Genomic DNA, 72,089 nt, shown 5'->3' with positions numbered 1-72,089 from the left:
TAAAATTCAAATGTGTTTCATCTATCTGCAAATAAGATTGACCATGTTGTTACATGTTTTCAGGTGGAGGCTTTTGATAATCTTACTTCTGAGACTACCCCTAATATGGGTATGTTCCAAATTCTCCCCACCTCATAGATTCAATCTTGTGAAATTCCTTTCACATTGTATAAGTCACACACCCGCTTTAATTTATTTCTGTTTGCATTGGAAAGCTGCTTGGTTATTGCTTTGAGAAGGATACATAACCCAAGCCCAAGGTCCATGTTATTGTATAATTTCTTATGCTGAAATGTGTTCCCTTTTTCCAGGGAATGTTCACTTGGTTCGTCCGGTAAACCAATATTTGGAAGAGGATTTGACTCCTGCAACAAAAGACTTGGAAAATTATGCTGAAATATCTTTTCCGAATGTTGTCAGTCATGAAGATTTTGGGGTTTCACAGGCTGGGCACATGATCTCTAGAAAAGAGGTAACATATTTGATGTTGTGGCTCGTGATGATTTTATCGTACATAAGTTATTATACCCATGGATCCAAGATTCAGAGTTACTACTTGGTTTGTGTATTATTATTATCTCTCAGACTATCCAAGTAGAAATACATAATATAAAAATATTCTGTTGATGGTCTTTCTTTAAAAATCTAGGACTATCAACCTATTTTAGCCGCTAGCAAGGAAATTGAAATTGGTAGATCCTCAAGGCAGCTTAGAAATAAGGTGGTTCCTCTTGTTGCTACTGATGAGATAGCAGAGGATTTCACGGTGAATGAAAATGATGATAACGACGAATCATTCAATGGCAATGATAACCCCAACTTGAAAAACACATGTCAAACTTCAAAGAAGCTGGCTCCTGGACTTGAAAAAACAGGTAGTGGACGTAGGAAAGCAGCCGAAGGATCAGAGACCTTAAACAAGGAACCACCCAAGAAAAAGTTCTCTCATTCTACCCGAAGAAATAAGAGAAGAGGTACCTCAAAAATTTTGTTTGCTAATGAGGTTCTTAAACTTTATGGTCGTCTTAGTTCTCCCTCGGTTATTTTGGGTTTTCTTGTCTGACCTTCAACTTTTTCCTTACATTTTAAGTGGACAAGGTTTTGCTTGAAACCCCGGAGGATGAAATTAATCCCCGGAAGTTGATGCTGAAGGACCTAATCCTGCTTGCTGAAGCCAAGGAACGATTACTGGTATGCATCACCTTCCTCTATGTTTGACTTGAATGATACATGCTGATGTTTGCAAAAGCATTGTCTTCTGGAACTAGTTTTTATACTTAAGAGTCGAACATCATTGTTTAGTTATGCTGAATTTTGTTATTTGCAGGTTGCGGATCCAAATGCAGCAAATAATTCCTCCCCATGTCAAAGGTATTAACAAATCCCCAGATAGACTTGTGCCTGAGCTTTAAATTTGCCACAGGTGTCATCATTTTCCGTCTGTGTGTGGCTTTATCTAATGCAACATGCAGTATATGTTTTGAGTTGCAAAAGATTGGCATCATTAGTTTGACTCCGAACTTTGTCCCCGGTTCGAATAATCTACTGTTAGTTCTGCTGTATTGAACAGAAAGTAAGAACAAATCTTGTGTCAATAGCAATATATATTATTAATGAGGATAGCCAATAACAATTCCACAGATGTGATTGAGGCAAGAATTCCCACTGATATGATTGTGATATCCAATATTAGTTCAATTTTGTGAATTAGCTGGTACATTTTTTCGTTCTGTTATGAGGTTGACATTCTTGTGTCTGTTACCCAGTTTTTGATTAATGATATCATTTAGAACTGACTGTGGTGTTTTTATGTCTGTTTCTCTTTCCTGTTAGATTTATTACCTTGTTTCATTACAGGCATGGTTTCCTCTAATAGGATAACAATTTCCTTAAGTGAATTCATTCCATCCTTTTTGTAAGTAGATTTTAGTGTTTCCTGTAAGTTAACTGACCCTGCTAGTAGTCCCTTGTTGCATAAGTACTTCGAGAATGAAGATTCTCAAAATAAATTTGCTGGTATTATCGAATCGAATCTAAACTCGTTGACAATCATTTATCCTTTCGATATTGCAAATGTTATTTTCAGATTGAAAGCACAGTTTTGAAGCAGATTCTGAATATACTCTAACTGGATTTTAAATTCTTTTTCAGTACTACTTTTACTCAAGATACTCATTTTGAGGAAGAAGTCCCCTTTGCTTACGAAGAAGATCAAGCAGAACGTTTTGTTCAACCTAAACTCAACTACCATACATTCATGAATAAGACATCGACTGAACGTTGGTCGAAACAGGATACGGATTTGTTTTATGAGGTAAGCTTAACTTTATTCTACGAGAGTTGTTGCTTCGCAGCCCAATTGAAGTCATATGGTATTTGCAGCCGTGATATGTGTGTGTAACCCCAAGGAAGTGATATGAAATCCTCCTATTTGGTTGCTTTTGTTCTTTTCAGGGCATTCAACAGTTTGGGACAGATTTTACATTGATCCAACAACTATTCCCTGGACGAGCACGAGCTCAGGTGAAGTCTAAATATAAAAAGGAAGAACAGCAACATCCTAAGAGGCTTTTTGATGCTTTGACAAATCGTTCCAAAAGTAAGTTGAATCATTTGGCAGTATTTTACATTCTTTTATAGGTGTTTGATTATGATATCCAAATCGTGATGTGGGTATAAGAATAAATATATATCTATGTGCAATGAGGTTCAGTTAGCTTCTAATGTGAATGATCCAAATAATACGGAGTATTATATTAAATGAAAAGGTATGATTGCAAGGGGAAGCAAAAAATGCCTGGGAACCATTTTGTAATACAATACTTCATCTCTTGCAGATCATTCTCATTTTGAGCTGGTTATTGAGAGGCTACAAAAAGCTGCAGCTGATGCAGAGGCAGAGCATGGTTCTGACAGAGATGATGAGTCAGTTGGCATCACAGGCGAGGAAGTGGAGATCACTCCTAACACAAATGTATGTCCTCATTCATATCTTCTTTTTTTACTCCCTCCGTTTCAAAAGATAGGCTTGTTTCATGTGTAATTTGTGCATGAAACAAGCCTATCTTTTTGAAATGGAGGTAGTATAATCTCATTTTTAAACTGAAATAGAAAAAACTAAAGAATCAAGTAATGGGGATTGTTTTTATGCTGTTTCCTCCCACAGGAAGAAGTATCGAAGAAGCCTGATGAGAACAAAAAAAACTTTGAGGAGGAAGAAGTGGGCGAAGGTATGATGGAAGCAGAGCAGGTGGCTATTATGAATCATCAAGGTCACAGCCCTGCTAAATCTCATCAAGAAAGTGAAGAAGGAGATGTCTACGATATTTGGAGTGAGTACAAAAGTGATATCTAATACATGATTTACTGAAGCATTCTGCATATGATTACAGTAACATGCACAAAAAAATGGTTAATTTGTTGTCGCTGCTGTGATTTGAGTCCTGGTGTCCAGGGTCCTAGTATGGAGCTGTTACCATCAAGCTATAACTGGTAGTTCTTAGCTTGATATTGTATGTATATATCCTGACATAGTTCTGTTATTCTTCGGAATATTTGCTGTTTCTCACTGTTTTTCCTGCAACGCCCTTTTCTCCACTCCCACTTGTAAACAAGTAATGCTGTTATCTACAGTTATTACCTATTCAATGAATCTTAAGCATTTTCTTTTCCCTTCAGTCAGTCTGCATTGTAGCACGAGTGCGCGACATGGTTCCATACCTTTTAACATCACATATTAACAGGGATCCAATCTGAATCCGAAGTAGATATTGGCACTACTACCTTAACTTGGCGTGGGCCACACACACGTGAGGTAAAAAGTTTGATTAAGTTTGGTCGATGTTAAATCTGTATTACTAATCAGGGAGTCAGGACTGAAGCGAATCTCTCCTTTTCTCCCTCCACAAGTAGTTAAAACCAAAAGCTAGAATATTTAACTTTTTCACTCTGAACATGGGATGTTGGACATTACTAGTATGTGATCCAAATTCCATCCAGAAATGATTTATGTACCATTCCTTGTACTTCATTCTCTCCATAATGTAAATGAAAATACTTGGCACTATCTTAGCCGTCAAAAAGGCATTGGATGAAATGTGCCACATGGTTGTTGATAACTATACTTCTCTGCAAGATCATCAAATCAAATTGTTTAAAGGAGATGATGAGGTGAGGTCCCTAGCTTTGTTTGTTTGAGAGATTTGATGACTCCAAAGCATAAGAAAAGCATATATTCTCTCTATGTTCCCCCTCCAAATGACCTTGTCTTCTTCTCATCAAAAAACAAAAAAACTTTACATTTATCTTTCAAGAAATTGAACTTTATTTGACCTCCCTCCTTTTCTTTATTAAAGGTTTGAGTAAAGAAATCATTTTCAAAATTTTCAAATTGTTTATACGCTTATTACAACAAATTTGGAATACCACCAATCACACCATACCGAGTTGATTGACTTTATAGTTGACTGGGTAAGACTATGTAAGACTACTTAGATTATGGGAAAAGGACAGTGTATGGTTTCAAAATTTTCAATAATTTGTATGATGAAAAAAGTGATGAAACATGATCTAAGACCCACTAAAGTTAATCAATAATACCTAGTTTTTTAGATGATTACGGTGCTAAAAAAATATATGTACAAGTTAGATTAAGAGAAAGAAAAAAAAAGGTTGGATTAAAAATCGTATATAAATAATTAGAGGGTTTAGGCATCATGCATCCAACGAGGATACCATTCATTTCTTTAGACACACACAACAAATTAGACTAACCCTAGCTAGCTAATTTTAAGGACTCTATCTTGTTTTTTTTGGAAGAAGATTTCTTTATATTCTATATGCGTCTCTCTCACACATTTTTTCTTCTCTTCCCTTTTACTTTCTGATTTATTGATTCATTTTATTTAGTTATTTTCTTCTTTTTTTATTCACTTTCTAGATAAGGATCTATAGACATGATTTTACTTACCTACTCCTGTGTATTAATTAAGAGCAGGCGCGCTGATCCTCGACTAAGTATATTACAGCACAAAGATTGAGTACGTAGCAATGTCCAAGAAACCTGTAGGGCAATCGGCCCGAAGAGGCTATACTGCGGTTTGGCGGCCATTTATATTAAAATGCTCACATTCCACTACCGTGAGGCCTTGCCATCAGCCCTCACAGCCTTAAAGCTGGGTTCCATACGTCATGCATAGTAAGCAATGACATAAGCTTTGATTAGTGTTTTTAGAACCCGTTCATGGACTCAAAATCTAACCATCCGAGCTACTTTGATACTGGTGAGAACCACAGTAGTGTCATATACTAATTCAACTAAAATTCCTCAACTTCCGATCAACGGTTCTCTTCTATAGGAGAGTGGAAAGTGGATATATAGAAACCCCGAGCTAGGAACTACAATTGAAGTGGTAGTATTTGTTGACGTCGGTGTAAGCTAAAAGTCAACTCGTGTTAATACCAGAATGTTGTGATCAATGTGAAATTTCCTCACCCATGAAGAAAAAATGGAAAAGAAAGAAAAGAAAAGAAAAAGAAATGCAGGGTTTGCTCAGCAGAAAAAACATGGACTGTTACCGATCTTAATTTTATATATATTTCAAACTTTAGATATCAGATAAAATATGCAAAAGAATGAATGGGTCGGCTGCAAGGGACACCGGAATACTGGATGAGCAAAAAGCTAGGGCTTACCCATACTGTTTCATCACACTCTCCCATCACTTTTCCTCCTTTTGGATTTATTTAATCACAAATTTGTGGGGCTAAATTGCTTATAATAATTTATCATTGAAAAGGTCTCTCTCTGCTTTTTGACAAACGACACATTAACCAAGCTTTACTTATACTTATTATTGACATTTATCATAACACCTTTTCTAATTAATTAGCCAGACCAGCTTTTAGTTTATTCTCCCTCTCTCTCACTTGGGCATATGGCCATTGGCGATTTGCTTAGCTGCCATATTTAAATCAGCTCCATAACCAATAATATGGTGCACAATTTAAGCAGGTGTTTGAGTACGCTATGGTTTTTAAAGACAGTGTACGGTACAGTGTCTAGGCATCTAGGATTTATTGCTTGCCACTAGGGGGTGTAACTTACATAATTGCGGAGATTTTTAACTGGCTAGCTATTACGTGAGTTCCTCAGTTAAATAAGTAATTATCGAGAGTGATGGCCTGAAAGTCTTAGTGGTTTGGGCACTCGGTCTCAATAAAAAGAGGTACAAGTACTGTTCTATCCCAAGTTATGGATAAACTCATATACAAACTTATTTACTTCCAGATTGTTGCAGACATGGGAGTCTGCTCTGGTGATTACTTGGATGTTCTAAGAGACCCATGACATGCACACACTGACACCCCCATAAGTTGGAAAAGCATTCTATAGTATGTACTCGACCATATATTGTTGTGGACAAGTGATCATTCAAAGGTTTATTATATAGAATCATAGACGAAGTGAAGGTCGTATGTCTTTGCCATAAATGTAATGCAAGTCCAGACATTTGTTATCGTATAAGTACTTGCCAACTTGTTACCTAGGTGCACAAGTCTGACTTTCTCTTTTTGAATGTGCAAGTCCAACTCTGAGTGGAGTAGTATACGTCTATACCCTCCTATATTTATGCTAGAGCTAGACAATAATTTGGGTCTTGGGATATTAAACGTACATTCTTGATTTCTTTCCGTACATGAAAGTTCCAATACATAAAGAGTTTTGCTATCGAGAAAAGACTAATAAAGAGCACAAAGTATTTAACTAGCCCACTTGGTACTGTGCTGACTAGTGTCCCTGATCATGATGTGCGGACACAGTTCCAAATCTAGTTAACATGATGTGAGGGTATCGTTAAAGTGGTTATTACTTCCATAAGCTGGATCAATGTCATCAATCATGAGCATTAATGTGAACTATATGTTGTGACCAGCTTAATTATTAATTTTATGATTGTTGGAAAACAAATAAATTAGATTTATTTTGGTGAGGATGTAACTTGAACCGGAGTTACAATAAGGAGGACGAGTTTTAAGATTTTGGTGGTGGCTGGATCGCACCCACCATATCTTTCACTAGTTTGGAATTACGATTGGGGTGGTAAACAAGCGGCCTAACTGTGTTCGGAACAATTTACCGATTTGAAAGAAAGGAAAAAAAAATGCAAGAATCTCAATAACAAAAAGGAAAATTTGGCAAGTATACTTAGAGATATGATTCAAGCTCTTTTTTGGGTGCATGTTAGGTTTAACGTCATTTTCGTGAATCTTGATGTGTTTTGTCATTGCGCCAGGTTATTATGGTAATAGCATTATAGAACTCGAATCTCTATCGGCCTCTTGGAGATGACAATGTGACATCGAGAAAAAAAAGGTGATCATGCACTGTAATACTTATTTTTCACTTAATTGGCTCCTCTTCCTTCTTCTTCTCTTGTGGTGACAGGATACCAACTCGGAGTTTGGTTTTTAATCAGTTATATTTATTGGGGTGAAGTACTCCCTTAAGTAATTTTTCTTCAAGGAATTTTTCACATTGACATAAAAACAAAAACACAAGTTGGTCTCCCTATACACTTGTAAGTCTCATTTGATACATTCTCTAGTACTGATTTTTGTTTGTATCTTGTTTTGGGGCAAAAACAGGATGGTAGAATTTAAAAGAAAGAGAGACATAGATATAGAAAGAGAGAGTGCGATGTGCACGCGCAGCAGAGGTGTGGATATCATTGTAGTAGAGAGATAGGGAGTTAAATTATTTTCATTCTCTTTCTTTCTTATCTTTCTTGTTAAGGCTGCTTTAAGCTGATGATGATGAGAAGGTCTTGTACAGTATATATATTAATGAAAGAAAGAAAGAAAGAAAGAAAGAGTAAACATGAAACAAATAACAACATCTCATCAAGTTCAGAGCAAAAAAACTCAAAAAAGTAAATAAGGGTTTGTGGGTGTCACCTGATGAACTGAGCTGTGTGTTGTGTTTATTATTCTCCCTCTCTCCCTCCCTCTCTTTCTCTCTGTCTCTCAATAGCTTTTGAATAAAGTGCTCTCTCTGTGTTTACTCTCTCACACTCACACACAGAGATAGAGAGAGATTCTTAGTGCGTGCTTGTGGTTCTAATTAGAATTTTAATTCTTTTTTCTTTTTTTTTGGGATTTTCACGAGCTGCTTTAATTTAAAGAAATCATCATCACCATCATCATATCATGGAGCAGTACTCTGGAAATCTCCATCATCATCATCAGCATCATCATCATCACCAGCTCCAAGAACAACTCAATATTGTTGGATCTTCTTCTTCTTCTTCAACTTCCTCTTTATCACCACCACCACCACCACCTTTTTATCAACTACTTGGAATCAACAATTCATCATCAACTTGGAACCAAAATCTCATTTTGTAAGTAAAATGAATATGAATTAAAACCCTATATGCTGACTTTATATTCTCCTCCTCTCTTTACTCCTATATTTCTTTTTTTTCTTCTTCCTTTCCCTTTATATAGTGTAGTGTGCTTGAAGGTGAATAAATGTCAACCCAAAATTAATATGCTTTATTCTTAAAATTTGGATTCTACTTGTTGTTTACTCATCATAACCTCATCCAGATGTTTTTGTTTTTGTCAAAACTAATACTGCTAACAGCCTAACTTCTTGCACTAGTCAACAAACATTCTTTGGAACTTATAATTTCTGTTACTTATTTATTAGCTACTGCCAAACATTTGGAATTTAGTTCTTGGGTCTTCTTTGTTTGTATATCATTGATTATAACCCTAATACTTCTTAATTATTAGCGTTTGATGTTAATGAACAAGTTAATTTAGGGTACTGCTATTTATATCTTCTCAACTGTATCTATATTTTTCTTCTATTCATGTTAGTGTTAGCTAGCTAGGGTTGCCATAGATTTACTAGTTTGGTTAAATTTTTTGATTTTGTATGTATACATGCAGGAATAATGGTGGTAATTACTTCAACCAAAATAGTAATGTCAATGGTATCACAGGCTCACCAAGAGATGAAGTTATAAGTAGGCAAAGTAAGAACAATAATGATGATGACATTCATCATTTTGTTCCACCTTCTCTAAACACTTCAACCATTCATCATCAAAATCAAGACTTGAGTAATTTTCATGGCCGAGGCTTCATCGACGTCAATGATCAGTCACTTCATGAGCTTCACCTTGCAAAAATCAAGAAAGAGCTACTCTTATCATCATCATCATCATTAGATTCTCATCACGCATCCAAACTATTCAGTAATGAAGCAATTATGAATAATACTTTCTCGAAAAACTACTTCAAAAATGAGAATCAACTACAAGATTTCTACGAAGAAGATCATCTTGGAGATCTCTACAACAATAACCCAGAGACTTTTACTGGTTTTGGAAATTCTTTTAATCCATTAAGTAGAGTGCACAGTAATAATTTCTGCCAGATGATGGTATTGCCAAGTACCACCATTTCCAATGCCGACTCAAATCCGCAGTCCTTTACGAGTACTACTACAAATACTTCTCCATTAGGTCTGAGTAGTTTTCAAGCTTTGGATCTCTTGAGTTCATCATCGACAAAGAATATTAGTGGAGGTTTTGATCCTGACCAGACTAATTCACTGTTTAAAGATAGAAGCTTATCACTTAATCTCTATAACAATGATATGAATCCCGGAGTAATCAACAACAACTGGCCAAGCACAAACAATCCTAGCAAAGTGAGTTAAAACATTTAGTATTATCGCATTCGTTCATTGTTTAGCTGTGTTAGAACTTAGACCAAAGCTTAATTTTGACGGTACCTGATTAATACTAAAATGCTAAAAGAATGTGGTTAGTTCGTGATGTCTATCAACTTTTCTTAAGCAAACCTTAATTAAGGACTACTCCTTTCGTTCTGCTTTTTTTGCTTTATAATCATAGCGAAGTATCTTTTTTCTTTTCTTTTTTACTATATATAGAAAAATAGGAGACTTGCTCAGTTTTTATATATACATGTTTTTAAGATGTTATGCGTTTTGTCATTTTGATCATCACCAGGTAAATTCTTTAATCAATGGAGTAACAGATGCTGCAAAGAGACCAAGACCACCAGGTAGTAGTGGCAATCCGAAGAAAACGCCTCAGACAACACCAGTTAAGAAGCCTCGTACGGAGTCTCGATCTTCTATTCCACCCCTTAAGGTTTGTGGTAACATTGCCTCCGATATGGTTTTCATTTTCACAAAATACTTTAAATATTTAAAATTTTAGGTATTGATATATATGAAGCTTTAATATGCATGGATGTATGTCACCTGCAGGTAAGAAAGGAGAAATTGGGAGATAGAATTGCAAATCTTCAACAGTTGGTGGCTCCTTTTGGCAAGGCATGCATATTACCTACATTACCTGTTTTACCTATTACTATATATTTAATTGACTAGGCTATTTCCATTATTGATAATTCATAATATCATAGCATAATTAAGTAATGTTAAATGTTAATCAGTTGATGATAATGTGGGTATTTGATTTTGTTATTTAAACAGACTGACACAGCTTCTGTACTAATGGAAGCCATTGGGTACATCAAATTCCTACAAGAACAAGTCGAGGTACATATTCCATAAATTCTTCTCTTACATATAGCTAGAGACAGAAGTAAAATCTTCCTATAATAAGAAAATTCAAACTTGTATGAACAACCAATCTTTTTTTCTTCATATTACTCCCTTGTTTCGAAGAACTTACGTTTAAATTGTTTTATTCTTTTCAGACGTTAAGCGTGCCTTACATGAAGTCCGGTCGCAATAACAATGCTATGCGTCCAAAATTCCAACAGGTAATCAAAGAAACCTTATTGATCTACAAGTGATAAGAAGATGTTTCTCTTTGAATTTCTATTTCTATAATTTTGTGTAATGAGGATGATTATCATCTGATTTTGTTAACATATTTGTAGGGTATGAGTAATGCTAGAGGTGGTGAAGTTGACACGAATGAACCCAAACGAGATCTAAGGAGTCGGGGGCTTTGCTTAGTGCCGTTGTCATGCACGTCGTACATTATAACGGACGATAATAGCTTAAGTCATGTTAACTGGTCGACATCGGGACTACCTCACTTTGGCGGAGGCTCTATTTGATCAATGTGTGTATATATACATCTAGGAGGATAGGAGCGGTAACATGTACAATAATTTTGTTAATTAGTTTGTTGTTTAATTAGTTTCATTTATGAACTGAGAGCATAGTTATATATGCCCTCACTAAAAAGTTAAGTGGTGCAAGTATTGTAAGATGATGATGACGATCGGGTACGTAGCTGATGAAGGGGTCGTATATTGTATGTATTGACGGAGCAAATTTGGTCATCTTGTAAAAAGTTTCAAGCTAGACCAAGTTTGGTCCATTAATCAGCAGTTAATGGATGAATAAATGGAACATTAGCATTATATGCGTGCATTCTTGTTTTGTTTACAGTTTACTTTACTATAACCCATGCGCTCATAATCTAAGTGAAATGTTAATTCGTCCATGCAAATTGATGCTTCCCGGCCCCTGTAGCCAAATGCTTAATTTCTCACTCGCAATAATTCCATTTATTCAAACACTACAACTCCCAAAGCAAGTTTACGTGGTAAAGTTTGTAATACTGCTGACGTATGCATGATATATAGCATCGCTCATCGTATTGGGTCCCTGCCCACAGTCTTTGGCAACGATGAAGGCCTAATTATAAAGCACGAGCATTCTTTTTTTGATCGATCAAGCACGAACATTCTGTAGCACATACACCATCTCACTATCTATGATTGAATGGTTATATATTAATTTGCAATATCACTCTGTAGCCAAACCAATGAACCATGCATGTGAGAAACGAAATAATACTTCCAAACCAGGTGGTCATTTGGAAGCCAAACCACCAAGTGAGTTCAAAGTTAACGATGTGAAACTTGATCATAAAATCCGGTGCTTCTCGTATACCTGTTTTTCTTAGCTACGTAGTAGGCCACTAGGCCTTATGTATTCGAGAAGACAAATTTTCTTTTCGGAGGAGAGAACGAACTAACAAACATCACTGCTAATGGGGGACCGAAATTATCAGGGGTACCGTATCATATGAGACAAAAGAGTTATATCCGATCCTGACCGTCGGATCACTCAAACGGTACCCCTGCTAATTCCGGTCCCCCATTAGCAGCCATGCTTACAAGCAACAAAGGAGATGTTCCTCAAAGACGGAAACCCATCTGTGAAAGAGAGTACGTTTACACGAGTTTTAGTGTACCGTCCAGGACAATATCCTATTCGATGTGTTAAATAGTACCACATCGTCTAGGGCAACCTAGGTCCCATATTTAATAAGTTCTGGGAAATCCTAACCTCGTAAGACGGTTTTCAAGGTTAGTTAGGTACGAGGATTCCTAACATGGTATCAAAGCCAGACTCCACTCAACGCTACCAGTGTCCATCAGTGTGCCTTTGGTTTTCGTACCACTCAGTATTCCCGCCAGTGTGCGTCTGTGGTTTTCGTAACCACTCAAGTGTCCCCGCTAGTGTGCGTCCGTGCCTTCCATGCCACTCCGTCGCTGTAGCCCTAGTCGTTGAGGGGGGCTGTTAAATAGTACCACATCGCCTAGGACAATTTAGGTCTCAAGTGTCTCCGCCAGTGTGCGTCCGTGGCTTCCATGCCACTCCGTCAGTGTAGCCCTAGTCGTTGAGGGGGTGTTAAATAGTACTACATCGCATAGGACAACCTAGGTCTACGCTTAATAAGTCTTGGACAATCCTAACCTTGTAAGCCAGTTTTTGAGGTTAGTTAGTAGGCCCGAGGATTCCTAACACGATGCAATAACGAGACAACTCTGGATCTCCCTGTAGAATTGGGATTACGCGACTTGCCTGTATATTATAAACTTAAAATACGTATGGTGGTACTACAGAAATCAACGTACAGTATATTATATATGGGAAAACATGTGCTCTAACGGTCAAAACTACATCATTGATGATCTACGGGTAAATTTTGCTGCTCTCAACCATGTCAATTCAATATTGACGCCATTAGGACAGACACTTGTAACTAAAGATTGTCCTTTTTTGTCCTCCCAACTACAGCGACATGCATTTTGCACATGGCATGGCCACTTGACTGCAATTCGATATTGTAGACACTCAACATTACGTGGACACTCACACTTGGTTAAGTAGTTTTCACTAACCCAATTAGTTGTAATCAAGGGATAAGATCATACGTGGATACTTTTGTAAAGGAGTCTGAATGAGGCCCAACTAGTTCTTGCTCCTCGTGAGTCCTGATTTTGAACGATTTTTTTGGGAACATGGTCTTATTAGGCCAATCTCCCTATACTTATAAGGGATGTCCTAAAGTTTGGTAAATACACATCTACTCTTTACTTTAATTTAAATTAAAACTAACTTAATAACCATATAAACCTAATCATATACATCTAATCTAAATGAATTTATTAACCAAAATCAAAATCAAAATCAAAAACAGGAGGGGAATCGAAATTTTTTAGTTTTGAAAAAAAAAATTATTCTCTTCTTCTCTCTTTCCTTGACGTTCCTCGTTCGATTGAAAAAACCCATCAATCTTTTTAATTCGTTTTTTGATTGGAAAAATTGAGTAGAAATCATCAAAATATGGTTTAAATGGAAGTTAAAGTGGCATGTTCGGTTAGGAATAGTTTTTAAAAAAAACTAGTTTTGTAACCGCACACTCTGAAACCAAGAACACGGAGAACATTTCGGTTATCACGAATATAATTTTTCGTAACCGAACTCCGAGTTCGGTTGGTTCGCAAAAAATAGTTTTAACCGAACTCCTCATTGAAAACCAATATATTGTGTTCGGTTGCTCCCCAAAAAATTCTAAAAGTAGTTAGTAACCGAACTCTACCCATAATACAAAAAAATAAATAAAAATGTAACCGAACTGTGTTATTTTTCCCATTATGTTAAGTTATGACATAACCGAACTTTGCCTACTCTGTTCGGTTGGTTCGCAAAAATTTCTAAAACTATCTAGTAACCGAACTCTACCCATATTACAAAAAGAAAAAAAAATTCCAATGTAACCGAACTGTGCTATTTTGCCTACTATGTTGAGTTTCAATTTAACCGAACTTGTCCCACTATGTTCGGTTTGTTCGCAAAAAATCTTGACAAACCGAACTCTTCACTAATTGCATACATGTGGAGTTCGGTTGGATATGATGTCGGGTTAAAGTTTGCGAACCAACCGAACATTACTCTGTAAATCCTATAAACAAAGTTTGGTAACATGTCTGTTTACCGAACGACTAAAAACCTCCATTAAAGAGCGAGTTCGGTAACCTGCGTGTTTGGAAAAAGTAACCGAACTACACTTTCAGATGAGTTCGATAACGTGTTCTTCACATAAGGTAACCGAACAAGCCCAAATCTACTCTAAAAATTTATAGTTTTTAAAAAATTTGGAGCAGTTCTACCAACATTATCTAAGTTTGAAGCATACCTGAGTACCCAAATATCCTTCCTCCGGTTGTGGTTGGTAAAATCCATCGTTTTTCATGTTTTCCTTCTTCATCTTCTCTAACTTTACTCTCTCAATAATTCTACTTTGTTAAAAAAAATCATCTGATTTTTTAATCTCACTAATTATCTTTAACTTAATCCTCTCACTAATTATGATACTAACTATTATTAACAGTAACTAATCATGGCCCAAAATTAATCAGGAGGGTAATTTAGGTATTAATATAAATATCTAGATAAGGGGTGACCTAAATTTACTTCTAATGTCTTTACCCAAAATAAAACAATGGTCCCAAAAAAAACAATGACCCCCAAAAAATCGTTCCTGATTTTCTCTTGTAAAACTCAAGAAAACACAAGTCCAAGTAAATAGCCCATCCGTATTACTGCAGTGATCATGGAAGAAACGGAACTAATGGCGAATCCACGTTGTCTCTTGTGTGTTTGCCTTAATTTCCTTTCCCAATCACCTCTGCTAAAGTTCTGGTGGTTGGCAATTTATATTGCATTTCCTGATTTTGATCTCAAAATGCTACTCCCTCCGTCCTAAATTATTGGTCCTCTTTGACTAAGTCAAGATATTAAGGAGACCGGAGGAGTGTACAAAATTACCCCTATTAAATGCTACGTTATTACTAAAATTTAAAGGAGTATATGGAGTATGTAAGAAAAATACATTGATAATTATCAAATTTATAGAAATATTTAAATAGAAGATAGAAATAAAAATCTTAATGGATTGATTTAATAGATTTGTTTCCTATCGAGGAAGATATCATTTAATATTTAGATTGGCGATATTTAAAATAATTTTATAATTGTAAAAGTTTGAAGGATATATTTGCGAGTTTGACTAAAAATTATGACTATAAACAGAAGTTGGCCAGTATTTTAGGACAGACGAAAATAGAATAGAGGACAGAAATTTTAGGACAGAGGGAGTACTAGAGTTTTTCATTTAATTTAAGATTTGAACTTAATGGCTGTTAAATTGGAGGATATTTGTGGATATATTTAGGTTATATTTAACCTTCCTAGTTTGGGACCTAATACGCTTTAAGATCTATAATCTCCCTAATTGTACTTTATAATCTCCCTAATCGTACTTTTTCGTCGCCCTCAACGCCCGAAATAAATTCTTTAAAAGTGGGAAACATTCACATTTGGATTTTATTTTTGCTAATAATATTTTTTGTTTTTGGGTAGAGAAAGAAAAACAGAAAAGAAACTAGCTTTCTACTTCAAAGAGAAGAGGAAGTAAATCAGCAGGCAAGAGCTGCTTTTTCCACATAGCTTGGACGTTGTGAGAAAGAGCATAACCGGCAATGGAATGAACTACAAAATTTGTCTGGTCAGGGACATATTTGAAGTCACAGTTGTCAAAAGAGGTCATAGCATCTTTGATATCATCAAGAGTCTTCCAAATTCTCCAAGGTGTTCTCTTCATAACTCCAAAACAACAATTAACAACCACCTGACAATCACCTTCAATGATGATATCTTTAATATTTAACCAAGCTGCTAATTCAGTTGCGAGAAAAAACCCATCAACCTCTGCAGAAATGGAAGAGTCAGTTCTGCCAACACGAGTACTAACCCCTAGACAATCTTTATTATTATCTCTAGCCACATCTGCGCAAGCATAGATACCATTCTTCCATGTCACATCCACATTGATTTTGACAGAAGGAGATTCAGGAGCTTTCCATTCACGATGAACTTCAGTTGTAGTATGGAAGATATTGTCTTCTACGTCCAGTTCATTAATCTCAGGATAATAATAAAGATTGAACCAGAAAAGAGCAAGTTGTAATGTACCATTAACAGTGGGCTGTCTATTCTCATTTCTTGTCTTCCATAGATCCCAAAAAAAAGCCATCCCAAGATATCGAATAATAGTTGTCGTTCCGCTGCAGCCAGTGTTGAAGAAGTCTGAAATGGTTAGAGCTTTATTGTCCTGGAGTCTTAAGCCAAACAGAGATGCAAACCAAATTTCTTGAGCTCGTGCACACTTGAGAAGCAGGTGATCAATCGATTCATCTGCATTTTTGCACGTACTGAATTCTGTCGAAACTCCCTCTACAAATCTACCAATTTTTTTTTGCAACAATAATACCATCATGTAAAACTCTCCATATGAATGTCTTTATTTTGGGGCAGCTTTGATGTTCTTCCAGAATTTCTTCCAAGGGAAGTTATCTTCACCTCTGCCAGAAGATTCACCAATATTTTGCTGAAGAAGTTTTTGAAAGGACTGAGAAGTGAAGTTCCCATGAGGTGTGAGTTTCCAAATAAGCTTATCTGGAGCATGAGAATTTATCTGTATCGAACTGACTTGACTTGCAGTGAAAGGGTCCATTATTTCTAATATTTTGCTAATAATCTTTGTTGCAACATAGCAAGGATAACCCTAAGTCTTTGACAACGAAATCATATAAAACCTTGCTTAACTTTCAGAAAAGTTATCCATCCAGGTTTTTGTTTTTTAATAAGAAAGGAAGTTTTTATTTCTTAACTAGGTGAAAAGTTGTTGTCTTTTGCTAGAAGACTACAAATTTCAACATTGAAATTATCATAAACTTCTATACCTATGCCGGTATTTCTAACTGACTTAGCTACTGCATCTGCGACTTGATTGTCATCGCGACTAACAAAAGAAAGATTACAATAATTAAAATTCTGAGATAAGTGTTTAATCTCTTTAAGAAGGTTCATATTCTCCCATTTTATTAAAAGACAACTACTGGTGATATACTGTATAACCAACTTAGCGTCTGCTTCAATATGAATTCTTTTAAACTTTTTCTCCTTCGCCCATGCCAGTGCTTCTCGAACTTCCATGCATTCTCCCTCCTCAGGGTTTAGGACTCCATTTGTGTAGCTTTCTCTGATACCTCCACATTCACCTGCAGAGTCACATATAATTAGTCCTGTGCCAAGATTTTTAAGAATGTGATCAAAAGAAGCATCCACATTAATTTTAAATATACCTTGAATTGGAGGTAACCAATGAGAAATACAAACATCTATGACTGAGCTATTATAAGTATTATGCAGATGTGGACCTAAATGAAAGTTGATTTTGTGAACTGAGTTATAAGGGTTTAGAGTAACTCCCTTGAAGACAGAGTCGCATCTGTCTTTCCATAGTATCCATGAACCAATCATTAGGGTAAAGAGCCATTTCTCATCTGAGTTGTTAATTGACCGAGAAAACCAACTAGATATCCATTCAATAACATCTGAGCAGTTGCTACGAACTGCATCAATGTTTGTATTAACACCACGCCAAATAGGTCTTGCATGTCTGCATTCGAAAAGTAAATGCTCCATAGTTTCAGTACCTAAACCACAACTGCCACAATGTGTTTCTATCTCATTGTTATAAGTAGCAAGTCTGACTCTTGTCGAATTAATCCCTCTGAGACTCTTCCATATGAATAACTTAATCATATGGGAAACTGGTGTCTTCCATAGAGTTTTCCAGATAGAAGATTCAATATTCCTTCCTTGAACTGTTAGTTGACTGCTACATGCAGTTAGCATCTTGTAGGTGCTTTTTACAGAGAACTTACCATCTTTAGCCGGCATCCACACCATCACATCTTCCTTAGAACTTTCTAAAAACATACTCTGAATTCTGGTAGCAGTGTCTGCATCAAACAGGGAATTTAATAGAGGGATATTCCATGCATTATTGTGAGGAATGATCAACTCAGAGACATCTTCATAAAGTCTGAATAAATCACTATTTTGGATAGGGGGTGAGTCATTTAAGTAATCCATTTATCCATCCATATTTTTGTCTTCTTACCATTATTAACTTCCATGAAATTTTTTTGCTGCACAATAATAAGACCCTTAGTAATGCCATTCCATGTATAAGAGCAGTTCTTGGCTTCTATTTTGTTGTGAAGAATATCACCATCCTTGAAATACTTGCTGCTGAGAGTTTGAACCATAAGATTATTAGATTCAGTGCATATTTTCCATGCTAACTTTGTCAAAAGAGAAAGATTCAGTTTCTCCAGATCTCTTATAGCAAGACCACCAAATTCCTTTGGTTTGCAAACACCAGTCTAAGCCACAGGATTAGAACCTCTATTTGAGTGATGTCCCAACAAAAATTTCCTCTCTAAAGTAGTTAATTTGGTGATAACATTGTTTGGAAGCTTGAAAGTGCCCATCTGATAAGAAGGAACTGAATTCAGCACATGTTTAATCATAGTAACTCTCCCAGCCTGTGAAAGGTTCAGAGAATTGTAGGTAGATAATCTAGTGCTCAAAACTCTCTTGTATTGACTTGAATGCTTCTTGTTTAGAATGGCCAAGGATAAGTGGTGATCCAAAATACTTTTCTTTAGAACTCATTACTTTAACTCCAAGAATTTGAGTGAGACATTGTGCTGTTTCTGGTTTAGTATTTTTGCTGAAGTGAACTGAGGATTTTTCAAAGTTTATAACTTGTCCAGATTGAGAACTGAAGTTGTTGAGAATATCCAGAAGATTTTTGACTGAATCAAGGTTTGCTTGAGTGAAAATCAAGCAATCATCTGCAAAAAGCAGATGATTTATGGCAGGAGAGTTACCAGCCACTTTAATACCCTTAATCAATTTATCTTGCTGTGCTGCATTGAGTTGTCTTGAAAGAAACTCCATTGCAAGAATAAAAAGGAAAGGAGACAAAGTATCACCTTGTCTTATCCCTCTAGTGGGATGATATTCTTCACAAGATGAGCCATTGAGGATAACTACAAGAGTTGTTGTGCTAATACATTGATGAGCCAGCAGACAGAAATCTTCCTTGAAACCAAAGTAATTCAACATCTTTATTAGGAAATTCCATTCAAGCCTATCAAAGGCTTTATACATATCTAACTTGAACCAACCAATTTGACATTTCTTGCTTTTCATGGAATGGATTATTTCTTGTGCAATGATGATATTATCACTTATGAGTCTTCCTGAAACATATGCCGCCTGATATGGAGAGATAATTTTCTCCATTAAAGGATTCATTCTATTCACAAGAATTTTGAAGATAATTTTATAAGATGTGTTGCATAACCCAATTGGCCTGAAATCAGCTGCACAAATTGATTTTTTCTTCTTGGGAATGAGAGAAATGTAGGTGCTGTTGATTTGCTTAAACATGTATTTAGATTCAAAGAATTTTTTGACCATAATACACACATCTTCTCCAACAGTACCCCACTGACTTTTATAGAATCCAGCCTGAAACCCTTTTGGACCAGGTGCACTCCAATTCTCCATACTTTTGACAGTAGAAAGAATGTCTTCATCAGCAGGAATTCTGGTAAGCATGAGATTATCTTCTTCAGAGATGCAAGTAGGAAGAATTAAGAAGGAGCCTTCATCAAGAGTAGGATTACAAGAAGTACTTATGTTCTTGAAATGGGAAGTAAGATGTGCTGCATGTTCTTTATTTTCAATTGAGTTGTAGTATGATTCGTTCACTCAGATTTGTTGAGAATTTGTTTTAAGACTTAATAAACAAAATAAGGAAAAATATATATACACAATTTGTCACAAGATGAAGAGACGCTGAGAAGCGGGATTCCACTACTTTTCATATTGTATGGTTCAGTCATTACCTCTAGACAATATAGCTCAAACAAAAGAAGTTGTGACTCTAGTTCTTTGCCAAAAATAGATTTCGTAAAATCATATTTGTAAGTTAAAAGAATGACACATCTAAAGTATTTAGAACTAAGCATGCGGCATCTAGTAAACCCGCTGACAGGGGATTCACGGCTGTTCAGAATTCTTACCTCCCGTTCTAGACGGGGGATGAACCGTTGAAGTCGACTCGGGCCAGAACTCCAATGTCGTGTACGAACCCGAGGGGCCGAGACGATATCGTAATCGTCGTCCTTCTATGCACACAGTTTATATTTAAAACTACCCTTCCGTAGGGGTTAAAAAAAATAAAGTCCCAAAGTTCAATGTCCGAAAATAAAAAAAATGTCAAAAAATAAAAACCTTAATTAAAGTTTCTAAAATAAAATAAAATAGAATATCTATATACAAAAATTTTCTTCTTCACTCCTTTTGGATTCCTCATTTCTTTTCTTCTTTGGCTTCGCTTTTGTTTTCAGCACTTTCTCCCCTTTTATTTAGCTCAGTTCCAAATCTGAAAGCAAACAAGAAATACCAAAAGGCGTAAAAAGGAACAAATAAAAAAAAACCTAAAAACAAATTTATAAACAAATCCGCGTCGGCGTCGCCAAAAATTGTTCGTTATTTTCAATTGAGTTGTAGTAAGATGATTCGTTCACTCAGATATATATACACAATTTGTCACAAGATGAAGAGACGCTGAGACGCGGGATTCCACTACTTTTCATATTGTTATGGTTCAGTCATTAACCCTAGACAATATAGCTCAAACAAAAGAAGTTGTGACTCTAGTTCTTTGCCAAAAATAGATTTCGTAAAATATTATTTGTAAGTTAAAAGCATGACGCTTCTAAAGTATTTAGAACTAAGCATGCGGCATCTAACAAAATAACAAATAATTAATAGAAATCATAAATCAATTAAATCTATGCAAAAAGTTAATAAAAGAATTAATTCATTTACCACAATCATGAAAAGTTGCTTCCTCCGTTGTCCTAGTGATGGGGTCTAGCTCCGCATGGTGAAAACACACTCAAAGGAATTTTCCATAGCTCAAAAAGGTGTTTTATTGAAGAAAATGTATAAAGCAGTGTGTTTGTAACAGTTATAATTGTTACAAAACCCACTATTACAGAGAACCCTAACAGAACTGTTGCGAACTCAAAATAATTTTTGGAAAAATTGTTACAAAGTTATTGAGTTTGAAAGTATAGGTCACGGTTTCTGCGACTGTCCAAGTAGGTCTTATGTTCTTCAGCTCGTCTTCTTCACCAGCAGCAGCAAAGACAATCTCAGCAACTTGATTTTTCGACTCTGTGGTGCTCTATTCTATCTCCTAACTCTCCATCCCCTTCTCTATGATCCCATCAACCTATTTATACTCCTTAGACACATTTAATCACGCCATGATTCTCAATATTCTTCATTGAACTCGGGCAGTAAAGAAAATATTTTGAGAATATTTTCTTCCCTGATTTAGGTTCTCACGCGTTTCTACAGCTGCAAAATCTCCTCATTTATCTTTTTCAAGGTCCAAAGTGTTTCTAGAGTCATCATACATGAGAAGAACACGTTTAAGTTCTCCAAAACTCATGTAATCCCGTGAACTGTCCCTCTCATGCACGTGCTGCCCTGATTTCTTCTCACGGATTTTTCAGCCAAATTTGATAGACCAAAACACTTGTAATAGCTTTGTATTTGTCCCATGAACAATCCCATAAACTTTCAGCCATTTAGTCTCCCTATAACACCTCCAAATCCTTGATTGAAATCTGACAGTGAATAAAAATATTTTCCCGCCAATTTGAAAATTTGAATTTGAGAAGAAAGTCACCCCTTATCCGTTGCTGGAGTCCGAATAACATATGTCCTCCGGGGTGCCTTTAACAAATTTTTGAGCCGAATTTTCCATCAATATTTATTTCCAAAAAATGCCTACAGACACACAAAACACCATAATAAGGATGAAAACAAGTACTAACAATACGAAACATTGAAGACAAATTAGACATATAAATGCGTCTATCAAATACCCCCAAACTTATTATTTTCTAGTCCTCGAGCAAAACTAAAAAAAGTAAATAAAACCGAGTTAATCTCGGGAGGGTTTATCAGAGGTGTACCCACAAAACCATTACTCCAGACCCTATCTATCTACGCAGAACCTTGGAAGGCACTAAAGAATCTCCTTGGTTGGCATACAATCACTGACTACAGGAGGAAGTACCCTGATGCGAAATTCCAATCGTTGTACACGAGTTTGCACTCAAGCATACTAAAATCCATATAAAGTGACAGAGCTCTACTCAGATAGTTTCTGGACATTATAAACCGGAGTCAACCAATCACATGGAAAGATTAAGAAGATGGATAAAAAGAAAAAATCGATGGTTTAAAGTGAATGGTGTTTCCCATATCTGTCTGAAGGCCTCTGCCAAGATGAACCTATCCTAATGGACTGAGATACCGGTCTGACTAATATCAACACAACTGGCATATACAAGGGGACCAGTGGTCGATAAACCTAACTCTAGGTCAACACAACTGGCATATACAAGGGCACCAGTGGTCGACTTTATTGAATTTATTCCGGTTGGTCTGATGGTCTGGTCTTATTTTTATTTATTTTTTGGTATCTCAATCACCCTATTTCACCCTAGCAAAGGTAACAACTTGAATCGTGTGCCCCACCAAATCACTTAAAAAAATAAAAAAAACAAAAAAAATAAAACAGAAGGATTAGGATTTAACGAGATATGGCGAAACTACCATGTTTTTTTTTTTAATTCTAACACCTGAGCTCTGTGCTTTTATGAATAGACTCTTTAGATGTTTCCATCTAATCAGATTGGTTCCTCAACTCCTACAACCAAGATGTTTCCATCCACTTAGATAGGTTAGTGCTATCCTTAATAGGCATAAATTTCTAGGCTCTGGAGTTTATTTATACTGCAACTAAAAAGTTTCTCCCATACCCCCAAACTTAAATCTAACATTGTCCTCAATGTTCTAAAGATAAAATTAAAAGAATGAACAAGGAGAAACTGTTACCACTTGAAGCAAAAGAGTCAAGGAAAGATATTACCGTGTTGCATGAGCATGGGTTACCTCCCAAGAAGTGCTAAGTTTAAAGTCTTCAGCCAGACATTGGAAGAATTAGTCACCTCGTAGAACCATATAGCAGTAGCCGAAATAATTGTGGGTCATCTGGATCAAAAAGTGTTACCCACAAGAAGAGGAAACTGCAACAGACCAAGAAGATACCGAAAATACCCTTGCTTAAGACAACTACATCTAGTTGTGGTTCAGGTTCAGGCTCTATAAAAGGGTCTAAATAAAAAGCTTTCATCGGTTGGATTTCCTCAAAGACATTCTGAAGATCAGGCTGAAGACTCTGGAAGTACTCAAGTAAGAACTTAAAAGCGCATAACAAAAGCCTGAATAACTGGGGATCTTCTAAGTCAATCATATTTGACTCACACAGCTGACCAAAATGAAAGAGGTGGTCTTCCTTAAGAAAATGTGTCGACCCTAATATCCTAAAGTAATTAGGTTTAGTCTCAAAACTTAATAACCGACACATCTGAAAATCATATGTTCCCACAATTGGTTGAAAAGTTTTTGGTGGGAAAACAAAGTCAATCTTGGTATCATAGCCTGGGTTAACCACATCAACCAGAGGATGGGTTTCTAACAACTGAACTTCTTCCTGGACGTTATTAGGTTCGGGAGAACTAGTATGACAGTAATCTGGCATAATGGTTGAGGCACAAATATCAAGTCCTACAAGAGGGACTTCCTAAGAGTTAAAGCACACGGAGAATGATAATCACCCCCAAACTTAGAGTTTTTTGTGTCTCTAGAAAGACTAGTCACAACTTCCCTAATTTCTAGGTCATCAGATTCCCGAAAATGGTCAATTGATTCTTCTAAGTCTGGTTCATCCTCACTCATCTATACGAGTTTATGGTCTTCTAAGATTAGTGTTTCTAAATCGCTAGACTCTAAAAAAATATTCTCAGCGTAAACTCTTTCCTCTAAACCATCATCACAATCATATAAAGGATTATCAGAGAAAGTTTCATATAAAGGCTCATTAACTAAGGTGTTAATCATGGTTACTTCCTTCGATTCACTGATAGGCACATCAAATAATGGATTATCCAACATATTGCAGGCTAAAGGATCATGAACTACATCGTCTAAAATGGTGGTATCTCTAGTCAAATTCTAATCCTTTTGAATAAGTGAATGATTATTAAAATTATTTGGATTTGTACTAGAAACAACACTATCATTATAAAGCTCAATCGGAGTAACAAATTCCTGATCACTATGCCTACATATTTCATGTTCTTCATCAATACTATCCTCATCATAATCATCACTATAATAACATGAAAATGATCGAACCTTATCAAAACAAGTAGTGTTACCAATTCTAACCTCGTCATCTTGATTATGTGAATAAAAACTATCCTTATTTTCGAGGGTGGTATTGGGAAAACTACACTGGAAATTAAGACTATCCTGAGCAAGTTTTTCCACAATCCTATTTGTACTCTCAGTAAATTGTTTGAGGGTCTCTTCTAGAGATATCTTAGTTGACCGCTCTACGGACTCTTCTGGGAGAAGAATATTATAAGTCTCTTTCATAAATAACTTCCGTGTTGAATCATTGAAACTCTTGAGAGACTCTTCTAGAGAAATAGAAGGATTGTTTTGCTCGTATGACCTGTGGGTATGTGGATAGTAATTGGGATCACAATGGTATGGACCATAACCTTCAAAAGTTTCGCGTTCCCAATCACTATTCACACTATGGTCATAAAAAGGATAATGCCCAAGCTTCTCAGTCGGATACTCATTGTATTGGCTATTATAATACCAGTTCGACATCCTAACTGCAAGGGAATTCTAAACAAACACAAAGAAGGATGACTCGACCACAACAAGCCTATTTTATCTAGCAAACAAAAAGCGTGATGGCTCCACTTAGATTGTTTCTAGACCAGCTTCTAATCCTTCGAAATGGAATTCGTTACAATTTAATCAAACCCCTCTGGAATCAATCCGAGTCAAAGTAAGTTGAATAGAGGGGAGGGAAGCTGCGTGAAGCTTTGATACCCAAGGCCTCACCGCATTACAAGGTGGCGCAGTCACGCATTCAACTCACAGAAACCATCATGAACTTCGAAGTATGCTTAAAAGAGTAACCAATATTTCTCGAATGACTTTCCTATTAAGCTCGTTACCCTATCGGTCTCGTTCTAGTCAAAATTTTAAGGCTTAGGTTCGCGTAGGTTACGTGTTCCTAAGGCGGGCAAGAAGGAAACAGTGATGAAATCCGAGTCCTTATCTTGATTTGGTCAGGCCTTTCCCTTTACTAAAACATTAAATCCAATTTCAGGTCCTCAACATATATGCATACAAAATCATCAAGTAAATCCGCTGACAGGGGATTCGCGGGTGTTTAGAATTCTTACCTCCCGTTCTAGACGGGGGATGAACCGTTGAAGTCGACTCGGGCCAGAACTCCAATGTCGTGTACGAATCCGAGGGGCCGAGACGATATCGTAATCGTCGTCCTTCTCTGCACACAGTTTATATTTAAAACTACCCTTCCGTAGGGTTTAAAAAAATAAAGTCCCAAAGTTCAATGTCCGAAAATAAAAAAAATGTCCAAAAATAAAAACCTTAATTACAGTTTATAAAATAAAATAAAATAGAATATCTATATAAAAAAATTTTCTTCTTCACTCCTTTTGGATTCCTCCTTTCTTTTCTTCTTTGGCTTCGCTTTTGTTTTCAACACTTTCTCCCCTTTTCTTCAGCTCAGTTCCAAATTTTAAAGCAAACAAGAAATACCAAAAGGCGTAAAAAAGAAAAAATAAAAAATAAAACCTAAAAACAAATTTATAAACAAATCCGCGTCGGCATCGCCAAAAATTGTTCGTTATTTTCAATTGAGTTGTTGTAAGATGATTCGTTCACTCAGATTTGTTGAGAATTTGTTTTAAGACTTAATAAAGAAAATAAGGAAAAATATATATACAAAATTTGTCACAAGATGAAGAGACGCTGAGACGCGGGATTCCACTACTTTTCATATTGTTATGGTTCAGTCATTAACCCTAGATAATATAGCTCAACAAAAGAAGTTGTGACTCTAGTTCTTTGCCAAAAATAGATTTCGTAAAATATTATTTGTAAGTTAAAAGCATGACGCATCTAAATTATTTAGAACTAAGCATGCGACATCTAACAAAATAACAAATAATTAATAGAAATCATAAATCAATTAAATCTATGCAAAAAGTCAATAAAAGAATTAATTCATTTACCACAATCATGAAAAGTTGCTTCCTCCGTTGTCCCAGTTATGGGATCTAGCTCCGCATGGTGAAAACACACTCAAAGGAGTTTTCCATAGCTCAAAAAGGTGTTTTATTGAAGAAAATGTATAAAGCAGTGTGTTTGTAACAGTTATAATTGTTACAAAACCCACTGTTACAGAGAACCCTAACAAAACTGTTGCGAACTCAAAATAATTGTTGGTAAAATTGTTACAAATTTATTGAGTTTGAAAGTATAGGTCACGGTTTCTGCGACTGTCCAAGTAGGTCTTATGTTCTTCAGCTCGTCTTCTTCACCAACAGCAGCAGAAACAATCTCGGCAACTTGATTTTTCGACTCTGTGGTGCTCCATTCTATCCCCTAACTCTCCGTCCCCTTCTTTATGATCCCATCAACCTATTTATACTCCTTAGACTCATTTAATCACGCCATGATTCTCAATATTCTTCATTGAACTCGGGCAGTAAAGAAAATATTTTGAGAATATTTTCTTCCCTGATTTAGCTTCTGACGCGTTTCTACATCTGCAAAATCTCCTCATTTATCTTTTTCAAGGTCCAAAGTTTTGCTAGAGTCATCATACATGAGTAGAACACGTTTAAATTCTCCAAAACTCATGTAATCTCGTGAACTGTCCTTCTCATGCACGTGCTGCCCTGATTTCTTCTCACGGATTTTTCAGCCAAATTTGATAGACCAAAACACTTGTAATAGCTTGTATATGTCCCAGGAACAATCCCATAAATTTTCAGCCATTTAGTCTCCCTATAACACCTCCAAATCCTTGATCGAAATCTGACAATGATTAAAAATATTTTCCCGCCAATTTGAAAATTTGAATTTGAGAAGAAAGTCACCCCTTATCCAGTGGTCGCCCCTTATCCGTTACTGGAGTCCGAATAACATATGTCCTCCGGGGTGCCTTTAACAACTTTTTGTGCCGAATTTTCCATCAATATTTATTTCCAAAAAATACCTACAAACACACAAAACACCATAATAAGGACGAAAACAAGTACTAACAATACGAAACATTGAGGACAAATTAGACACATAAATGCGTCTATCACTGCAATATCTTCTCTATTTTGAAGCCAAAATCCATTGTGATATTGTAAGGAATCAATTTTGTTCCTTGCTTTTTTCCTGTTGCATTTAGAATGAAAGTACTTTGTGTTGTTATCCTGCTCTTGAATAAAAACATCTCTGAATTTTTGTTGGTAGAAATCATTCTGAATCTTATGCCACTTATTAATATCATTGTTGATGGAGATAACTTGGTCTTGAGTGAAAGAAGTAGGAGGTTGAGCTTGTAGAGTTTCCAATTTTTTTGAAATCATCAACCTGCTTATTCACATTACCAAAATGTTCTCTATTCCATCTAGATAAATCCTTTCTTACTGCACTTTGTTTCTTGATAAGTTTGAAACCAGGTGAGCCAGAAAAATCATTTTTCCATGCATTTGCAATAATGTTAGCACAAGAATCATCATTAAGCCAAGTAAGAAAAAACTTGAATGGTTTGCAGCAATTATTGATATTAGTATCAGAAACAAACATAATTGGACTATGATCACTGCCTATCTGATTAAGATGGTAAATTTTGGAATTGGGAAAATTAATGTTCCAATCACTATTTCCCAAATCCAATCAATTCTAGATTGTTTATCCCCTGTACCTAAATTATTATTTGTCCAAGTATAGTTTTTTCCTGTGTAACCAAGATCAATAAGACCAATTTCTTGAACTAAGTTATTAACCCAACCATCTATTGACGAAGAAGCACCACCTACAGAGTCTAGCAGAAGGAAGTTCAAGTCTCCTAAAACAACCCATGGCATTCTACTAGATTTACTGATTTCTATAATGTGATTACATTGCTCCTTTTTTATGATAATTATTCTGACCATACATACAAGTGAAAAGTATTTCTGGTTTACTAAGATCATAATGGACAATTACGTTGAACATGTTATAATTATATCCAACCATTTCACAAACAAAACCATTTTTCCAGAGCAAAACTAAACCACCAGAGAGACTTTCTGGTTCTATGAAATCCATATTAGGGTATTGATATTGTTTGAGAAGTGGTTTACATTGATGTTGACTAATTTTAGTTTCACACAGGAAAACAATGTATGGGTTTTGGGACCTTATAAGATCAGCTAGATGATTCTTAGTGGAGGTATTTTTAAAACCTTGAACATTCCAAGATATTATCTTCATGTTAAGAAAATAAGCAAAATAAGATAAATCAAAAGTAAAGCTAAGAGGTGAAAAACAATGTCTAGAAGATACCTGCTTCTCCACTGGTGCATTGCTGGATTGTGCAGTTTCCTTGATAGTCATTTCTGGAGCAGAAATCTCCAGTTTTTTCCCATTACCATGATTAGCAGATGATGAAGAATTTTGTATCTGAATGTTACTTTGGCTAGTAGAATTTCACTGACGTTTTCCTAGTCTGCCAGTTTCTTCAAGAGTCTCCTCACCACAATTTGCTGAAGCATTTCCAAACCCAATAAAAATCCCATCTTTTGGTGGTACAAAAGGAGATGCCTTCACCATTTTCTTTTGACTATGTTGAGGAGCAGCATCAGAACCAGTTTTCTGAACAACAACATTCTTTCTCTGGGTTTTTGTGTTCCCAAAATAATGTGGTTTTTGATGGGATAACTCCAAAAACTTTGTTGCAGCAGCACATGCCTTGTTTGAGTGTTTTAAAACAAAGCAATTTGGGTAAATCCTATGTGGTTGCTTTTCATAGTAAAATCAGATCCATTTTGTGTTACCTGCTGAGTTAATTGCCATAATTCCTCTTCTCAATGGAGTTTGGAGGTACAAAATTTCACAGATTTGCATGGAGATTGAATTGCATCTTTTGGTTCAATAGCACGAACTTATCCCATGATTTTCCCCATGTCTTCAATGATATTAACTTTGATAAGTTCTGGTAACAGACCTTTTAGTTCAATCCAAAAATCTTGAGATTCCCAGTCAAAATCCTTATAAATACAGCTTTCCCAATAATGGTGAAGAACAGTTAGATACCCATCAATGCTCCATGGTCTAGTAATGAATACCTTGTTAAGATTTGTCTGATTCTTGAACTTGAAAACCATTGTGTTTGGGTCAGGTTCAATAACTTTGACTTCATCAGATTGAAGAAAATTCGAGGTAAATTGAATCTGCTTTTCCACTGTCTTGTCATTCATCTTCCCTTCAATAATAATTTTGCCAATGAGGAAGTTATCCCATTGACCTTCTTCCGCATCTTCTTCTTCAGATTCATAATGATGAACAATGGCTTCCGATACACTTCCTAGTTCAAGTGTTGCATTCTGAAACTTTTCTGCGAGATCTGTGACAGTTTCAGTTGGAACTTCCACCATTTTTTTGATGTTGATTGAATTGTTATGGCCTCCACAATAATGTTCTTGTTTATAAATTTTTAGGTTTGTATGATAAGGGTTATGGTTAAGAACAACTATACCATAATTTGACTGCTGGATACTCGGCATATAAGATATATTCAAGGTGAGAAATTTTGAAATAACTATGGAAAGTTGGTTGAGATTGATTGACTTGCTAGAAGGGGGGAACTGATTTTCAAATTTGTAACGACATTTTCGGTGCGGTGGATTGTGAGTGCCACGTGTTCTTTCTTTTTGAATTTGAAAACAATCAGTAACAGGATCGCCGCTGACTCGGGAATCGGTTTGAACTGCAACCTTGGTAATGGAAACAAAGGAGACATATTCAGCTTCAACGAGCTTATAAAAAACCACAACAAACGCTAAAACTATTGGAAACACAGAGACAAACGTTGAATGGGCAAACACCATTTTTACTTGAAACTTGCACAATCTGTTAATACACAGTGAAGAAAGTAGATAGTTAGTGAGACATCATATTTCGAAAAACTAAAAGTTTGAAGGGAAAAAAAACCATTACCAAACAAATGATTTAAATCAGATATGAAAAGAATTTCATAACGATTGAAGAAAACAAATCGAAACAAGTAGATTTAAGGGTTAAGAAAGATCTGAGTGAAAATTAAACTTATGAAAATTCACTGAGTTGACTCATTGTCTCTCCACATCGGAATAGTTGATACACCAGTGTTAATACCATCTTTATCCATCCAGGTTTGAGTTATCTGGTATGGTGTTTTTTAAAATTACCACTGCATAGCTTTCAATTCATTGTGCAACAATATAATTGTGGCTAACCATTTTATTTTTTTTAGATATTATAAATATAATTTCCGAAAAAAGTTGTTTTTTAAAATGGAGTTTACGGGTTGGGGTCTCTATATAACGCATTCGAAAGCAAAATCCTATTATTGTTCGCTGCTTCTAGGATTTGTTTTCTTTTTGTTCTTGGGTTTTAGGATTCTTCAGATCTACTTTCATTGTTTGTTGGGAAGGTACCTAGATCATGCACCTGTTATAAAAATTTTAGACAGGCATACGTCAAGAAAAATCCTTCAATCATGCACCTGTTTTAGGAATTGCAGCTGAGCATACATCAAGAAATATCAAGGTATAAACTCATTCAACAAATTATTGTTGTATGAAATAGTGAATAGATTCAGTTTGCCATTGCAAAGATATAAACTCATTCCCTGGAAACTGATTTTAGTTTTTTCTTTTGATTTCTTAGTAAAGCAGACAACCGTTATCTTTAGTTTTCATATTTTTATTCTATTCTCCTTTTCTCTTTTGATTTTCTTACTGTTGGATGGTTTATTTTTTGTTTTTATATCAGATTCGATTAGAGAAGAAGGTAACTAATATCAAACAATTTGAGTATTCATTTGTTTATTTTTATTTTCTCTTTTTAGTTTTCATTTGGGTAATGCAAACAAATATATATTATATAATATCATTTTTTTATAGATCAGATGGAGGAGGATTCAGAAGTGTTTAAGAGGGATTATATGTAAAAATATTTAAGACAAGGAAATCATTTCCATAAATGGTTGTTTAAGTAATAGAGTAATATATGGTCATCAAGGTCATGCAGTCCATCGCCTTGGCAGAGAAGAAAGTTAGTGGCCTATTTTTCTTCTTCTATGTCAATATTTCTTGACAAAACTTCAACAATTAATAAATCTTGGAATGGTGAAAAATAGGACCTACCTCGAAGGAAATGCTTACTTTAACTAATTTTTTAATTATTAGTTGTTAGCTTGTTGTAGTCAAAACAAAATCCATCTTTTAATTCCAATTAACTAATCTGGTTGAAGGATTTTATACATGGTTTTTTACGGTGTGCATAAAAGATTTCAGATAAAATCCTTTGGGTTTGTTGATGTTGTTTTTCAGTTAGAGGTATTTGTTCGCAACTAATGTGTGTTGTTGATGCAGTAATTGGACTGCATTTTTTCATTTATATGTGACCTTATGATATCTATATAATACCAAGATGGGAGACAATGATAACTATAAAAAATGGGTCCATGATCATAATTCCAAGAGAAATCACCAAGTTCAAAAATAACAATTGCTAGGCTAGGCTAGGCCAAGTTTGTTCGGCTGAGGTGTTACTCAATAAAACCTATTTTCTATAGATATTTGTAAACATACAAAATGGGACCATGACCTGATTCCAAGACATATCACCAGGTAAAATTGAAGTTCAAAAGTAACCAATGCTCGGCCAAGTTTGTTCTTCCTAGGTGTTACTCAATAAAACTTATTTTCTACAAATATTTGTTTCAAAGTTTTCAGTAGCGTACAAGATGCTTTGTGAAAAAGATTTGCATATGGATATTTCAATGGGTTTATCTCAGCAATTTTGGTTTGCATTCTGGAAATTGAAAGTACCATACAAGTTTCAAATTTTTATGTGGAAAGGAATACATGATGCTATACCTGTGAAAGCTCGCATCTTTAGGCATCTGAATGCTGATGATAAAATATGTGTTCTGTGTAGTATGAATCAAACTGAAGATCTGGACCATTTGCTACTTCATTGCTCCTTTTCTCAAGCTATATGGAAGACTTTTTTTCCTAATCAGTTCGTTTCCATTGTGCAGCATCCCTCGGTTCTCTCCTGGATTCATACTTGGCAGCTTAAGGGTTCGAATATAACTATCAAACACACACCTCTAGTTGTACACTTAGCTCTTTGTATAATGCACTTCATTTGGAAACATAGATGTAGGGCTGTTTTCAGCAATATAACACCCAATCATCGAACTGTCATACATCAGATAAACTCTTACAGGGCACAACATCATTTAGATACCTCATTTGTTTCTCATGATCATTATCATTTACAGAACTACATCTTACGTCTGCCTTGGGTTCCTCCTCCTGTGCAGTTCTTAAAGATAAATTTTGATGCTTCATATAATTCTGAATCTTTGTTAGCTGGTATTGGTATTATAACTAGAAATTCTGCAGGGGACTATGTCATGGGAAGAGGAACATTGAAAAGAGCTATAAATGTTGAGAAAGCTGAAGCCTGGGATATGTTAGAAGCTATGCAAATAGCAACTTCAAATGGCTGGTCTAATGTCATTTTTGAGACAGACAATCTGAGTATCAGTAACTTTTTACAGCATCAAACTAGTCTTTGTCAGTGGCAGTGTTTACCTCTTCTTAGAAATTGTGTTAATATATGTAATAGTTACCCTATGTGGTCTTGTGAGTTTGTTTACAGGTCTTGTAATAAAGATGCAGATGCTTTAGCAAAGGCAGCTCGAAAACAGAATTTATGTGGGAAGTGGTGGGGTTATCCACCTGACTTAGTAATTCCTTACATAAATCATGATGTAAGTAATGTGTTTATGTAATATAAAGTTTAACTTTGGTTAAAAAAAAAATTTCATGTTGCTTGCAAGTTGCATTTTGTAGCACTATGTGAACATGCATGCTGAATCATTTGACTCATTAACGATAATTTATTATAGGTGTTACTTAAGTTTTAGTGGTTTGGTTTTTGCAATAGAAGTGTTTATAACTGTCTGCACAATTTTCAGTCTTCTTATTGTAGTCCTTCACCAAAATCCGCAATAGTGTTTTGTTAGACTTACTATATAAGCTGTTTTTCTTCTCCGTCATACTATAATATCATTATTGAGAACCTAAAGATAATGTTCCTGTTAGAGTTTCCCAATCTTCTTTTCACCCAATTCAACAACAATAACAAAACCAGCACACCATCTTATTACTCCCATTTTTTAAAGTGCCAAACGGTTGGTTGTAAGACCTTCAATAACGGAATTGAAAGTACTTGGCAAGTCTGGACTTAGAGTTACATGAGAAAAAGATTGCAAAATCATTTCATGTACATGTTCACTCAGTACTTTTGTGTTTTTTTGTTCTTTTTCTTTTTGTCTGTCTATACAATAGATTACTCACATTGGGTTTAGGGTGCAGCGAGGAACTCAAAAAAGGCCACACATGTTTGAAATCTGGAAGGAAAAATACCAGTCAATTTTATTGATTACATCTTCTTTGACGGGAAGCGCTTCATATATTTTGCACTATTTAGAGTTGGTAATTTTTTTTTTTTTTGGTGTCTACTCAGATATTGTTATAACTAAATAGTGAGTGCGAATTTTCACTTAAATAAAAGAAATTGGACCTGAAAGAGTAGTTGAGTTGGCCACTTGATTCTTAACGGTTTGGAAATATAGCAAATCTGTAAGTACCCATTCCATGTAAAAATTCATTTGATTATGGTTTAAGCAAAAGAAGGGAAAGTAGATATGAATTTACTCTCCTATAAAATGATACCGAAGAAATATATATATGAGTGTATTTCATTGATTACATCTTCTTTGACGGGAAGCACTTCATATGCTTTGTACCATCTAGAGATAGCAATCTATTTTATATTAATATCGTGTGTTTTTTAGTGTCTCTAATATCAAATATCGATACCTATGTATTTATTGTGATTTTTCATTTAACTACAAGAAGTTAGAGCCTAAAAGAGTAGTTTTGAGTTGTCGCTTGATTCTTAACACAAGTATATAGTTTCCGAAGAAAGATATATATTAGTGCATTTCCTGATTACATCACTTTGACGCGAAGTACTTCATATGCTTTGCACTATTTAGAGTTGAAAATATATTTTAGATATTGATACAACTATATAACAAGTGTGCTTTTTGATTTTACTATCAATAATACTGATGTTGGCAACGTAATGAGCTACTGACTGCTTTCAAACGTTGGTATAATTTTTCAAAATTATTTTCTTTAATAGGATTTCTTAATCTCCAAAACTTTAAATTTCATCATACATTGCAGTTGTTTATTATACTCATTTTAGGACGGGTGCATACCCAGTGTGTAGCACGGGTTACATGCTTTACATTGATACAATTGTACAGTGAGTGTATTTTTGATTTAACTATAGGGAGTTGGATTTTGGAAGACCAATTTATTTAGCCTCTTGATTCTTTAAAAGTATGTGATTTTTGGAGAAAGTTATATCAATGAATTTTCTTGATCATATCATCTTAGATTGGAAGCACTTCATACTTTTTACATTATCTAGAGTTTTCTATCTATTTTATATTGATTTCATTTTTCTTTGTGTCTCTAAATTCGACTATTAATACAACTATATAGTTAGTGTAATTTTTAGTTTACTAAATGGTGCTAGAGCCTGCAGGAGCAGTTGAGTTGGCCGATTGATTCTTAACACAAGTATATGATATGGTATGCAAGGAAGGTGGAGAGTGTATAGGAAAAAGCGATAGGAAAAACAATGATATTCATGATTATACTTCAAGAAAAGAACTTTGTCTATCAAAATTTATGTGCGCATTGAATTTTTGATAAAGATTGTGATCTAGAAGAAGCATATCTAATGAACAAAAACAAAAAGGCAACTAAATCTTAGCACTATCTCCTCTCATTAATGACATTGTAAGTATTAAATTAAATACTCCATAGCGTGATGTAGAAAATAAATTTAAACATATGCAGGATATAAACACACGTGAAAAGCAAAGTATATCTGTTCCTAACAAAGAACAACCCAAGTCTAAGAAAGACCTCAAGATAAAGCACAAAATTGTAGATAGCGTAGATGAATGTGACAGTGATTGGGCGAACGGGATCCTGAGATGCCACTGTTGGTCGAAATAGATGAACATGGTAATGAAGTGTTTACTTATGATTAAGGATTACAAATAAGCGAATATATATATTAGTATTTTAAGTTTCAACTAGGTTTAATGCTTTAGCATTTAAAGTTTAAACTATTTTACTTTTGGGATTACTTAGATCTATTTATTTTAGTTTTATTGTAGAATTGCTTATTGTTTTATTAAATTACTTGAAATCAGTTTTCAAAACCATATGAGATCTTTAAATCATTATAGTATTATATATTTGTCTATTATAAAATTTTAATTGCTAATTTTTAATTTGTTGAATATTAATTCTATAATAGCTTATTAGAATTCTCATTGGGAAGCGTGCCGGGCGAACCCCCGCCTCAGTGGACATGAACCACCGAGTAGAAAATTCCAACAATCCCGGTGCATAGCACGGGTTTCAAACTAGTTTTAATAGTGAGGGTAACTTAGCAAATTTACCTAGTTTAGACATCCTTTATCCATTTCTCTAAGTTAGGTGCGGAAATTGATAGGCCCCAAATAATTCACCTAGATCCCAATCTAGTCATTATATTTGAATCTCCGGGTGAACATATTGTTAGTTCGAATGATTGATCTTGTACATTTACTGATAAATTAAGTTTGTACATATTGAACTTTTGTTTGGTTACGTGGAAATTGGTAGGTTGGTTCACGTTTGGTTGTTATGTTGAGTGCACGGACGGATTGAGGGCTCAAATTTTTCTCAGGCTCGGCTAGTAGCTTTAATCAAGCATACAATTTAGTTAAAAAAAGAAAGAAATAAACTTGGCTTGGGAGGGAAACCAAGGCTGAAGTTCAGGTTAGTCCTCTGATAGGTCCGACCTTGATTAAGTGTTAGAACTTAATATGTACTGAAACCCATAAGAGTATTTTGTTGTTTTAGTTGTTGATCGAATTTTCAGAGTTTATTTTATAATTGTTTGAAGTTTGGTTTCTAACCGACTGCCGGAGGATTAAATTTCTGAAAAATTTAGTTTGTTAGACCATGCCCTATACTGTGCCAGCGAGGTTGGTCTGAAATTTAGACATGATCTTGTACGAAATGTTTATGTAGACATTTGTTTTCGAGCCGGTGTTTCAGCTAGAAAAGAAGTGTCACTTGGTCTTCGGTCAGATGGGAACAACACTTTGCTACCGACTAATTTATTGGTTTATAATTGGGAGAACGGGAAGGAAACGTGCCTAGATTTTACTGGGGGTCTCTCCTTTCACAGGTGACATTCACAATTTCGTTCCAGGCCAAGCAATCGCTAGACCTGTTATCCGTAAGCGAAACAAGTACTTACACACATGTACAACTCACGACTATGGATTTGGAGTTATTGCATTCACTACCGTAGGAGAACTCGGTGAACATACAGTGGCATTTGTGAAGCGCCTAAAGAACTGCATTGCTAACAACAACGTAAATTGTGACTCTGGCTGTTTCTTGTTTCATAGATTAAAAATGGCTATTCAAAAGGGTGTTGGGGCCCAATTGGTGGCTAGGTTTCCATCAAAACAAGTGTAATCAAACTTTTGTTATTTGATATTTGATCGACAATTTTTTTTTAATTAATTTATTATTATTATTTTTTTTTTAAATTTCATTATATATTATTGGATAACGATTATTACATGAAACTAGTTGGAAGCCTAACAAGCTAAGCTCCAACGACATACTACTACATTAATTGAATAAGTTGCTGTGCTAGCCTACCAGCGAGCCTCATTGGTAACCTAGCCAAAGGAGCAGAAGCGGATGGGGGGCTGAGATTGTGTCACAAGGGGGGCAAGCTAACTCTACCTTCCATGTTAATTTCTGCAATATAAAAAAATGCGCCGCAAAGGCTATTATTAATCATAATAGAAGTTAGGTACAACGTCGATGGAGGCTAACCTAGCAACAAGTTGGGCCCCTACACCTTTTTGAATAACAATACCAAGCCTATGAAAGAGAGAAACTCCTACATTAGAGTTGGCGTCCTGACTAACAAGGCAATTGCGTAATCTCTTGAGAAAGAGAAGAGTGTCTTCTAGTAATGGCCAACACGTTGAATCCATAACCATGCGTCTCACATAAGTCTGAATATTTGGTGCGCTTTCTTGTGACTACGGCTTTAATAGCTTGGTATGTGGTGGAGCTTCGAGTTCCAGCGGTTGTTAGGGGAGAGACAATTGTAACCATATGTCCCTCCCATCTTCCCAGTTGTATACCAGAATGTAAGCCGACTTTCTACCAGTTGCGTCATTTGATAAGAATCCCAGTGAGACCTATTTTCTTGAAACCACTCCCGCCTTGTAGCATATGTCTGCGAACACGTCACGAGCCATGTCGTGCCTGAATTTCACGCCTATCTCACTGGCACAGTGAAGGGCATGGTCCGCATATATGTCCAATGACCTGTTACAAATGATGCATTGACTGTCCTCAGCAAAGAAAGGAATGGCTAACCTTTATTTGAGGATAGAGCTAAATTGACGTGGTCCAACTGCCTGATTCAACCCTCTTATTGGAATGGCCTTGAGAAAGTCCATTGCATGCTCCTTTCTATTGCATTGCCACATGAAAGATTCACGGTCATTTAAAACGAAGCTAGTAGGTAACTTTTCCTTTACTGCATCAAAGTATAGTACTGCCATGGACTTGTTGAGGGGCAGTGTCGTTGATGCCGAGGGCTGATAAACCACAGGCCTGTTTGAAAATCTGAAGAGCATGTTCATATCTTGGACTCGACTCAGGTGGTGACGTACTTCGTAGGATGGTGTCCTGTAAAACTTTGGTTTGAGCACATGAAGCTAAGTAACAATACTTACTTTTATCAGCCATTGTGTAAATGCCAAGACCGCCATCTTTAATTGGCAGGGTGGATAATCGCTGTTGAGTTGGGCCAAACCCATCACCATCACCAACTATAAGACACCATCTTTATTATTATTATTATTTTTTTATAAAAGGGGCCACGAAGGCTTTTATTATGAATCAAAATCAGTATTACAGGGGAAGGCGGGTAACCTAGCAACAAGCTGGACACCAACACCTTTTTGAATAACTATTCCTAGTCTGTGAAAAAGAGAATTGCCTATCTATTATTATTATTATTATTATTATTATTATTATTATTATTATTATTATTATTATTTTCTACTTTATTATTATTATTATTTATTTATTTAAAAACTATCATATATTATTAAGGAAAATTTTACACAGATTTGGTTGGTAGTCGGGCAACAAGTTGTGCCCCGACTCCTTTTTGGATAGCCAACCCTACCCTTTGAAAAAGGTAACTAACTATTTTTCTATTCACATCATGACTACTAAGGAAGTTCTTCAAACGCTGCAAGAAGACAATCATATCGTCACCCAACTCGCCCAATGTAGTAAAAGCCAGTACTCTAAACTCAAAACCATGTGATATGCATTGTGCGAGGTATTTACTGTTTTTGCGAGTAACAGCTGCAGATATGGCATGGCCTGGAGTGAATCTTCGAATCCCATTTCCGGTAAAGGGTGAGCCTCCTGTGACGTCAAAACATGTATCTCGGCCATCCTCCCAGCTGTGTACAAGTATATCTGCGGGTATCAAAGAGGTATGCTGATGTGACAATAATCCCAGTGGTGCTTCTTTCATGGATGGGACTTCTGATTTGTAGCATATATCCATCAACACGTCCCGTACAAAATCATGGCTGAATTTAATCCCAACTTCGCTTGCACAGTGGACAACGTGGTCTCCAAATATAATCATGGATTACAAGTCCTAAATCTCCTATATTGAGTCCCTGATGAGATCTTGATTTTCAACATATCAAAAGTGTCTTTCTCTCACTATTTTCATACTCTTCCATTTACATATGCCAAAAAATTGGATGGTTTATTTGGAAAGGCAATCAAAACAAACGAATATATGTCGTTTACAGATTGTGCACAAACTTCCGACAGAGAATAGAGGTATACCCGACCTGTATTGAGCTATAGCGCGAAATTGTCTTGGTCCCATTGTTTGATTTAGCCCAGCAATTGGTATTGTGTTCAAATAATCCATAACATGCTCGGTCCTGTTGCTTTGCCATAAGACTGCTTCCCTGTCAGACATACAGAATTTAGTGGGTAACTCCCTCTTAATAACATCAAAATAACGTAATGCCAGTGTTTTCATAGGATGAGGGGCAGTTTTATTGACATTAAAGGTTGAAGGAGTGAGGCCACAAGTCTGCATGAAATTGTGAAGGGAAAACTGAAAGTTAGGACCTGGTACTGTCGTATCAATGGATTGTAGAATAGTGTGCTGCAAGCTTTGAGTCTGAATATATGAAGTAAGATAGAAATAATGGCTTGTATCAGCCATTGTGTATACACCAAAGCCCCCGTATTTCATAGGTAAGTTGCAAGTCTCTGTTGAAGAGGACCGAAGCCAGTGCCCTCCCCGGTGATCAGAAGACGTAGATACTTCATCAAATGTTGATCAAAGTGGCTTGTTTCTGCTTGGATGGCCTGAGGATTTGTAGTTCGTAAGGTGAAATATAGTTTTGAAACACCAGTGCAACTGCGCAGAAGTAAGAGCTCACTCTGTGGATCTTTCAGCTTCTTAACATTGTCCATAAGACTTATAGTTTTGTCTGCCCTGTTCATCACCATGTCGCTACAAAATTGAGTGTCCAAACTGACTGGACCTCCTAATAGTTTAACGCCTTTGGATGGCCTACTAATATTAGCAGGAAATACATCCAGTTCAAGGCTTCTAGGGTTTGTAGAAGGCCAGAAAATTTCAGTCTTCTTTATGTTTAAATGTAATCCTCTGGAAGCACCTTCACGTTGAATAATACTAAGTGCTTTTGAAACCTCCATCGTGTCACCAACGATGGTGCCATCATCAAGATACCAGGCGTGAATATTATTATTTTTTGACTATGTTAATAGTAATTTAACCTTCGTTTCTAGATATATTATTACTTTTTAGTCAATTTCTATACAATGTGGTAGATAAGGGGTGTGAAAATTAAGTATGACCATCCAGATCCAAGAAAAAGTTAACTTTTTAGTCCACCTTTAATAATTTGATTTAAGTGAATTAAAATATTTAGTTTTTTTTCTTTTGATACATTCCGCGAGCGAAAAAAATAAATATATAGGTTGGATACTAGTGTTTGCCAACTAGTATTTGGTTGGAAACCGACTATTCGGCCAAACATACCCAAGCCCCATAGTGACTGGCATTTCCAACGGCCAACGATCGGTCATAATTAAGGCTCAAACTAGCTTAAACTGTTTTGTTCCCTATTTACAGTGCTTGCTCTTATTCAGCAGTTTTATGCTAAAATAATTTATGCATATATCCAGTATAACCCCTATAAAATAATAGCATCTGGACCGACAAAATCTATCAATTTATTAACATATTAAATTATCGATAAAATAATAATTATTAATTTTCATATTAATCTATCAAAAAAATTATAATACTCTTGCCACCAACCATTAAAAGATTCAAACTTTCTGACACATGGATTACAAGAACTTTCAAGATGCATTATCCTCGTCGATTCTATCATAGTCCACTGGAGAGTTATGAAGCAGGAAAACCAAATCCTAAGAAGATTAATGCTTTAGACGCGATGAACGCTACCGTTTTAGCTTGGAAAATAAATGTTCTTTCAATGGATGATACCGCATCAGAGAATCCAGGTGAAATGTTAGATAATGAAGGAACTAGAGAACTGTAAAATTTAATCAAATGTGATCGAGTCATCGCAATAGAATGAATATTGAATACCTTTTGAACTACCTTCAAGAGAATAATATTTTGAATATTTGACCGACGAGGAAATAATTGAGTGTATCATGAGAAGAGAGGAAAGTGATGATGTGGAAGCCAAATATGAAATTATAGTTATAAAGCCACCTTCATGTAAAAAGGTTATCGAACCTCGGAGGACATTGAATAACTTAAGTGATACAATAAAAGCTTTTTATATTCTTTTATTTGCATAGCTACCTATACATCAGTACCTGGTGGAGTATTTTTCTTTCTTTCTGTGCATAGCTATTTGAGCTTGTAGGTAGTAGGCCTCTTTGTTTAAAAGAGGTTTTATTTAGGGGAAAAAAATCCTTGATTCAAGTGGTGATGATGCATGAAGTTGTTTGGTGGTTAGATGTCGATCAACAAAATTTGGGAGCTAGACACCTTGTCGATAATAACTTTTCCAAAAATTCTTCTTGGACTGTGAGATTAAACTATTTAAAAACCGCATACTCACAGTAAAACTCAAAAAATAGATCCTCTGTTGCCCTTTGTAGGTGGGGCCCAAATAATTCGGCATGTGAATAGTTTTTATGTGGTTCAAAGTGAGGGTTCATATAAAACTACCTTAACTTTTTCTCTATTCTGATAGATCTTTTATTTTTTGAATATTTTTTATGGACCATAAGAAGACTGTAGTTGGAATGCGACTCGGTGCCAGTTTTAATCAAGATTCAAGAGGCAGTTTGAAACAACAATTAACCAACACAGCTCTTTTATTTCAAAACCGTGGGCGAAACAGTACAAGAATTGCCGAGAAAATCAAAACTGAATGACATTCTATAACTAGAAGTATCTTTTTTTTTTTTTTTGAAAATTAACTAGGAGTATCTTGATCGATACTTTTTCCTATAAAAAACGATTTTGTTTTAGTTTTTCTTTGTTATATTAAAAACGTAATCAAATGAAAAAGAATTGCAAGTTTGCAGTACATATATATCGTATGAGTTTCACTTGATACATTGCATGCTCTTCGTGTGAGTTAGAGTTGTGACATCCTGCTTGTGTTTCTAGAAAGAGAAAAGAAAAAAGAGTTACATTACCTCAATTAACCACTACCAAGTATCATAGAGTTGCGCATTAACCACTACCACCTATCACACGGTAACCACTACCAACTACACGTGAAACTATCCTTGAACAGGGACTAGCTAGGACAAGGCATTGGTGACACAAACCTGTGATACTGTATATTTTTTATGGATGACTGGTGGCCATGAATGCAATTCATTCAATGTTACCAGTTTAATGGCTACCTTCTATCTAACTTATTCAAGTTCAAATTATTTATAGTTAGCTCCCATTTCCCATTTTCATGCAAGAATATCTAGCTAAACTAGCTCAAGTATTTGCAGGTTGTCTTCAAAACTCAAGATTCTTTTACCTTCTATATATTTAGAAGCCAGAGTACAGTTCTTTTACTAAAAGAGAAGAAACATTAGTAATGGAGTTACTAAGTTCCACAAATACTTCACCTCTAACTCCTCTAGGATTTCTTGAAAGAGCAGCTATTGTATATGGTGATTGTACCTCTATCATCTACAATAAAACCACTTACACATGGAAGCAGACATACTTTAGGTCTCTGCAACTCGATTCCGCTATTAAATCACTCGGCATCGGATGTGGTCAAGTCATCTCAGTTCTATCACCTAATGTTCCTGCTATGTATGAGCTTCAGTTTGCAATACCAATGAGTGGTGCCATTCTCAGTAACATGAATACACGTCTTTATGCACGTACAATATCAATACTCTTACAACACAGTGAATCCAAACTCATATTTGTTGATTTTCTTTCTCACTCTAAAGTTCTAGAAGCTTTCTCTCTTTTTCCTTCCAATATTATTTTTTTTACTCGGTCATTTTCCTTCCAATATTAAACCTCCACTTCTGGTGATCATTAATGATGATGATTGTGATGATTTGGTTGAAACAAATGGCTCAAATCCGCCCCCAGCCGTTGATCTTGATATGACTTATGAGGAACTAATGAAGAAAGGAGATCCATATTTTAAATGGATTCCACCAAAGAGTGAGTGGGATCCGATGGTGTTGAATTACACATCTGGTACAACATCATCTCCCAAAGGAGTTGTTCATTCTCACCGTGGTCTGTTCATCGAGACTGTCGATTCTATTATTTATTGGTCAGTACCAAAACAACCTGTTTATTTGTGGACTTTACCTATGTTTCATGCAAATGGCTGGAGCTTTACATGGGGTATGGCTGCAGTTGGCGGGACTAATATTTGTCTACGTAAATTCGATGCTTCAACTGTGTTCAGTTTGATAAATCAGCATGCTGTTACTCACATGTGTGGTGCCCCAGTTGTTCTCAACATGTTAGCCAATGAACCAGGTAAACAACCACTTCAAAGACCAGTTCAAATCTTAACTGCGGGGGCTCCACCGCCAGCACCGGTGCTTTTCCGAGCTGAATCATTGGGTTTCGTTGTAAGTCATGGATATGGGTTAACTGAAAGTGGAAATTAGGCTCAGGCCCAACCCATGGATAACCCATAATATGAGGCCCTTAATTAAAAAAAGTTTAAATCTAGGCCCCGAGTTTTTAAAAGACCTTGATACCCTTATGCATATTGTCAAGCCCATAATTAAATAAAATTTAAATCTAGGCCCAAAATTATTAAATCTAGGCCCGAAATTATTAAAATACAGTGCGAAGGTGTAAACAGAAGTTACACATGCATATGGCATGTGTAACCAGAAGTTACACATCCTTATGATATGTGTAATGCAAAGTTACACTTGTATATATATGCAAATAAATAGACATAAAAAAAAACACAAAAAAAAAAGTTATTACTTTAATATTCATTTACAATAATTTCTTAGCATGTGTAACTAGAAGTTACACACGCATCTGTTTAGTGTAATTGAGAGTTACATATGTGTCTATCTAGTGTAACTGAGAGTTACACATGCATCTGACTTGTGTATTCAGCGTCAACTCCAGTTCCAGCGAGACCATTACCACGTTTAAGCAATTAGCTTTTATGAAGTTATCTAAAACCTGAAATATAACAACAAGCAATCAGTATTTATACGATTAAAATGAACAGTACATAAAACAATGTATATTTCAGTTTCACAAGCATCTGATTAGTGTAGCTAGCGGTTACACATGCATCTGAATTGTGTAACTGAGAGTTACACATGCATATAACATGTGTAACTAGGAGATACACATTCATCTGGCTAGTGTAGCTAGCAGTTACACATGCATATGACTAGTGTAACTAGGAGTTACACATACATATTGATATGTGTACCCAAAATCAGTATGTGTAAGTAAAAGTTACACATCTAATTAACATGTGTAACTTGCAGATACAAATGCATCTGAATTATGTAACTAGGAGTTACACATGCATCTGACTTAGATATGTCAACATAAAATCAGCAAATCCATCTCTAAATGAATAACACTAGCAAAAACGAGAGGTGACTATCAAGCAATTACCAGTCATAAAATAATACAGTTAACCTTGCAAGTGAATGAGAAGCTCTTAATTAAGATATCACTGCTTCAGCAGAAAGACGTTGTTAGCACTGTATTAACAGAAAGATTTTACAGCGCTAGTCTAGATGTACCTAAGCCATTTTCATATTATCGATGACGAAGGACATTTTAAGCAACAGAAAGTAAAGCTTCAGACAGTAAGAAACATACATATTGATAAGTGTAACTGGGAGTTACAGATGCATCTAAGTAGTGTAGACGCAAGTTACACATGCAATTTGGATGTGTAGACGAAAGTTACACATGTTCATAATCGTCAAAATGAGAAACACAATCACATTGAAATATTAATCAAAAAACACCACCACTGACTTCAAATATTAATCACATTGAACTTGGTTAGAGAAACTGATAGTGTAATTTTTTATATGAATCATCTAACAGGAAGTGTAACATATTTGATGCGGGGGGAGGGGATGAGAGCACTAACCTTCACCCTCGCCTGCTGGAGCATAAGCTGATCGTCTGGATCGCGCTTGCTGGTGTGGTGTGGGCTGGTAATAGCAAACAGGAAAACAAGTGAATTACTTGTTTGTTACAAAATAAGAACTATATCGGAACAGTAACTTTGAAACATAAAGATACCTGTAATTTTGGTCGGAGTGCCTCGAGTGGTCCTTTAGGATTTGCTTTTCCTTGCTGTTCAATCAGACAATAACATATATCACACATTGAAGCAGGTAGCACGACAAACAATTAGTAACTAAAATTATGTGGGAAGTGATAACTAGTATAAATTACCTTTCCAAGAGCCCAATTAGCAGAATCAAAGAATGCACGCTCATGATCCTGGAAAAAACAATAACACTCGTCGATTAATTACAGCCTAAAAAGTAGAAAAACTAGGTAGCGACTATTAATCATAAGAACTGTAGAAATAGATTGTTACCTTGGATATCAAAGGAGTTTTCTTGGATAAAATTCCTCCATATTTCTTCTTGAGTAATTCTTCCTGAAGACATATTTTTAATGTTAAGTTTCTAACATTTTTAAATTAGGATTGTACCATAAGGAATCCAACTTTGGTACTCCACAGAAAATCATCAAACATAATCATGCCAAGTAAGCTCTAAACTGGCTTGGAAAATAACTTTTTCCAGAAATGCAAATAAACAAATATTCAGTTAGTACCTCTTGCTGAGGTGATGGCATGGGATGTTCTTCTATTCCGTGTTCATGCATTGGGTTATTTTCAGGCGAGTCTTCGTTAACTTGGTCTTTGCTTGTATCCTCTACATGTTCCTGCTTCTGGGCATCCTCTGCATTTGTGCTTGACATTTTGTTAGCTTGGTCTTCTGCAAAAATATTTAAAAATAAAGTAAGCCTCTAAATACATAAAACAGATTTTATTATTTTCCTCTGACACAGCTCCCTTGGCGATGAACAATAAGGGTTGCACTTGACAGCTAATGATAGAAAACAAAACTACAACAACAAGAAGGCACTCATTTCACCTTGCAAATAAAGACTCGACTCAAAAAAGAAGTAATTACTAGTTTTAGACAGTTCTGCTATTGATTAGACAACTTCTGAGAAAAGACAATGTACTTGAAATGGTAAAGACAAGAGTGAATAAGACACACAGTAGCACAATTGTTTGATGCTTCCAGTAAGTAGTACTTATTTCAAAACCTCCACTCTACTTACTTAAAACGGAGATAGAGTAAAGGTAAGCAGAATGACACATCATGCAAGAAGGAAGTTCAAAAACATCAATATAGATCAAAAGTAAATAAGTTAAAATTATTTAACCTTTCCAATAAGAACAGACTTAGCCTTATTAAAGTTTCCACCAAGCTTCTCATACTCTGGTGCAAGCTTCTTACAGTGCCCACACCTACCCAAAACCAAAATTTAAATAGTTTAAATGAACACATAAAACCAATTTTTACGAATACTACACACTTGAAACGTAAAAAAAATAAATATACTTAGCAGGTACACATGCAATGGCTTGTGTAAACTGTAGTTACGCATTCATATTGCTTGTGTAATAAGAAGTTACATATCCACATGGCTAGTGTAATCTGCAGTTACACATCCATATGCTTAGCAGTACTCAAATTCATGACTTTAAAGATACATAATTATTAATTATTGTTTCCTATTGGCAGGTAAATTTTGAAAGAATTACCCAAACTACTTGTTAAGGTTGTGTGCAACAACAATTCCAGTCTTGCCTCCTCTATATCTCTTGCTGAAGTCAATCCTTGACACGTTCTAGAAATGCAACTGGAACTTGTCTTCTGGCAGCTTCGCTGCGACCACGCAGTAGGCTAAAAAATTCAGAAAACATAAGAAACCAACAAGATTAAAGAGATATATCAATCAAAAAAATTTAAGAAGATAATGAATTATATGAGTTCATTACACTTCGATATCAATTCACAGATGTATTACGAGAGCTTCTGTTGCTATGAGCGAGTTCAGGTTGCAGAGATCTCAGCTCGTACTTGTTGTGAATCAACAACATCTTGTTATTACTAGATACTCGGTAAAAGATTGAATTGACAATGAAACTCAAAGTATATTTTTCTTCTATTAGATACATAGTTCTAGCCGTGATACTAAATTTCATTTGTTGTTATAATTTGAACAAATTTAAAAAAATAAACATTAAACTTTATGAAATTTATCAAGAATAGAACAAGTTGACAAAATTAAGATTAGATGAAACTCAAATCAAATCGAGGGGTAATAAAGGCGATGATTAATTGATATCGAATCTCAAATCAGTTATTAGATTGTAGCTAGAAATTGATAGATACTACGATTTCGATGAAGAACATATCTGAAAATTTTGTTCAAGATTCTTTAAAATATTTACATGAAAATGATCTAAGCGAGTAGATGATTGTAAATCTAAGATCTGATTTTGACTCAGATATGTCAATTGAAACGAATTTGAAGATTTAGATTTTGGAAATCCTAAATTACTTTTCTGAAATTGCTTTTCTAAATCAATCAACTAAAATCACTTAATCGAAGTACTACGACAAGAGAAAATGAAATTAACTTACCTTATACTTCGTTTGCTGATGATCCGTGTGTTGAGGTTGCAGAGATTTGAAGTTCGCCAATGAATTTTTCTAAAACCTAGATTCAAACGAAGAATCAATCAAATCGTCTGAGCCTGATTTGTGAAGTAACTGATGATAAGTTGTTAAATTTATAGATTTAGGTTCGTTGATTGATTCTACACTGATATGATTCTGCTCTACATCTGCTTAACACTGATATGATTCTTCTCAGATTTAGGTTCGTTGTTTTCTTCGGTTTGACGAAGGAACTCTAATTTATTTCAGAGCAGAGACGAGAGAGAGAAGTGAGAGAACACGAAAATGAAAATGAATCTGGAAATGAAACATATAGCCTATTTCGTTAGGTATATATACTAAGGGGTATTTTTGGTATTACGAATTTTTTCCAAACCCTAAACTTTATTAACAAGCTCTGAAATCTAAAGTTCTGGGCCTAAAAATATTAAAAAGTGAAAGTATGGAGTTGATAGGGGAGGATCCATTTAGTGGGGCTTCTATATATTTAACCCATATAGTAGGGGGTTCTAGTATTTTTCACTAACTGAAACTGCTGGATTAGTTGTTACGTGTGAGTGGAAACCCGAGTGGGATCGATTATCTGGAGATGAACGTGCTAGGTTGAAGGCAAGGCAAGGGGTTCGAACGACTGCAACTGCTAAAGTGGACGTGTTGGATGTGGAATCGGGTTTGAGTGTTAAAAGAGACGGGTTATCACTTGGTGAAGTTGTTATACGTTGTGGATCAATCATGTTAGGTTACTATAAGGACCCTATAGGTACAAGTAAATGTTTAAAGGAAAATGGATGGTTTTATACGGGAGACGTAGGTGTAATTCAACCTGATGGGTATTTAGAGATTAGAGACAGATCTAAGGATGTGATTATAAGCGATGGAGAGAATTTGAGTAGTGTGGAGGTGGAATCGGTATTGTACTCGCACCTAGCGATTAACGAAGCAGCTGTGGCCGCTCGACCAGATGAGTTGTGGGGCGAGACTCCTTGTGCTTTTGTGAGCTTAAAGTCAGAATCGGATCAGCCTTCAGAGAAGGAACTCATTGAGTTTTGTCGAAATAGGTTGTCTCATTATATGGTGCCCAAAACAGTTGTCTATAAGGAAGAGCTTCCAAAGACATCAACCGGGAAGATCCAGAAGTTCGTATTAAGAGACTTGGCAAAAGCTTTAGGTGTACCTAGAGCAAGGCTGAATGTCACATTTAGAAGGCCACATAAGAAAATCCAAGCCTTTCCCTTCATACATATGAAAACCAATATGAATCTATCCTTTGTTTAGATGTGGTGCATTTGTTTGTTTGTTTGATATGGAAGTATCAGTGGACTGCATGTTTAGGATGTCTCTCTTGAATCAATAAAGAGTTTATTTTTTCTTTTGAACAAACTTCATTTCACAGTATCTGTTTGTTTCACACATGACATGACGCGCGACTACAATGAATGCAACCCGTGCACCTAGCTAGAGTGTAGATAGACACTTGTGGAAACATGTATGTACCCTTGCAGAAACATGTATGTATCCTTGCAACCTGATTACTAAAGTGCATCATTGTGGACCTTAATAATATGGCATGATGCAACTAAGGTCCTTTAGAGTTTAGACTAATGTAAGTAGAACGTGGTGGGACTGCTGATTATAGACTTTGAATCCCTCCTTGCCAATGGCTACTAAAATGATTGGAGGATAGTTTCACAAACAACTTAATGCAATTAGACAGTTTGTACGATCTCTGTACAAATTTTATGTTTATCAAGATAAACCCCTTGTTGATCCAGAGAATCAAGTACACAAGAAGTATTGCAAAGATTAGAGAACCAAAAAGAAAAGTCTTCAAGTCTTCAAATTTCAAAATATCAGCTACAAACGACTTAACTCCATTATTGATCAACACGTACACAGAACAGAGTCCGTTAACGTTGATTGATCAATAATTCTATCCACAGATCTTGAATCAGTAGATCTGTAATAGTCAAATCCTCAAACAAGCTTGAGTATCTTATATTAGAAGAGAAGAACCATAAAATAAACAAGTTTAATCTATCAAAGATAATCATACTGTTAGTTAATCAAATACATAATCAATCTAATTAAACTAAGAATAAGACGATTTAATTCCTCAGAAATGGTACTATTAAAATGTTTCTTGTTCCCAAAGAAGATTTTAAATGAAGGTAATGCTAGATGTTTGTCAAGGGATAAGTTTGTAGAATACAAGACCTCACTATTTACAGTGTTATGACCAAAGATTGTTTAGAAAATAAGACACTACTAATCTTAAAAATCTTTAAGATATGACGTAAATATTTATTTTTGAAATTAGCAAATATCAATTGTATTCCAACTATTAAACCGATAGTTCTCATAGATGACAACTAATATTAGCTAGCATACATCCATGTACTTTACTAATATAGTAACTAGAGATATGCAAATTTACCCCTGAGATATGGTAAGCACGTAGTTCGATACCAAAAATAAAATATGTATTGAAAATCGATTTCAGGATCTTGCCTTGAGTATCGAAAGAATTTATTTGAACATTAAGATATTAGAGTTTAACACATATTCAAATCACAATGTCGACACTTATGAAAATTCCCAGTTTAGCTTCTGTATATCTCGATTTTTGCAGAAACCCGAAGATAACAAATATATCGAAAATATAAAACAAGTTAAACATTGTCGGGATCGATCCTTGCTAAAAAGGAGAGGGTATCAAGTACACCACCAACTTTTTCGTTAGGAAACCTCTATGGGAAAACTTGCTACCATCAGTAAGTATTGATCAATAATAAAGATCTTGTATACCTGGGTTGTAATATGTTTACTTGGACGATCTTAAAAATTAATATCGAAGAATCAACCTACCTAAACTGTACACGAACCGAATTCCAACAAGAATAAGTCTTGTAATATATTTTCAAGATATGAATTCACAAGAGCAAGTCTTGTAGGTTATATACAGTTTGAGCATTTGAGGTTAAAAACTATCTAGGTTTTTAACGTACTACCTGTGATATTTCTATCAAGATAAACAATATAATGCGGAAAAAAAATAACACAAGACACCGAAAATTTTATTAACGAAGAAAATTGCAATGTGTAGATTAACCAGGGGACCTAGTTCATAACTTAAATACTGCATGTATTAAAACGCAATAAATAATAGCTTACTATAGACTTAGAACTGGAATGTAGTTGAAATCGAATTAACCCCACAAGAAATTCAGCGTCAGTCGTATTCCTTACGTTTATTGGATCTCTCAAGACCTTACATACTTGATTCCTTTAGATGACGTCCTTTACAACCCTAAGAGTTGCTTTAACCTAAGTAAAGACTTTGTTTTAACTATTTTATCTCTTACATATAGCCTATTGATTTCCTTCATAAAGATATTCAATCAAGGTAATAGAAATATGTTTGCTTATGAGGGATCTTCAAGGTAAAGAAGATATCAAGAAAATCTCAACAATTAGGATAACGTACTCTCTTCAAAAGGTTATTGAGATGCTTTATCGATTCTACCTCACTAGAACAATATAAGCAAATAACAGAAGAGTTTAGATTTCCATATTGTTGAATCACAAAATTGAGACGAAGAGTACTTTATGATTTATATTCATCTTGTTCCTGATCTATAGTTCGAGAACTACAATAGCCAATAAGAACAAGATCCATACAATAAGAAATAACAACTAAAATATAGTATGATCGGGCTCCATGTATCCCTTAGTGAGATTTTAAAAGTCATAACATAATACATTTTCACGAGGAAACCTAGGTTTTTAGAGGACGACTCTAGTCGCAACTAAGACACAATGCCAGTATTGAATGTCTATTATGCAGATAGTCATCTATTTATAATAATGAACAATGTTAGGTAACTGACAGACACATTTTTGTGCCTGATTTATCTCAATTCTTTATATTGTTAGTGCTTATTTTTGTACTTATTATGGAGTTTTATGTATGTAGGTATTTCTGGAAAAGAAACATTTTTGGAGAAATCGACCCGAAAAAGTACTAAAGGCACCCCAACTCCAGATAAGGAAACCCCCGGAAATGTGTCAACCCCCCCCCCCCCCCCCCCTAATTTTTTTTTTTTACTATTTACATCATAAAATTACTTCTTGTAGCCACAAATTTTTATTCGCACCCAAGGAATTGCTATTTTTACCTCAAATTGCGTAAGGGACACCAGAACTGGATAAAGGGAGGTTGTCTTCAACCTTTTGAATTCTGTCTTTGGATTGAAACTCTTGTTTTAAATGGCCATAATTAGGGTTTCTGATTCGGCTGAGTTATAATGAGACTAAAGCGCTGAATTAAATGAGTTTGTTCTGATGGGGTAGACATGGCTAGTAAGGTTCTCCGTTTCGATTGAAATTGGTTATATAATCAGGAACATGGATGGTAAGTATTTGAGTTTCGAAAAAACAAGGAAGTTTACGTGAGTTTAAAGAGAACAGGGGAGTACGCTTACGGATGGAGATATTCACGGGATTCGCACGAGTTGTCAAGAGTTATTGTGTGACTGCAGCGTGTTTCACGTTGTCTAGGTCATGCAAAATCGTGTTGGAGTGTGTTAATTATCTTAAAACAACGTGAAAGAGGAATGAAAAGAAGTTATCACTGGTAGCGGCGCCAAAAAATGATGTAGTTTTTTACAGTGGTAAGAATGGATTCGATTCTCAGACTTTTTCTAAGATTTGGTTTAAGACTAATACAACAAAATACTAAAGAAAAACTAAATTTGGTTTCTGTTTACCAAGGAGAGACAAATCTAGGGTTTTGGATTCCACTACTTCTAATGTTTGTAACTCAATGATACTAACTTTCACACAATACTCCTAATTTACTCAAAGCAATTTTGAACTCAATCTCATTCTTTGGAGGATATCACGTTACAAGATCTCTTTTTTATGGCTCTCGTCGTTAATCTAAGCCTAATCTTCCATCTCTTATAAAATAGAAATAGTTTAAAACTATCCGTACGATTAAAACGAAGTATATAAATAAGAGAAAAATTTTAATAAATTAAAATCACAAAAATTGGGTAAATATGTCAAAGAAATAAATTATTGAAAATTAATCATCAAAAATTGCTTCTTCCAAAACCCTATAAAATAAATTTAGCTACTCATGAATTGAAAATTTGAGAAAATGATTAATCACTGTATTCAAGGGTCCTTTTGTCAATTCCTATGGTAATTTTTACCTCTTATTAGGTGTTGAGTATGTGTCTAAGTGGGTTGAAGCAATAGTTACCAAGACAAACGATTGCCACGTTGTGATCAAGTTTGTTGAGACAATATTTTTTCTCGATTTGGTATGTCTAGAGCATTTATTAGTGTTGGAGGTTCCCAATTTTGTAACCGGTCTTTTGATACACTCATGAATAAATACTCCATTATCCATAAGGTTTCTACACCTTACTACCCACAAACTTGTGGCCAAGTAGAAGTGTCTAATAGGAAAATTAAACATATTTTAGAGAAGACCGTAAACCCACCCGAAATGATTGGTATTTGCAATTAGTAGAAGCTTTGTGGGATTACCAAACCGCTTCTAAGACTTTATGTCTCTGTATAAACTTGTCTTCGGTAAAGCCTGCCACGTGCCTGTAAAATTAGAACACCGAGCTTATTGGGCCATTAAACAACTAAACTTTGACCTATTTACAGCCAGTGGTAACCGTAGACTTCAACTCAATGTGTTAGAAGAAATTTGAAATGATGCTTACCATAGTGCGAACATTTACAAGGAGAAAACAAAAAAAAATCATGATAAATCGATTATTCGAAAGACATTTGAACCAGGTCAAAAGGTTCTCCTTTACAATTTTCGTTTACATCTTTTCCCTGGTAAATTAAGATCTCGGTGATCTGAACCATACTTTGTCAAAAAAAAAAAAAATCCTCATGGGGAAGTTGAAGTTGGAAATCCGAAAAAAATGGAGAAACTTTCAAGGTTAATGGTCAATGGTTGAAACCATTTTTTGAGTTACCCAATCATGCAGTACAAGAATCTGAACTGAAGGATCCTGTCTACCAAGATTAATGTTGTCAGGTATCGACATCTGGCTGAAGACACTAAACTTGCGCTCTAAGGGAGGCAACCCATACTTTTGGTAATAAAGTCCCTCTGGAGGACCCAATTGTTATTGTACATTAGTAAGTTTGTGTTTTTATTTTCTATCTCATTCTCCGGCGAAGGATTGTTACGCTTCATCCAGGTACCATCTTTCCGAGTTACCTCTTTATTCCTCTTGTTGCCTATATTTTTGGTATTGCGCTTTAATTTGAAACATTGAGGACAATTTTAGTTTTAAGTTTGGGGGTAATGAGGAATTTTTTTAAATTCACTTAGTATCCGTTTAGCTAAGTTTGTATACTTTTTCTCTCCGAAAATATGAAAATTATAATTGCTAGGGAATTTGACTTTCTAGAGAGGCGGTATAGAATTTGACATTCTTGAGAGAATATAGAGAAATTGACATTTTAGGGAGGAAAATAACCTTTGAGAGGGTCGTGATGGACCTAACCATCCATGCTGGAGAGATAATTAATCCAGAAGGAAATGCCTGAAAGACATAGTAACCTCATCATGTAGTCTTAATAACTGGAATACGACTTTCTCTCAAGAGAAAATTATCATCATCAACAAGCGGACCATCATAAAAATTTGTGAAGAAAGTTGAAGACGTTCAAGGTTTAAAAGCAACAACACAAGGAAGAGAAAAATTCATAATCAAAGTTAAAGACTTAGTTACAAGAGCGAAGAAAATCAAACGATCTAAGTTGTTGAATTTTATGATACCAAGACATTACAAGTTATGAAGATCCAGGTAGTGAAGTCCTTCTCTCATGTCCATGTTAATTTTAGTTTTGTGGTTATTGTAGTTGCAATTTCTTCCAAAAACAAAAAACAAACAAAAAAAAAAGTCATCAAAAAAATAATAATGTCTAAGTATGACTTGGTAAGAGAGGATATTTATTACAAATACGGTGTGGAAGAAAAAAAGAAAGAAGTGGTGTTAGGTTTCTTGTCGGATAATAGTACTGCTTTGAGGCCTGCAGACATCTTTGTGTACAACTGGGAGAATGGTTTAGATGTTTGTTTTGATGTTACGGGGAAATCACCCTTTACGGGGGGTTGTATGAGTAACTTTATGCCTGGACATGCCATTGCTGATTCCATCACTCGCAAATGCAAAAAGTACTTGGATAAATGCACGGAGCATGGTTACGGTTTTGGGGTTCTATTTTTCCACACTAGGTGAACTTAGTGATGATTTTATTGCTTTTTTTAGGGGTTGAAGAATTATTTAGCAAGCAACGAAGATAATTTTAAAATTGGCAACATTATTTTCAATAGGGTAAGGATCGCGATTCAAAAAGGTGTTGGAGCTCAGCTTGTTGCTTGGTTTCCAACTAGTTTCTTGTGTAGTAATTCTTTTGATGATGATTAATTTAATTAATTTGGAAATAAAATAACATAAATAAAAGAAAAACATTTGCATTGAAATTTTATAATTAGTTCAAATAAGGTCACAGAGAAGAAAAATCTATAAAAAAGGTTTTAAGTAAGAATAAATTGAGAAGAATAGTTAATACAATGTCAAAGTTCTACGAAGTTCAAGAGTTTATCATCAAAAGTTGAAGCCAGAGACGATGATTAAGCACTATGAAAAAGTCGAGGAGAAATCCATAATGGTTGCTCGGTTAGTCCGCTTTCCATCTGTCAAAAAATCTATTTGGCACTGGTTCAACTCGTCACAAATACTCTCTCTCTATCCGCTTGTTGATGGTGGTTTTTCGCATAGGGTTAAAATCGTAAAACTGTACATCTGGCATGACGTCACTATGACCATTAGCACATTTATTGAATCAATCAGCATGCCTACGTAAGAATTATTGGGGTAGTTTTTTTTACATGGGTCATGTTCCACGGCAGAACCCTTAACATTGATTGACATCATCTATGCCAAACCCTAATTCTCATGCTACCGCACCAAGGCATGCCAACCATGCCAGCCGCACCACTGTGCCAATGGCATGCCATGCCAGCCACGTCTCCGCGCCAATGCATGCCAACCATGACAGCCGCACCACTGTGCCAATGGCATGCCATGCCAGCCACGTCTCCGCGCCAAAGCATGCCAACCATGCTAGCCGCACCACTGTGCCAATGGCATGCCATGCCCCCACGTCTCCGCGCCAAGGCATGACAACCATGCCAGCCGCACCACTGTGCCAATGGCATGCCATGCCAGCCACGTCTCCGCGCCAAGGCATGCCTACCATGCCATCTGCACCACTGTGCCAATAGCATGCCATTCCATCCACGTCTCCGTGCCAAGGCATGCCAACCATGCCAGCCGCACCATTGTGCCAATGGCATGCCATGCCAGCCACGTCTCCGCTCCAAGGCATGCCAACCATGCCAGCCACGTCTCCACGCCAAGGCATGCCAGCTGCACCACTGTGCCAAAGGCATGTGAACCATGCCACATATGCCAATTGCATGCCGCGCCAGCCACCTTGCCACGCCTAAGCCATGTGATGCCGGCCTTCTCTTCACGGCTGCTAAAACGAAGGCGTGCGACAATCAACGACCACCCTTCCATCTTAGATGCAAATCTTAGCCGTCCAAGGTCACCAACAAACGCATGGTAACCTTTGGCCCAAAACCCTAGTTTGGCCACGCCTAAACCGCGCCAAGGCATGGCGACCATGCCACATGTGCCAATGGCATGCCACCACCTTGCCGCGCCTAAGACATGCCATGCCGCGCCTAATCCATGCCATGTCGGCCTTCCCTTCACGGATGCTAAAACGAAGGCGTGCGACAATCAACGGCCACCCTTCCATCTTGGATGTAAATCTTAGCCGTCCAAGGTCACCAACCAATGAATGGTAACCTTTGGCCCAAAACCCTAGTTTGGCCGCGCCTAAACCGCGCCAAGGCATGCCGACCATGCCACATGTGCCAATGGCATGCCGCCACCTTTCCGCGCCTAAGCGATGCCATGCCGGCCTTCCCTTCACAGCTGCTAAAACGAAGGCGTGCGACATTCAACAACCACCCTTCCATCTTAGATGCAAATCTTAGACGTCCAAGGTTACCAACCAACGCATGGCAACTTTTGGCCCGACACCAAGCCATAGTTCTGGTCGCTCCCAAACAATGCCAAAACCCTAACTTTTGGCCGCGCCTAAACTATGCCATATTAAATCCATGCCGTCCATGCTTTCATGCCACTGGATACCAAACGTAGGGTTGCAATAATCGACGACTAGCTTTCCTCTCAAGATGCAAAATCTCGACCATCGAAGGTCACCACCAAGCCGGCAAGTCTCCCAAGCTCAACTCGCCAAACAAAAACAACATGTTATATGTTTTCCACGAAAACACTCGAGACATCAATACATGTCACAAACTGGGGGATGCTCATTGGATATTGGTTTGGCGGTTTACAGCGTGCGGCGTACACTACGCCCGTTACAGGACAGTGTCATAAGGATGAGGCGGTTAGTAAATATAGGGAGTAATGGTGAAACGCTTTCCTTCATTATGGAACATCAATTCCAGGCGTTACCAGTTACCACCTCCTCCCGTTTACTCATATGTTTCCATTCCTTATGAGACCAGAGTACGTTTCACTTCGACTTGTATAAATAGGTCTTACCTATTTCCACTGAACGACAGAAGTTTTGGTCAGGAACACACAACAATCGGAAATCACTTGTTAGCTTTCCCATCTGTTAGCTTTCACTTTCTGATACAAGTCAAACAATTACTCTTCCAGAATCAACTACTCTTCCAGAATCAACTACTCTGGTCTCAACACTCTCTTCGCTTCCCTCCCCAAAACCAACCCTTCTCTTCACTTTGTGACCGAAGCAAGTCTGTAATGGCCATTTCTTGGTTTAGGACGGATTTGTACAGATTGATCTCTCGAATCCAAAGTACTCCCTTGCAGTACATTATTTAGGGTTTAAACTCGTTTCTCACCCACACACCCGAAATTACCAAAATCAGCAGAAATCGTTTTCACCCTCAAACAATTGGCGACCACAGTGGGTGATCAATCTCTCGGTTGCAATATCAATTTCCAAATTTCCAATATCACCTTTCGCTTCCAACTCCAATATGGTGGAACTCAGATCCTGATCAGCTGCCGAGAACACCAACGCAGAATCTGTCCTGGTGCTAATGCTACTTCCAACGGCATCACTGCGCCGCCTACTGACCCCGAGCATCACCGAAAGCACTCCTTCAGGTGTAACACCACCAATCACCAGGGACAGAGCCGCTGACTCCTCTAATGTTCCTGCGCAACTTGCTAATCCTGACAGTACTAAAAGCGCTCCTTCAGGCGTTACGCCGCCAATCACCAGGGCCAGAGTTGCCGCTAACGCTCCTAACGCTTCGTCAAGCATGGCTCCTCCAACCGCCACTAAGACTCCAATTACCCCACCAACAAGACGAGAAACCGGAGGAACCAGAGGAAGCCGACCCTATATCAGCATCGCTGATTTGATGGAATGACATGAGGTTCTCGCTAGAGCCCAGACGGACATGGTCTCGACACAGAAAGAAGTACTCGTCTTTATCAAAGATCTGACAGAGCGGCTTCCGCAGGAGTCACGCCCTCCAGAGCCGATGAGAAACGCCTCCAACACCCCCGGCGCCAGCACCTCGGCGGAACACATCTCCGCGGATGAGGAGATTTGTGCCAGAACCCCATTGGAAAGAAATCAGCCGTCCAATTTTGTCACATGAGAGGATCTGGAGCAACTTCTCCGGAATCGAATCAAGAATGATGAAATAGACATGCATCAACATCAACCTCCTTACCCACCTGAAATACAAAGAATTCCTCTTCCAAGAGGATACTATTCTCCTCAATTCACCCTGTACGATGGCACCGGAAATGCACGTGAGAATGTCTCTCGATTCTTGGAGTTCCTAGGCGAACATGAATACAATCACATTCTTTGTCTAAGGGGGTTTTCGAAATCGCTTACCAGAAGAGCATACACATGGTACAACAATATCGCGACAAACAACATCCCCAACTGGGTGGCATGGTTACCGCATTTTACAAGAAGTACTTCTTTGTGTCTGAACAAGTTACCTTCTCGTACCTAAGAAGGATGTACCAACGGGACAACGAACATCCAAATGGTTTTGTCAAGAGATTCAGGGTTTAAGCACTAGACTGTCATGACCCAAACGTGACACTAGACTGTCAACAACTGGTGAATTGATGCATCAACGGTATGGATCCCATTTACCGCGCCTTGCTAGAGAACATGCGTTTTTAGACATTCTCTGAGCTCCATGAAGCTGCCAGGCGATCAGCAACGACAGCACCAACATTATTAGAAAGAGATAGACCAACCAGAGCCGAAGACGTGCGCGAAACTCGCGGGAATAGACGATTCATCAACAATCAGTACAACGCTGGTCCCTCCTCTACGACCGTAGTAAACGAAGGAGGAAAAAAGAAGGCCCCATCTGCATACCAGCAGCCAAAACGCGAAGCACCATCATCACGAGCAACTCCGCCAAGGAAGGCCGCCGCTAAAGCTCTCATGCGTCATCACGAAGCTGAAGGAAATGCCCTGGATTTTACGTTTCCCATTGAGGAGGTGATCGATCTTTTAGAAGCATGGATTCAAGATGATGTTATCAGACTACCATCTCCCAGACGACCACCGACGGAGGCCGAGATGGCAAACCCCAAATACTTCCACTACCACAAATTTGTTCATCACCCAACCAGTGATTGCAACAGATTAAAACATATCTTCAAAGAAAATATAGAACTAGGAAACGAGCGAGTACACCGAGACCCACTTCCGGTGAGGAATTGTACGATCCATGATGCAGCACGTATGTGAAATTCTCTACCTTTCCAAGGTGCAGCGCCAAGATATCTTCACGACTCTCAATCGTGTCGTGTCGGGAAAATGGCTTTTTCCCACTACGGAAGCCGCGCCAAAATCCCAAGCTCTCTCAGGAAGCAGAATCGAAAAGGACAACTGGGGACTGCTGACCACGTCCTATTTAAGATGTATTGAATTCGGCAACATGCTAATCGACGCGGCCTATGACTTCAACATTGTTACCTTCAAGACTCTGAAAGCTGCAGGATTTACGAAACAAGAGGCTACCCATTACCCGTCCGTAATTGAGAGCCCGGAAGGGGAAGCCTTGTACGTGTACGGCTACATTAACCTCGAGATCAGGATGGGAGACGCTATAACGCATAAAAAATTCCACATTGTCAAAGACCTAGGTTACGACTTGATATTGGGGCACTTGTGGGTACTCGACAACAAGACGAAATTGGGAACATCCCCTCTACCGATGTAAACGCCCGAAAGAATCTCCAACAAACCGTCCCACCTGGTGCCGTATCGACGAGTTACCGATGGAACTCGGTCACCTGGAGAAGACCCGCTGGCGCTAACTCATAGATTCCAAACACAAGTAAGTTTGGCTGAACGATCTTCTCTACAACCGGTCATTTCTTATCCTATTCCATCATGGGGACTCAGTGCGATTACCGGCGCGGGCACTGTCAAGAGATGTGAGTGGGCCGCTGGGCCATTCAAACGCTTTGCAAAGAATTTGGAAGCTACAATCGAAACCGACGAGACCAAGATTCAAGCGGTTACACAACACCCGAACTCGTTTCAAATCGGAGATATGGTGGTCAAAGCGAACTCGTTTCAAGTCGGGAAGATGACGATGAAGATAGATGTTTGGACAGATTCACCCGAGGAAAAAGAAGACGAGCCATATCTGGTGGCAGACGTCCTTCTGAGGGGTTACTGCAAGCTCATCAACACAGACAAGCCGAGAGGTATGATAGTTCACTCGTGATGGCTCAAGCCTTTCAGTCCCTAAAATGTTGTACTACTTTCTCTTCCAGCACTCTCCCTTTAGTGTTTCTTCAGTAATTTCTCCTTCCACTTGATATTTGTATCCCCCAGAGATGAATGCACCGCTTGCATTCTTCATTAGTGTTTCGTTTTTTATTTAAAAGCATACCTTTCTTTCTGAATGAGCTTTCCGAATCTCAAAAAAAAAAACATATACCACATAAATCTCAAATCATTGAGAAACCATTAACCATCATATCACAACCAGAAACACCAACTCGTTCTAATAGGAGACTTGGGTCTTTCAAAATGAGAAGTTTTTATTCAAAAGATAGAAACCACAAGCGGGATGCTAATTAGAGAAACCGTAACTTCGCCACGAATACAAGGAAGGGAAAAAATAAGTTTGCAAAGTATCAGGACAACTAAGCGACGAATAGAAACGATGAAAAAGGAGAATCTAGTCACTGGAAGCTAATGCTTTAATTGCCAACGCCTCGGTCAGAGCTCTTTCAAACACTTTCCCCAACAATCTTTCGGGCAACAAAGATTCCATCCGGAAGCCACATCAGCAATAACAACCTCAACATCCCACCCGGAAGTCGTCCCAACAACAACAACATCCGCCTCTTTACCGACATCATCCTCAACAACCGACCCAGCATATGCCACCACGGCTTCCCCAATGTCGCCGACAACAGTTTCGTCGTCTACTCCGAAAGTTGTTTCAGTTTCATCGACCGCAGCATCATCATCTTCCTCGGAAGTCTTCTCAGTGACCCTTCGAGGAGAATTTCCCGATTCATTTACATCAGAACCAAGGGTTATGACACCGTCCTGGACAGGGGAGCTACGTTGATTTTCCCCTAAAAATTTCACAAACTCGGTCTTCCATCGTTTCAACTGAGAAGCAAACTGCCCCTCCCTAACAGTGGGCCGTGAGAGGTTTTTGTTGCACCAAAGCCTCTCAATACACTGGGATGCTTCGCCGCCTTCCCGTTCTTCCTCCAAAGGTATGTCCCGAATAATTTCGCCAGCTTCACGGAACAGAGATTCAATTCTATTCAATGCCTCCCCATGAGAAGAAGAATGGTTTTTGCCGATTCCAAAGTTTCTCCCCAAAGAGTTGGAGGCACGTCTGTCACTGGAAGATCCCATTATGCGCTACAAAACCAGAGAAAGGATAGAGGATAGACACGATTTCAGGACAACCTGTGCGAATAAAGGATTCAAGATCATCTCTTATATCCGCCAGAGCGATGAGGTCCCGAAAAGGAAAGCTTCCTACTAGTTGCAGATTGAGGCGTAACATCAGATTCTAATGGAACCGTTTTTTTACTAGAAAATATAAGGAAATGTCTGGCCACGTGAGATAATTAGGGTTTGATGAGAAAACGTGGAAGTACATGTTTGAGACACGCTTGCCCGCGTTGTTATTTCTCTGCCGCCAGCACTGAGACTTTAAAAAAAAACCAATAATGGAAAATAAGGAAAAGGAATAACGCCCCTTTCTACGGTCATAACACTTTCGGAGTTTTGAATAAGGAAAGGACTTCTTATTTGAGTCAAGTAAGGAAAAAAGGCAACCGTGCCGCGAAGGCAAGCCACCATCGTGCCAAGCACTCTGCTCCATGCTTGCCTCGCCAAACCGCGTCATGCCTTGCACCACCGTGCCGATCCATGCCTTGCCACGCCAATCCATCGACCAAGACCATACCCACACTCACGCCGTACCGATTCCAAGCCAGCGCAATGCCTGCGGCCCCCTTCCAAACCGCACCAACACCAACAACTCGCCAAGCCAGCGTCTCTATGTTCCCTAACCCAACCAAGGTGATGCATGGCCAGACTAAGACAACAATCTTCATCTCACCACTTCACGGTCTACACTACAAATAAAATCTCTGCAAGGCCGCCAAACACGAGGATCATGAACTCTCCTTACCTATCGAAAAAGGTTAGGCGGACCTTCCTAACCATCTTTTCATGACTTGTCGTTACACTTTTGGTCCTTGCCTGTCACCATATTATGCTTACCTCGCAACAATGCTCGTGTTCCGAGCTAACCAGGGGACTCAATGTTGATGGTGGTTTTTAGCTTAGGGTTAAAATCGTAAAACTGTACATCTGGCATGACGTCACTATGACCATTAGCACATTTATTGAATCAATCATCATGCCTACGTAAGAATTACTGGGGTACCTTTTTTTTACATGGGTCATGTTCCACGGCAGAACCCTTAACATTGATTGACATAATCTATGCCAAACCCAAATTCTCATGCTACCGCGCCAAGGCATGCCAACCATTCCAGCCGTACCACTGTGCCAATGGCATGCCATGCCAGCCACGTCTCCGCGCCAAGGCATGCGAACCATGAAAACCACGTCTCCGCGCCAAGGCATGTTAACCATGCCAGCCGCACCACTGTGCCAATGGCATGCCATGCCATCCACCTCTTCGCGCCCAGGAATCCCAACCATGCCAGCAGCACCACTGTGTCAATGGCATGCCATGCCAGCCATGTCTCCGAGCCAAAGCATGCCAACCATGCTAGTCGCACCACTATGCCAAAGGCATGCCGACCATGCCACATATGACAATGGCATGCCGCGCAAGCCACCTTGCCGCGCCTAAGCCATGCCATGCCAGCCTTCCCTTCACGGCTGCTAAAACGAAGGCGTGCGACATTCAACGACCACCCTTCCATCTTAGATGCATATCTTAGCCGTCCAAGGTCACCAACCAACGCATGGTAACCTTTGGCCCAAAACCCTAGTTTGGCGGCGCCTAAACCGCGCCAAGGTATGCCGACCATGCCACATGTGCCAATGGCATGCCGCCACCTTGTGGCGCCTAAGCCATGCCATGCCGGCATTCCCTTCACGGCTGCTAAAACGAAGGCATGCGACAATCAACGACCACCCTTCCATCTTATATGCAAATCTTAGCCGTCCAAGGTCACCAACCAACGCATGGTAACCTTTGGCCCAAAACCCAAGTTTGGCCGCGCCTAAATCGCGCCAAGGAATACCGACCATGCCACATGTGCTAATGGCATGCCGCCACCTTGCCGCGCCTAAGCCATGCCATGCCGGTATTCCCTTCACGGATGCTAAAACTAAGGCGTGCGATGATCAACGACCACCCTTCCATCTTAGATGCAAATCTTATCCGTCCAAGGTCACCAACCAACACATGGTAACCTTTGGCCCAAAACCCTAGTTTAGTCGCGCTTAAACCGCGCCAAGGCATGCCGACCATGCCACATGTGCCAATGGCATGCCGCCACCTTGCCGCGCCTAAGCCATGCCATGCCGGCCTTCCCTTTAGAGCTGCTAAAATGAAGGCGTGCGACAATCAACGACCACCCTTCCATCTTAGATGCAAATCTTATCCGTCTAAGGTCACCAACCAACGCATGATAACCTTTGTCCCCACGCCAAAACCCTAATTTTGTCCACGCCTAAACCGCGCCAAGGCATGCCGGCCACGCCACATGTGCCAATGGCATGCTAGCCACCTTGCCTCGCCATACCATGCCGGTTTCCCTTTGCGGCTGCCAAAACAAAGGCTTGCGACGATCAACGACCATCTTTCCATCTAAGATGCAAATCTTAGCCGTCCAAGGTCACCAACCAACACATGGTAACCTTTGGCCCAACGCCAAAACTCTAGTTTTGGCCACGCCTAAGCCGCGCCAAGGCATGCCAACCATGTCACATGTGCCAATGGCATGCCAGCCACCTTGCCGCGTCTAAACCATACCACACCGGCCTTTCCTTTACAACTGCCAAAACGAAGGCTTGCGACGATCAACGACCACCTTTCCACCTAAGATGCATATCTTAGCCGTCCAAGGTTACCAACCAACGCATGGCAACTTTTGGCCCGACACCAAACTATAGTTTTGGTCGCTCCTAAACTATGCCATATTAAAGCCATGCCGGCCATGTTTTCATGACACTGGCTACCAAACGTAGGGTTGCAATAATTGACGGCTACCTTTCCTCTGAAGATGCAAAATCTCGACCGTCGAAGGTCACCACCGAGCCGGCAAGTCTCCCAAGCTTAACTTGCCAAACAACAACAACATGTTATATTTTTTCCACGAAAACACTCGAGACATCAACACATGTCACAAACTAAGGGATGCTCATTGGGTATTGGTTTGGCGGTTTACAACGCGCGACGTACACTACGCCCGTTGCAGGACAATGTCATAAGGATGAGGCTCTTAGTAAATACATGGAGTAATGGTGAAACACTTTCCTTCCTTATGGAACATCAATTCCAGGCGTTACCAGTTACCACCTCCTCCCATTTACTCATCCGTTTCCATTCCTTACGAGACCAGAGTATGTTTCACTTGGACTTGTATAAATAGGTCTTACCTATTTCCACCGAACAACAAGTTCAGATCAGGAGCATACAACACTCATAAAATATTTGCTAGCTTTCCATCTGTTAGATTCCCACCTTCTGATACAAGTCGTGAAACAACTACTCTTCCAGAATCAACTATTCTGGTCTCAACACTCTCTTCGCTTCCCTCCCCAAAACCAACCCTTCTCCTTCACTTTGTGACCGAAGCAAGTCTGGAAAGGCGATTTCTTGGTTTAGGACGGATTTGTACAAATTAATCTCTCGAATCTAAAGTACTACCTTGCAATACATTGTTTAGGATTTAAACTCGTTTCTCACCCACACACCTGAAATTACCAAAATCAGCAGAAATCGTTTTCACCCTCAAACACCGCTGTTGAGTGGATAAGACCAGATGTTGAGAGGGTCTCTCTCCCGATATTAATGACACTGTGGAGTGGACATCTCTCCACCATTGAGCGGTAAAATCTATCTTGTCCTTATTTCAGTTGTTTAACAGATCTCTCCCGATGTTTAGCGGATTCACTGATTGATGCTTTTCTCTTGCACTCTAGTTACTTGGTGATAGGTTTAGAAAATTTATGTCCTCATATCTCTTAGGATACTTGTGACTTGTTTAGTTTTGTGGTTACACCTCTTGTAAACCCTCCCGAAACTATAACTTGGCCACTAAGGCCACATAAGGGTTTAAAGGCTTGTTGCACACGCTAAGTGTAGGATCAGAATCTCGCAATGATAATGTTTCAGCGAAATTATCAATGACACATCATAACAGCGTCGCAGAACAGTTTCAGATATGATAGAATAAATAACGTCATCTAAGATCACGAGAAAGATGTGATAGTCCTGCGAAAATTAGAGAGTTTGCGAAATTAACAATTGTAAGGTTGCGAGAATATCGCAGATCATATCCGAAAATAAAGGACAGATTATCTATCATCCACTATGTATTTTCTTATAAATAGTCGTTCGAGTTGTAAAGAAAAGGGAGAGATCTTTTTTGAGTAAGAGACAAGTAAATATGAGAGAGAAATTTCAGAGCAGAGATCATTCTTGACTTCTTTATCTTTCTTGTAAGAACATTCAAAGATTTATCAATAAAATTAAGAGTGTAAACCTAAAAGTGAGTTGATCAATAATGAAATCATATGAGGTGTGTAGTGTAGGATTTCCTGCAACTACATAATGGCGCTAGAAACAAGGAGGAGTTGAAGATTATTCTAGAAAAAGCTAAAGATTGATATTGAGATTTGTGAAAATTTAAAGTGATTGATTAAGAATTTTTCATAATTTCTTGCAATACTGTTAACATTGAAGAAATGGCTAGAAGAAGAAATACATCCGAACAACCGACTACTATTAGAAGAAGCAAAAGAATTGCCGGAAGAGAAAGAAGTGAAATGGGAGAATCTACTAGAATGAGAAATAATAGAGAAAATCAAATTCAACCGCCAATTCAACAAACACTAGTTCAAGAGAGGAATACAGATTATGACAGGGTGAGCGTACACACTTGGCGATCAAATTCAGCAGAAGAAATAAAATAGAAATTATAGACAGGAAGAGAGAAATCAAGAAGCAGATGAATGAATAATTCATGAAGGTGAGGAAATTGGAGCGTTAGAAACATTGAGATGAAGAATACATGAAGAAAGAAGAGCTGAGGCAGAAGAACGTGCGAATTTAACAAGGCAAAATCACGAATTAAGGATGGAGAATATAAGACTACAGAATAGAAGATCGAGAAGTATTACAAAATCATATTCAAGATCGACTAGAAGAGAAATGAGGCGAAATTCACCCACAATCAATGCTGGAAACAATATTCAAGAAGAAATATCAAATCTTGATGAAGAATATTGCGAAAATAGAGAAAGAACTGATGATCGTTACATTCCACAAAATGAAACTTTTGATGATGGGAAAATTGGAGGAAATCAAGAGAACGGACCAAATCAGGGAAAAAATAACCAAGATGGGGAAGGAAATCAAGAGGAAGGAAGAAGAATTTTACATGTGAGAGAAACCCAAAAAATATACAGACAATTGAAGAAGAAATTGAAAGACATTATGCTGAACAAGCACGTTTAATCTGCGAACGTGAAAGATTGAGAGCGGAAATGGAAGAACAAGAGCTTCAGGAGACAATTCGCCAGAACAATCATGACAATCGAGAAAGAAGGGGTACACAAAACCGGAATAACGACAATCTTATTGAGGAGTATGATAGAGTAAAGAGAATGGCTGAAAGACATCGAATTGAATTGATAAGAAATGAACAAAATTATGGAGGGGAAAATGAAAGGCATCATCATTTGCGAATTCAAGATAAAGATGAGGAAGAGAATCGCAGAAGAAGACGAGATGAGGATAATGAAGAAGAGATGCAAAATTTCGCGAGAAAAGATAGACGTGAACGCAGAAGAAGAGAAGCAAAATTAAAGAGACCAATGGATCAAGATTCAGGTGTAAATAAACAAATCTTGAAAGAATTAGAAGAAATGAGAGGAATGCTAAATAACATAGGAGAAGTAGGTAGAAGACAATTGGATGAAGCAATAGAAGAAGCTGCGAAAACTCCATTTACAAGGGAAGTACAATTAGGAGGAATACCACCGAAATGCAATTTGCCCGCATTAACCAGCATTTTTGATGGAACAACTTGTGCTATTCAGCACATTAAAGCCTATGTGAGGTGCATGTTACAATGGGAAAATCATGATGCGGTATTGTGCAAATATTTCGCATCCAGCTTAACAGGAGAAGCGTTAAAATGGTTTGAAGGTTTACCAAAGAATACAATAACCTCCTTCAATCATTTGCAGACTACATTCTTGGGGGTATATATAAGTAACAATTCCTCACGACCTGGTATAGAAGATGTGTTTGGATTAAAACAAAGGATTGGCGAAAGTTTGAAACACTTGACTAAAAGATGGAGAACTATGTGTAGTGAAATGGCTTGCCGTGTAGATGAGAGATATCTCATATTATCATTTATCAATGCTATGTTTGCAGCAAACCTATTGTATGTCCAAATTTTCAGAGTCAAGAATACGATTAAAATGACTGAATTGCGAGAACTTCAAGAAGAATACATTTCTCTAGAGGAAAGGCAAAATGAAATGGAATCATATACAGTTGCGAACACCAGCTCACAAACAGCGAATGCAAGCTTATTACCAAGCTAATAAACACAGTGGCGAATACTTCACAAGTACAACAAGAGAAGGTGATAAGTAACAATCAGAAAAAATTAGTAGCTATGGGGAGCCGAGATCAAGAAGAGTATGAAAAAGAAAGAAATTTCTACAATCGTGGAGGAAATAATAAGATTCAAAGGCTCGATCAACCGCAAGAAACTTATGGAGGTCAAAGGAAAAACTATAATAAAGGACAAGGAAGTCACAAGGTAATATGGGAATAAATCAAGATGCCACCTCTAAATGAAAGTGTGGAGAAGATATGGGAAGCTATAATCTTGATGGAAAATATACCAACACCGTGGAACATGGGAACGGAACCACCTCCAAACCACAGAAGTCATGAATTTTGTTCTTATCATCATTTTCATGGACATACCACAAACGATTGCATAAATGTAAAAAGAATTATTATGAGAATGATAGATCAAGAAAACTAAACGACTTTCTGGTAGGGCATCCGCAATCTCAACCATTACCACCACCACCAGAACATATACGATGAAAAAGAAATAAACATTCTTCATAGAAGTTGGTGCAAAAGCAAAAAATCTATTCTGTCACTCTATCGTACATTCATATAAGACAATTGAATATTTTCATGATAATGTTTTGAGTAGAGTGTTCGCAAGAGATAATGATGGAAAAGAAATTATGAATATTGCGAAAATCTCTCCACCAGAGGAATGGCAGAAACAGATCATTTCTTTTACTGCAGAAGAAATTCCCGAAGGAGAAGAGGTCATGACAATCCATTGATAATAAAATTAGAAATTAATCCAAAACCGAAAGAAGATGAGGATGATGAAGATGAAGATTCATGGGCAATCAATAGAATTCTAGTCGATACTGGAAGCTCTGTGAACATCTTATTTTATCATACTTATAAAACCATGGGTGGAAGAGATGATGATCTTATACCATCAACATATAAGATATATGGTTTTAATGGTACTGCTAACAAGCCTAAATGGGAGGTTACTATGCGAATTCCATTGAAGGGAATATCTTCTGAAATCTCATTCTGTGTCGTTGATGTAGAATCACCCTACAATGCGTTAATTGGACGACCTTGGATACATGGGATTCTAGGTGTAGATTCAACTTTCCACCAATGCATCGAATTCCCTCACCCCAATGGTGTAAGAATCATAAGGGAGATTGGGTCGAAGGAAAGAGATATTACGAAACTGAGATAGAATCTTGCGAAGGAAGAGCAAACAAGAAGGAAAACTGGCGACACAAAATCAAAGATGTACAAATAAGTGAGAGGTTGATGGTGGATACAATCGAAAGGAAAGGAGAAGAGATGTTGCGAAATTAATGCTAGCTCAGAATAAAAATGATGAACATACCACTACCAAGGAAGCACTAGCAGAAAATAGTAAAGAAGCAGAGGATGGCAAAGATAATAAAAACAAGAAATGTATGAATGATTAAGTTGTTGCGATAATCTCGCAATAAGTAAAATTCTTAAAAATACATTTGATTGAACAACAAAATTGAGATTGCGAAATTCAGATACAATATAATAATTTGCGAGACTCTCGCAGAGATAATGAATTTTACAGAAAATAATCAGAGAAGAATGACAAAAGAGAAAGAGGCGAACCTTTATGGCGTACACCCTAGTTCGCGAATACAATTTCGCAAGAGGCAAATGTAAGACCTAAAGTGCGTCATATAAGGGGGTACCTATTGCATGACTCAGGGAAAGGCTACACCGCCATCAGAACCTGAGTCATGGAGATTTGGGGTCAATGAATCCCATCCGGGAGAGGCACCTTGGATTCTCAACTTAAGCATATGACTTAGGTTGGGCGAGTAAAGTAATAAGGACTCTCCCAAGGAGTGCATATCTGATCAAGGCGCTGAGGTACACGGTTGAGTCAAGAGTGCCAGAGACGTTTGAAGCGTACTTTTCCATTCTTGACAAGTCTTGGATCATACTGCACTCGTCCTGAAGAAAACCCCACTTAGGGTGCAGTATCGTAACCATAAACCCTATAGGTAAAAGGGATAAGAGGCTGCGAAAACAACTGGTTGTTGTTAAGATTGGGTGGGAGGAGCTAACCTTGTATGGTAGAAGTACGCCTCCTTGAAGGGGCAACCAGGGGGAAGATGAGGGCGGCACCCTCCATTAGGGAGATGATAAGTATCTTAAGACGCAAATGTCATGAGGCTTCTTATTCGCAAGGATATTAAGACTTGTCATATTTGTGCAACAATCCTGAAGAGGCAATAATACAAAAGAAAATGATAAGACGAGATCAATGGTTTTTCGCATGGAAGTGCGAAGACGTCTTGCGATTTCATCGCAAGACGGAAATGTCATGGGGCTTCATTTTCGCAAGAATATTTAGGCCTGTCATATTGTCGCAACATTCCTGAAGAGTCCATAATACAAAAGAAAAAGTTAAGGCAAGATCAATGGGTTTTTGCATGAAAGTGCAAGGACGTCCTGCGATTTTGTCGCAATGACAAGAGGTGGCATAATAAGACCTTTAATTAGGAAGGCAAAATAAGACCACACAGGAATGAGATTTGAAAAGAAACAAAATTCACTTCGCAAAAGGTTGCGAAGTTATACAATAAGAAAAGTTTTATGAAATCTCTCATTTGGATTCAAAAAACAGAGGCAAGTATGGGAATGTATGAAATTAGAAAATGTTATTTGTCTCCATATGAGAGATTTACTCAAAAATTCAAGAATTAATGATTATATTAATTAACTGTATTGCAAAGAAGAATTGTTTTAGCAGGTCAAAATGAAAAAAACACAAATATACAGAAAGAAGAAATAAATGTACAAGTATTACAAAGAATCAAAGAAAGAAGTAAAGACTATTTCTTGGTTAATCCTTCATTATCTTCATCAGACTTGTTTCCTTCTTCATCTGCGTCAGAATCTTCATCGCCATCAGAACTCCCATCACTATCAGATTCTTCATCGTCAGCTTCGCTATCAGAGAAAATCAAACTGGGAGTATTCTGTGGGATTTCTTCTAAAAGACAAGGATAATCAGAATGTGGGATATTATGATCATCACAAACCATTTGGATGGTTTGATTGCGAAAATGCATAGCGTCATTCTTAAAATTCGCAACAGTGATCTTGATTTGATTCTTTAATCTAGAATACTTGTCGTTGCGAGAAGAAAGATTCTTTGCGAGTTCCTCCTTTTTAGCTTCAAGTTCTTCAATCTTTTCACAATATTTATTTTCAGAATATGCGAACAAAAGACAATCAATTATTAATTTGATGAAAATTCATAAGAAGCAAAATATTAATAAAGAAGAGCAATTAGCAACCTTCTCTGTCAGAAATCATATCTCTAATCAGGGCTGTATGTTCAACTTGGAGACTAACATTTACGCCTAAATCTTTTCTAGCATCATCTAAAATTTTCGCAGCCCAAATAAATTCATCCTCACTACTTATGAGAAGACGAGAACGAATTTGATTTTCCCTTTCGCAGAGTTCAACATTCTTGCGGTTAGCTTCATCTCTCTCAAGTTGAACTTCAAGGAGAGCCTCTTGGAATTTCGCCAAAGCCTTG

General features: G+C 37.3%; 4 protein-coding genes across 5 annotated transcripts in view; all 4 read left to right on the top strand.

The window, feature by feature from the left end:
- LOC113288540 overlaps positions 1–3,677 on the top strand; it is a 5,400-nt gene extending 1,723 nt beyond the window's left edge. Inside the window, exons 7-16 of one of the 2 annotated variants that reach the window (XM_026537630.1) lie at positions 64–109; positions 312–472; positions 650–974; positions 1,091–1,191; positions 1,328–1,371; positions 2,152–2,314; positions 2,455–2,599; positions 2,838–2,974; positions 3,167–3,368; positions 3,425–3,677. In XM_026537630.1, coding sequence (XP_026393415.1) covers positions 64–109; positions 312–472; positions 650–974; positions 1,091–1,191; positions 1,328–1,371; positions 2,152–2,314; positions 2,455–2,599; positions 2,838–2,974; positions 3,167–3,355 — 1,311 coding nt within the window. In that variant the 3' untranslated portion in view covers positions 3,356–3,368; positions 3,425–3,677. Of the gene's footprint in view, positions 1–63; positions 110–311; positions 473–649; positions 975–1,090; positions 1,192–1,327; positions 1,372–2,151; positions 2,315–2,454; positions 2,600–2,837; positions 2,975–3,166 lie in introns of both variants that reach the window. The other variant, XM_026537623.1, reaches the window with a different exon arrangement.
- Positions 3,678–7,586: 3,909 nt separating this feature from the next.
- On the top strand, positions 7,587–11,444 carry LOC113288532 (transcription factor bHLH110-like). The gene is made up of 7 exons (XM_026537616.1): positions 7,587–8,402; positions 8,959–9,724; positions 10,047–10,190; positions 10,310–10,375; positions 10,538–10,603; positions 10,765–10,830; positions 10,951–11,444. Exons 1-7 carry the CDS (start codon positions 8,209–8,211, stop codon positions 11,131–11,133), a joined length of 1,485 nt encoding a protein of 494 aa, XP_026393401.1. The 5' UTR covers positions 7,587–8,208; the 3' UTR covers positions 11,134–11,444.
- Positions 11,445–32,312: 20,868 nt separating this feature from the next.
- On the top strand, positions 32,313–33,335 carry LOC113321170. Its single transcript, XM_026569081.1, has one exon. The coding sequence runs from the start codon at positions 32,313–32,315 to the stop codon at positions 33,333–33,335; it is 1,023 nt and encodes a 340-aa protein (XP_026424866.1).
- Positions 33,336–42,881: 9,546 nt separating this feature from the next.
- Positions 42,882–49,317, top strand: LOC113321088 (probable acyl-activating enzyme 6). The gene is made up of 4 exons (XM_026568998.1): positions 42,882–43,285; positions 43,323–43,927; positions 48,543–48,554; positions 48,587–49,317. The coding sequence occupies exons 1-4, from the start codon at positions 42,888–42,890 to the stop codon at positions 49,315–49,317; spliced, it is 1,746 nt and encodes a 581-aa protein (XP_026424783.1). The 5' UTR covers positions 42,882–42,887.
- The last annotated feature ends 22,772 nt before the right edge of the window (positions 49,318–72,089 follow it).

Source organism: Papaver somniferum, chromosome 1 (assembly GCF_003573695.1).
Source record: "Papaver somniferum cultivar HN1 chromosome 1, ASM357369v1, whole genome shotgun sequence".
In the NCBI taxonomy this organism is placed as follows: Eukaryota; Viridiplantae; Streptophyta; class Magnoliopsida; order Ranunculales; family Papaveraceae; genus Papaver; species Papaver somniferum.
This window is presented reverse-complemented; position numbering and strand designations above follow the sequence as displayed.

Coding starts and splice junctions, on each gene's coding strand:
- LOC113321170 (XM_026569081.1), top strand. CDS start 32,313: ATGGGTTTATCTCAGCAATTTTGGTTTGCATTCTGGAAATTGAAAGTA.
- LOC113321088 (XM_026568998.1), top strand. CDS start 42,888: ATGGAGTTACTAAGTTCCACAAATACTTCACCTCTAACTCCTCTAGGA. Junction 43,286..43,322: donor TTCTCTCTTTTTCCTTCCAA/TATTATTTTTTT, acceptor TCCTTCCAATAT/TAAACCTCCACTTCTGGTGA.
- LOC113288532 (XM_026537616.1), top strand. CDS start 8,209: ATGGAGCAGTACTCTGGAAATCTCCATCATCATCATCAGCATCATCAT. Junction 10,191..10,309: donor CTTCTATTCCACCCCTTAAG/GTTTGTGGTAAC, acceptor TGTCACCTGCAG/GTAAGAAAGGAGAAATTGGG. Junction 10,831..10,950: donor TGCGTCCAAAATTCCAACAG/GTAATCAAAGAA, acceptor ACATATTTGTAG/GGTATGAGTAATGCTAGAGG.